Source organism: Anolis carolinensis, chromosome 2 (genome assembly GCF_035594765.1).
Source record: "Anolis carolinensis isolate JA03-04 chromosome 2, rAnoCar3.1.pri, whole genome shotgun sequence".
Classification (NCBI taxonomy): Eukaryota; Metazoa; Chordata; class Lepidosauria; order Squamata; family Dactyloidae; genus Anolis; species Anolis carolinensis.
This window is the reverse complement of record NC_085842.1, coordinates 252,524,954-252,580,589: the sequence shown is the minus strand read 5'-3', so window position 1 is coordinate 252,580,589 and position 55,636 is coordinate 252,524,954. Positions and strand designations below refer to the sequence as shown.

Below are 55,636 nucleotides of genomic sequence, written 5' to 3'. Positions count from 1 at the left end.
TTATAACAGGCAGGTGCCCTGCTTGGAGAAGACCTGAAATTCTGGATTGACATGTTTGCAAAAATGCCCGTTGAACACACCCTGCTATTTGTTTTTCTTATCCAGGTTCTAGGATTTGATGTGTACTCTAAAGTACATATATGCTCTGGTGATCTGCCAGTTAGCATTGTCCAAACTGCAAATCAAGGGGTAAAATAAAGTCAGTGAGTGTAAAGTTGACAGGCTCAGCTGTCTAATACTGTACTGATCTTTACTGAGATAACTCTGTCAGGGAGGGGAAGTTTAATGCCTAATCCCCCCTTTTATCTTAAATTTCAATAATAATAATAGCCTTTTCTCTACACCAAAGGTGGACTCCCTGATGAAAACTGTTTTTAGCTACACTGGAGGGAAGGGACAACTGAATTTATAAGTAAATCTGCTATCAAATCATAATAAAATGTTTAAAGATTAACATGATAATAATAACTTTATTTCTTACCCATCTCCCCCTGTGGTTTGAGGCTGTTTACAACAATTAAAAAACATGACCTTTGCAAAAATTCAACAAATACACATATTTCTCTAAAAGATCCACATTAAAACTGCATTTTTATAATACATAAAACAGACATCAAACAAAGGACACAAGTTTAAGATTCATAGATTTAAATAAGAAGCATATGGTCACCATTGTTCCCTTTAAGAATAATGACATCACAGTCTGTCACTTGTGTTGGTTTTGGCATCTTAGGTTGTTAAGAGGTTTTCAGTAGCCTTACCAGTTCTATCCCAACATCCTTGTGTTTCAGTCTTAATTCAAATTTTCACCATTTTTTAATTGTGATTGTGGGAAACTGAACATGATTTTTTTTTGTATCTATGGAACAGAGATAAATTTCTCAGAGCTACTGCTGAAAATGCTGCACTAGACAGATCTCTTTCTTAAGTGGCTTTTTAGAAAGAAGAAAGCTCTCAATGAAATCTTAAAAAGCAGTGTTTCTCAAACTGTGCTCCTCCTGGTGTTTTGGATTTCAGCTCTGAGAAATGCCAGCCAGCTTCCCAGCTATTGGGAATTGTGGGAGCTAAAGTCCAAAACATCTGGAGGAGCATAGTTTAAGAAACTTTGACTTCGGTTAGAACCCAAAGACACTTGACTTCTGGATTTGAAGGGGTTTTTCTCTCTCTCTTCCTCCAGGTTTCTCCTGGCGCACCTTCTGAGAAAGATGCTCTGCAGCCCGGGCGCAATCTTGTAGCCTCTGGCTATGCCCTCTATGGCAGTGCCACCATGCTTGTCTTGGCTCTGGAATGTGGCGTCAACTGCTTTATGCTGGATCCGGTAAGCCATTTAAATAATGTTCTATGAAAAAGTGTGTGTTTTTAATGCTATGACAAAATCTCCAATGAGATTGTTATTGTTTATTAAAAAAAACCAGTAGGGTTTTCCAAAAGGAAACAAAGCTGATTCTGCTTACAAAATGTCAAGTAGCATTTGAAGGGAGCCAACTGAGTTGTATGTCAAAGAAAAAATAGGGTTGTTGTGTGTTTTCCGGGCTGTATGGCCATGTTCCAGAAGTATTCTCTCCTGACGTTTCGCCCACATCTATGGCAGGCATCCTCAGAGGTTGGGAGGTATGTGAAAAAATAGCTTATTGACTTTGGATCCTACATTCAAAGATTTGCATAGCCTTGGTTTTGCAGCCTTGGTTTTGAGGATACGATTAGCTCTAACCATCCTCCTGAGCCATCTGACCAGTCCTGGTGTCATCTCCACTTTCCACAGCCTCCCTTCAGTTCCAGTATTAAGGCCAAACACAGGGAAGACCTGCTCTCAGTTTTGTCCTCAAAAGTAAACATGATCGACCCAGTATGGATTGGGAGCATGTTATTGGTTATAGAAGGCATTACATTTTGTCCTTTGTTGCCATTCGTATTTACAGTAGAGTCTCACTTATCCAACACTTGCTTATCCAACGTTCTGGATTATCCAACGCATTTTTGTAGTCAATGTTTTCAATATATCGTGATATTTTGGTGCGAAATTCGTAAATACAGTAATTACTACGTAGCATTACTGCGTATTGAACTACTTTTTCTGTCAAATTTGTTGTATAGCATGATGTTTTGGTGCTTAATTTGTAAAATCATAACCTAATTTGATATTTAATAGGCTTCTCTTTAATGTCTCCTTATTATCCAACATATTCGCTTATCCAACGTTCTGCTGGCCCGTTTATGTTGGATAAGTGAGACTCTACTGTATAAGGGTGGTATCTTCTATTGGCGTTAGGAAAAAAGCTTCAATTGAAACAAATAGGGGGTGTATTTTTATGCAAATGGATGCTGTGGGACCCTAATATGAACTGGAGGTAAACAGTCCTCTGTTTTTGTTTGAATATGGAAAAGACAACAAATTGAGCTGCAAACTATCTATTAATGATAAAGTGCTGTTTTCATACTTCAAAAACATATAGTTTTTAGGAATTTTAGAATTTAAAGTGGCACCCTTAACATTGTTGTTGTTAGCCTTAAAGTCATTTCCAATATTGTGACCCTCAGCTAAACTTATCAAGTGGTCTTTTGTGGCTAAGGGGTTCCCATAGCTGAGTGAGGATTCCAACACCTTTTCTTCAGAGACCAAGTTCAGTACTCAAAACCATATATTAGGTTGGTTCTTTTTACTCTGCAGCTGTTTTTAAACAAGGGAGTCATCTTTTAATCTTTATCTAACCAAAATAATGTTAACAAATGTTCTTGTGCACTTTCAGATTGCAACCTGATGTCTTAAAAAGAGTAAGTGTGGTGACGCTATGTGTGTGTGACACCTTAAACATCCCGAAAACCCTTCACCTTTTAATGTCTGCAATAGTGTGCATGTAGTGCATAGTTTTCATAGCTTTAATGAGAACTACTTTTTGCTTAGGAGAAGCAACATTCACCAGGTTTCTTTGAATGTCACATTATCTGTTTATATCTGAGGAGCTGGAGTTTGATTAATTCCAGGTTCTGTTACTTGAACCTGGAATTCTCCATTGTCTGAGCAGTAAGTTCTGTCAAAATGTGTGTGTTTACAGTGCAAATTGGCAGTAATACCAATTGCACTGATAGTGCAATTCCATCTTGAACATTCAAAATTGGCAAAATTGTGCATCCTAGCCATTAAGCAGCAATCCTGCCTTCCCTCATTTTAGGCTGGATCTGCCCTGCCATATAATCCAGATTATTGAATCAGATAATCCAGTTCAAAGCAGGTAATATGGATTTTATATGGCAGTGTAGATGGGCCTTAGGCATTCAGTTTGTTAGCCGCATGAGTTTGAGAAGGTGTTCAGGAGTGATTTTTCACCATACTCTTCTAAAAGATTTCTGTGTTTCATAGATAAGAGTGCACCAAAGAAACAACCCAGTGATAAAAATGTCTGTGGTGGTCAAAAAAGATATGCAATATCCCCGGAAGAGAAACTTGATGTGAACAAGTGTTTCGAATGAAATGGATCCATGTTGTGCATTATAGGCAAAGTTGTATTGCAGGGACTAAGGCCCTATCTATGCTGCCATTTAAAATCCAGATTACAGTACTTGCTTTGAACTGGATTATATGATTCTACACTCCATTTAATCCATTTCAAAGCAAATAATCTGGATTTTACATGGTAGTGTAGATGAGGCCAAAATTCAGTGCAAGCAAATTTAGATCATGTATGAAGAACATAGAAGAGATAGCCCTTTTTTATTAAATAAATTAACTGAAGAAGAAGGCTACAACTTGGATCAGATTTAATGTTGATAAAACAAGGTTATACTGGAAGTGTATAACATCCAGAACATATATTTCTGAGAGTGAAGCCCACAACTCTTGTTTCGAAGCTCCAAAATAATGTATTGCTTGATTCAAATGCTAGCAGTGATTTGAAGTTGAATCCTGTGGTTGTTTATTACTTTGCACCATACGTGCTTTAAAAGCCAACTTTAGGTGTACATTTTAGATCAAGGATAATAGGGCAGTTTTTCAAATCTCTTAATATTTTTGAAGGCACTGTTAGAAAATATTGCAAGAAGAAGAATGTGGGTTTTAAAATTCCCCTTCTTTTGGACAATGTACCGAAGTCTTCTCATAATTGCTGAGCTTTGGAATCCCATTAAGATGATATTTATACCACCAAAAAACCTTCTTTACTACAATCAGGGAGTTACATCAGCCACAGAAGATGACAAGCTAAGTGTGATTTCAGAAGGGTTTTAACATAATGAAGGGCATCAGCATCATTCTAGTGGCTTCGGGTGATGTCACTAAAGACACACACACACATATTTGAGATCTGCACCTAACCCTGTTTTCCCCATAAGTTCTTTTTTAAGAGCATTAATTACTATAACACACACTTTTAAAAGGAACACAGCTATCCCTTTATGGCAGAACTTACTGTATGTCTGAAATAGCTGCATGAAACTTGTTCTTTGTTTGTTCCATTTAGCTATTAGAGTTTTATGCCTTATGTATGTAGTAGCAACTTTGTTAAATAACCACAAAAGCATAAGCATCACTTAGGTTTAATATGGACAAGATTTATATGACTGTTCAAACAGGAACTGTGCTAGGAGTCCTCTGTTATTGCCACAGGTGTTCCTAATTGCTTGTAAAGTTCTCATGGGAATTACAAAATATTAATGTATTTGAAGTGATGGTGTACCTTGTCTAACATGTCCATATACTGGTATATAAAAATGCAATATTATGCCGATAGTTACGTGTCTTAAAATCATTTTGCCTTTTTGTTGCTGTTGTTAAGTTGTACATGGAATTTGCTTGGCTGTAAAGTGTTTGCAATGAGGATGCAAATGATGTTTTTCCTCTTTTAAATGCTAGGCAATTGGGGAATTCATTTTGGTCAACAGAGATGTAAAAATAAAGAAAAAAGGAAACATCTTCAGCCTCAATGAAGGATATGCTGCATACTTTGATCCTGCTGTCACTGAATACCTTAAGCAGAAGAAATTTCCTCAGGTAATCTTCTGCTAATAGATTTGGTATCAAGATACACAGGAAGTCGCTGTGGGTTGAAATATGACATTATATTAATTGTCTCCATCTGTACATATGAATCCAGTCCTGTGGATTTCATCCAATCCTCTGGGTCTTAGCAGTCCAGTCTTCGGAGCAACCTTGGTTTCTGCTGCTCCAGAGATTAAGAATCAAACTAATGGATTTGCATGCTTTTCCTGCCATTTAGAGATTTTTAAATTTTAGGAGATGCCTTAAATATACTCTTCCAGTATATTGACTTCTCATCCTATCTCCTACTGCTTTGCCCTTTCATTTGGCCAGCAGATACGATTGTAGGGTGTGTATGAGGAACTTCTCTATAGTGTAGTGAAGGAAAACTACAGGAAAGGAGATGCCACCTGAACATTGGGAAGAACTTCCTAACTCTGAGAGCTGTTCAGCAGTGGAACTCTCTACCTCGGAGTGTGGTGGAGGCTCCTTCTTTGGAGGCTTTTAAACAGAGACTGGGTGGCCTCTGTTGGAGGTGCTTTGAATGTGATTTTCCTACTTCTTGGCAGGGGGTTGGACTGTATGGCCCACAATGTCTGTTTCAACTCTATGAACATGAGGATAGTCTGCTGGATTGTGCTTCTTCTGTTCCTTGGGTTGCCTTTTGTTTTTCAAACATGACAAAATGAGGGTGTTAGGAGTCATTTGATGGCACTGCTTTTTCGAAATGGAGTGCAATGGGATGGGTGCAGCCCTTCAGTATCTCCTGGGGACCAGCACAGCCCCCTGACCCTTGACTCCTGACAGTTGCCCAGATGTTGTCAATAGATGTCCTGTTCTAACATGGTATTATGGTATCCAGTAAGGAAGAAACAAATTCCAGTGGTTTTCTGTACTGGTCCTGAACAGGGAGAACTGCTATCAACTCAAAATCCATTGAGAAGATTCTATGCAGGATTCCCAGATCTGCTGTTCTGGTATTAGACCTTTGGCTGTGCTCACTTAGGTTAATGGAAACTGAAATCCAGCATGTCTGAAAATATCTCTCTGGGAAATCTTAAAGGAAACATTTATTCTAATGTATCATTTTGTCCAATTTTTATCCTAGGATGGTAGCTCCCCATACGGAAGCCGATACATAGGTTCCATGGTTGCTGATGTGCATCGTACGCTGGTGTATGGAGGAATCTTTCTGTATCCGGCTAATTCAAAGAGTCCCAAGGGAAAGGTAACATAAACATGCCTCCTTTCATATGTGATGTGACTATTGCCTCCACAGTCTAAGCTTGGATCTTCTTCTATGCATGTTGGTGGGTTTTCTATCATGCTGCTGTGAGCAAGACCCTACACACAGTGTGAAGTGATGAAAATCCCAAGGGGAACATTTGTCTTGTTCCTGGTACAGAAGATACTTGCTTTTAATCCAATATTGGAAATCTGTTTCTCCAGTCCTTTTTCACCATCCCTCTAATGCCAATGATGCTTGTTTCTAGCTAGATAGGGGACTAGGAGATGGGGTGTGTGTTTAAAAAACATTTTGTCTGCAACTTTGTTGTGCAAAACATGCCTATATGATTTCAGGTATATAGGCAAGGATCACATTTTAACTGCCTTTCTGCATTACAAATTACGATCAGATACACTTTCCCAGATCATAGTTCGAATGGGAAGGGCTGTTGTTACCCAGCAAATAACTTTAATCTGAATATTGAAACTCTTTCAATATTTGGTTCAGTTTGTAGATAAGCAGTTACTCATTTACACAGAATGTCACAAACAGTACATTTCTCATTGCAGTACTTGAAAATAGAACAGGATTTCTTGTTTATACCGTTAATAGTGCTGGTTTTCTTTTATAATTTCATTTATAAAACCTGCATGTAACTAGTCTTACATGCTTACGTGTAGCCTATCTACAATCTGCTCAAGGTTGCATATGCCATTTTCTAATTCCATTTTATGTTCCTACCAACTTTGTGGGACAGGCTGCAATCTGAAATACGCTGATATTTTTCAAATCTTTGACTGCACTGGAAGTTACTTTGGAGTAAACATAGCTTCATATTTTGAAAAACAGCGAGCTCTTGCCTTTCCATTGGGATCTGATTCCAGGACCCTCCATGGACCGCAAAAACTGGGGATACTCAAGTCTCATTACATGTAAAGACATAGTAAAAGGTCCCTTATTAATGGCAAAATCATGCCATTTGTGTCTCTGCTTTTTGGTGTCTTAAAAGTGTTTTCAAGCCCTGGATTGCTGAATCCATGTATGCAGAATCTGTGGGTACAGAGGATTGGTGATACACAAGGAGCAGGAAACAACCCACAGTGCTTTTGTGTGTGCCAACTCTAACATTAAGTGCTTTCTTGCTTGTACAGTTCTAGCTGACAGCTCTCTTTTCATTTTCAAACTATGTGGTTCCAGCTGAGGCTCCTGTACGAATGCAACCCTATGGCTTTCATCATGGAGAAGGCTGGAGGGCTGGCGACAACGGGCAAGGAAGCAGTTCTGGACATTGTGCCTGAGAACATTCACCAGCGTGTGCCCATTGTCTTGGGTTCTCCTGACGATGTGCAGGAATACCTAGCCGTGGTCAAGAAGCATTCAGCCAAATGAAATGGAGAAAGCAGCTGTTGCATCTCCGACCAAAGTGCCTTACCCACAGACCAAAGACCACACTGCAGCAGTTCTGACTGTGAAGCCATGGATGAAGTTGTTGCAAAAGAGCCATAATGTCACTGTACACAAAAAATGTGATTGATGCCTGTTTTCACTGTGCCATTAAAAGTAAATAGAAGAAAGTGGTGTTTTTTTAATGCACAACTTTAGTAGAATTTTTTGCTTCACATGCCATTTCAATAAAATATCATTGGAGACGATCTGGAAGTTGTATCATGGCTCATTGCTGATTTAACATCCCGGTGGGGACTGCGCAGCTCTTGAGGTGGTGCTTAATGGCAATCCCCATCAGCCCTAACTCTAAGCTATGGCAACGGTGATGATCATCTGTTTCTTCCAAGGAATTGAGAAGTGCAGAGACCACCAATCCCACAACATTCACTTTGTTGAGCGTTTTTCCTATGCAGATTAGGAAAGGGCTTCTTAAACCTTTTCCACTTGTGACCTCATCCCACCTTAGGAATGTTTACATGTTCCCTGGCTTTATAAGTATATGAAATAGGTATGAAATCAAACATTTAATGATAATCAGCATTTTCAGGGCTTGCTAAACAGTCTGGTTTTTCTTTTTTAGGAAGTACAGCTGAAGCATTTTTGCAGAGTTCACTGCAAACATTGCACATGGTTGCTAACAGATCTATCCTATATCTGAAATAACCATTAAGCTGTTTTACTGTTTCCAATTTTTTGTGACTCCCAACTTTGAGCTAAGGGGACCGACCCCATTTGAGGTTGGGACCCACAGTTTAAGAAGCAGTAGGTTGGGGCCTTCTTTGTTCTACTTGTTTGAGATATGATGGCTTGCTCTAGAATTGGGAAAATATCCCACTCACAGTCATAAGTAATCTACATTGGATGAATGGGTTTCATTTGTGGTCATTCACAAAAGAGGATGTTTTAGCTTCCCTCTTGTCCCCTAACCTACCTCAATTTCATACCTACAATGCGAATGGATTTGGGGTAGCAAAGAGAGCAGCTAAATAGGGTTAGAACAAAACACAATAGGTCATTGCACTGAATATTAAACAATATATATAGGTTGTGCTGCCTGTTAGCTGGATCAGGGTCGACATCCTAGTGTTATCCATGTATTTAATAATACAACACCTACAATCCCTGACCATTAGCTTATCCCTACACACACAGACACGAGTGATGTGTGGAATCATGAGTTGTTACCAGGATCATTTCACTTCTTATTTCCCTGGAAATTGTTCATGGGAGGGAACAGGAGTGTCAGTTAGCCACTTCTTGATCCCAGTAGTTGGGTTTTGTGTGTGTCTGTTTAGGTTTGGCTTAAATTCATTATGAATCACTATAGTGATGGTGCTACATAGTATTCTATGGGCACATAGGATTCTATTGGTAGCAGCCACTAATTAATAAGTTAATAAGTTAATTAGTGCCATTGTAAATTAACCAAAGTGGGATGTAGGTCAAAGCACAGACAACAAAAGTAAGAATGTAGGACATTTAGGCTTATACTGAGTCAGACCATTGGTCCATCTGACCTAGTGTTGGATTGTGTTTTAGCTCTTCATGGATGGGAAGCCACCAGTAATTTCTCCAAATGTGAACTATATCAGTTTATATTGAGTTTCGAGATTGTATGGTGGTGAATCAGCTTACTCCATAAGCTGGTATTTGAGACACATGGGTGTTGAGGCATTTTATAGCCAGCATCTGCAGAGGGGAAGATAAGATGTTTATTCTCCAAGTTCCAAAAGAAACTGTCTCCACAGTTCTCATCAAGAGCAGCCTTTACTATTGCAGTTACTGTTCTACTGAGCAACTAAAGTACTTTGGCATTTGGTGAAAGGTCACTGGCTCCAGTTACAGATGGTGTCAGTAGCACAGACTGCCAGCATTTAAGTTGAGTTAGAAGAAAGTGTCATCCGACTGGAACAGCTTCAGTCTGCTGGGCAATGGAAACAACCGACTGTAATTGCTTGTTTTCCATATGTGTTATCCAAACCATTTAGGAAGATGCACAGAGACTTTTTATACAACATGACAGCACTATGGAACCGTATAGGGTTCATTTTCTTCCCATGCAAAGTCAGAGTAGATGTGAGGAAATCAAGTTAAAATCCTCTTTTGATTATGAAATGTATTGGTTTTCTCTCATCAAGTCATCTTTAGTCAAAGGTGGAATCTTCGCCTCTATTAGGTGTTTAACCTATATTTACCATCAATTCCACCTAGGATAATTATTGATATAGTATTGTAGTAGTTGTCAAAAACATCTGGAGGCATAAAATTTTCTCATTTGTGTTTTAACCTAATATATCTAGCAAATTTGTTGAAACAGTGCATGAAAATTCTCCTAACCTCAATAATGATAGCAGTAATGAAAAATTGGATTTCAATGATATGAAGTACTGATGCCTGCAATAGAACAAGGTTTCTGGTCTGGTAACACTGCTTTTAAAGAAGGTTACTAGAAATGAGATGCAAAAAAAAATGCAGAATTCTTCTGGATTAATTCTTCTTAATCTATTTGCCATCTCCTAAAGACAAATAAGCAGCTGGAAGGTTACAGATTGAAAACAGAATCCATTTCCTCCCAACAAAAACTTACATTCAGAACACTGTTTCTTCCAAGGGAAAGACTAGTTTCACATTATTGAGGAATTCCTCAATTCAGGTTGGAGCCAATATAGAAACAATAGCCTATGTTTCCCATTCAACAGTAATTCTCTTGTTTTGTTTTGTTTTTTTTAAAAAAGGACATCAATACAGCATTGGTAAAAAAAACAAAACAAAACATAATGAAACAATGAATGCCCTTGGGTACTTTTTGACATCACGATATAAGACCAGGTTAGCTTCCTTCGTGCTGTGCTAAATTTAGAATTGCTTTGGGCCAGTCTCAAGTACAGAAAAAGTTCTCAATTTGCCCTTTGATAAACATAGTACAGCTGCTCAAGTAGCCCTGAGAAATCACCATGGAAAAAGTGAAGCATCTGCTGTGAGTTGATCTCAGCAACGGCTCCATGTTTATCAAAGGGATAATTTCTAACGTCATAAACCTGGGACTTTTAAGACGTGTGTTACATTTTCTTATTTGGAATTAAGTCCAACTGAACTCAGTAAGGCTTACTTCTGGATGCATGTGAATAGGTTTGCTCTGTTAATGAGGTTCATTAATGAATAGTTTCACTCTGTTAATGAAGTTCTTGCTATTATTGTAAATAGTCTCAACTGCACTAGGAGATTGTGTGTTATGGAGCTCTAGCAATAGGCAGTTTGAGAGGAGTTTGGGTTTATCCTTACATATATTGACTTTACCAGTCAGTCAGTAGCCTTTATTTTGGTCAAAAAAACCTTTGACTGAAGTCAAGTGACTTCTGCTAGGTTGGCAGAAGCTGAGGCTAACAACGGGAGCTCACCCTGCTCCCCAGATTCGAACTGCCGACCTTTCGGTCAGCAAGTTCAGCAGCTCAGTGATTTAATCTGCTGCACCATCAGGGGCTTAGTGATAATAGATATCTCTAATCTCCACAAGTTAATTTTACTAGTGTTTTATTATATGCTGCTGTTTTATACTACTTCTGAAACCTCCATCGTCATATGTTCAATCACAATTTAATTTTAATTAATTACTTCAAATACAATTTCATGCCATGGTAAAATTAAAACACTCCTGGTGTAGCAACCTCTTTGTGACATAATGAGAGTGTAGATTATGCATACACGTATCTGTTTTTGGACAGGCTGTTCTCTAGCTCTTTGCATCCCACCCAAAACCTCCCCCATCAGCTATCAAGCTCCAGGAGGAGAGTGGTCAATTCAGATGATGAAGATGTTGCTGATTTAGGCTCCAAGAAGAAGAATAAAGAAGAGGTTCTCCGTCTGTGATTGTACTCTAATCCCCCCCCCCCCCAAGCATGGATCACCTGCCTCTTATATTATCTGAATCATCTTGCCTCAACATGGTAAACAGTGGCAGCAATAGCTGATGGGACAGGAGGACTACATGGAATTGCCTGGGCAGACCATTTGTTGCACTCAATAGCGTTATTGTTTTGTTTCATTTTAGCATTGGTGTCATAATAAACTGACAGTGTTTATTCAGTGATATATAAGCTGCTCTCTTGAAGCCTCAAAGACCAGAGGAATTGTATCGCAGGTCTGTTCCAAGTATTTAAGTCACGTGGACTCGGGAACCTTTTACTTAACCATCCCTAGCATGCAAGCCAACCGCTTCTCCTTAAAATAAAACTGTCACTGAGCGGCAATAGCACAGAGGAGAAAAGAACTACAGTACTTGATACTAGCTAAGAAAATAGATTAATTTACCAGTCAAGATGTCGGACAGAAGTCCCTTTGAAACGGATATGTTAACCCTGAACCGGTTTGTCATGGAGAAGGGACGACGGGTTAAAGGGGCTACTGGAGAACTCACCCAGCTCCTGAACTCTATTCTCACTGCCATCAAGGCCATCTCTTCAGCAGTCCGAAAGGCAGGCCTTGCACACATGTGAGTTGCACAGAATGGGGGGAAGGAAATAAATGTTACTAGATTTAATAGAATGAGGGGAGCCACAATTTTAACACTGCATGCAGTAAATTACTGAACTCAAATTGCACATTGAATATTTCATGGCGCTGGAATAGAAGTTGGGAAAGTTATCTTTTTGGATAATAACTTCCAAAATCCCTTAGCAACCAGTATATTGCCTGGGGAATTCTGGGAATTGTCATGAACTTAGAATCAAAATGAATGGTAACATTAAATAAATGTCTGTGTTATTGTCTCTCAATGAGCTATTTGCTAAATTAAGAGGGAAAGAGAATTTGATTGGAATAAGACCATAAACAAAACCTGATATGAGTATTCTATTATTCAGGGCACTTCTAGACAGCACCCAAATCTGTGCCCCCAAAAACCCAAGTTTTCCTGGAAAAGGGGGGGGGGGAGGTCAGCCAACTCCAAACCCTCCAAAACAAGCTTTGAAATCAAATGTGAGTCCTCCTAGGGTGTGATTTTACTGGATTTGGGAGGATCTAATGGGGTATTTAATTAATTTGGAATAACCACAGTTATTCTGAATTAATTTGCTTTTACCAGAAGCATCATTTGGATGCCTCCTGTAAAAACGCAACAGGCCCTGCACTTCTGGGCATGTCTGGAAGGGCCCTTATTGATTCAGTACTCAAAAGCAATGAAATTAACTAATTGCTAAAAATCTCTAAGATATGAATATAGATAGACACTCTCTTGTTTGGAATGTCAAATTTCAAAATACTCCAAAATCCAAAATTGTCCACATGGGTGGCTGACAGGGGTGACATATTTGCTTTGCAGTGGTTCAATGTACACAAATGGTATTTTTATGCATAAACTTATTAATAACATTTATAAACTTACCTCCAGGCTATGTTTATTAAGTATTTATGAATCCCACCTCCAAAATATTTTATTACGTACATATATGCAAATATGGCTATTCTAAAATCTGGAAAAATACTTCTCATTTCAGGAATTTAGGAAATTGGAATAAACCTGTACCACTTAGTTGTTGCATTGCATCTATGCCAATAATGTGGATTATGCAATCCATATATGTTGCTTTAACACTATGCACACAGCTGAAAGAAACAAGAATAGCCTGCTGTCTTTTTCTACCATCTTTACTGCTGTCAAGGTCAAAGAAGATGGCCCATAGATCCACATAAAGGTCAAACTGCCCAACTTAGTTTCTAATGTAACAAGATGCATCAGAAGTTGCATTTATATAATCCAGTTCAAAGCAGATGATCTGGGATCAGTCAATGAAATATAGGGCTGTGTAGATCTAACCTAAGTGACACAACCTAGACCAGAAGTAACTGCAGCACTAACTGAAAACAAATACCACTGTGAACTGTGAAGCTTATTACCTATGCATTAGTTATGCCTTAAACTTGCACTTTAAGCACAATCATTAGAAGATAAGCTCCACTGAACTCAGTTGGAGTTGCTTCAGAGTAAATATGCTTAACACTGCGCCAAGGAGAACCATTTCTCTCATAACTGATGTTTCATCACTTCTTTCACTAGGCTGTAATATGGGTGTTTCTTCTGATTCCAGAGTGAAAGAGCCCTACTTAGAATGATGGCCATGTTAATTATTACCTGTTATGCCCATAGTTATGAAGCAAAATATTTGACAATTGGTTATGATTATATTGCACATCAGGATGTAAAAATGCAAGGGAGAATAATCTTTGTTGTTATTGTGTGCCTTCAAGTCATCTCCGATTTATACCAACTGTAAAATGAACCTGTCATGGATTCTTGCGGGGGGGTGGGGGGTGGGTTGGGGATTGACAGGGTTTGTTCAGAGGGGGTTTGGCTTTACCTTTCTCTAAGACTGAGAAGGTAGGACTTCCCTAAGGTCACCCAGTGGATTTTCATGACCTGACAAAGATTTGAACCATGGTCCCCATGTCATAACTCAACCATTACACTACACTGACTTTTTTTCTTTCACACAGTTTTAATGGCAAGAGGTTGGACTGGATAGCCCGTGTGATCCACTATGAATGAGAGATCTCCAAGTGTCATGCTATTAGCATGAATAAAATATTCAGAGGGTGGCTACTTACAAATGGGCCTTTTGAGCTCTGGTCATCCAGCTGTGGATTATCCTCCCCAAAGGTGTCAATCTGATTCCAACGTTTCGGTGTTATATGAAGACCAAATAGGATTGGATGTTATTGATATTCTAGGACTTCAGTATCTTAAACTGAACAGCTTGAAAAATTACTTTTTGGATTACACCTATGGCCATGTTGACTGGAGAATTCTGAGAGGCGAAGTCCAAAAAGTAACCCTTTTCTAAGCTCTTCTTGCACTATTTATGGCTGCTCTTGGGTTTTAAAATGACATTTAACTGGAGTTTATATTATGTCTTATTTTCTAGACTTACCGGTGTTTTAATTTTATACCACTGTGCTTTATTTTGTATTCATCCTCTGGAGACCTTCAGCAGTAGAAGTCACTCATGTTGAATGGATGGATGGTTTGAGAGTCGATTGACTTAATCAGTTGGGAGGAGCAGTTTTCAAGTTTTCCTAAACACGCATATCCTCAAACTAGGCTCCATCTACACTGTTGTGTAATCCAGTTTCTGATTACAGATTATTTCATTTGAACCAGATTATACGCCATCAGATAATGGATTATAATGACAGCGTAGATCAAGCCTAAATCAAGAGGTGTTACCTCTCAGGCCCCATCTACACTACCATATACAGTAAAATCCAGATTATTTGTTTTGAACTGCATTATATGACAGTGTAGACTCATATAATCTGATTCAAAGCAGACAAAATGGATTCTCTGATTTGATAATCTGGATTATTTGGCAGTGTAGTTCTAGCCCCAGTGTGCATGACTGGGCTACAAATCACACATAAGTGGCCTCAGTTATTTCTCAAGGGCCTTAGCAAGACCGTTTTTATCACTAATAGTTGATTTGTGAATGATGTAGTGTGGCATTTAGTTTGGTCATTAAACTACAATCCTGGAAGCAGGGTTCAAATCTCTGCTTGGCCGTGGAAACCTGCTGGATGGCCTATATGAAATATGTTGGTACGCCACCACAATATTAATAGTGTGCCCTTCTTCCCATAGGTTTGGCATAGCAGGCTCTGTGAATGTGACTGGGGATGAGCAAAAGAAGCTGGATGTACTCTCAAACTCTCTGGTTATTAACATGCTACAGTCCTCCTACAGCACTTGTGTCTTGGTTTCAGAGGAGAATAAAGAAGCAATCATCACACCAAAAGAAAAGAGGGTGTGTATATCCACTTTTGAAGGGATTGGGAAGTGTGTCTGTTATTTCATGTAGCAGTAGATGGCGCAGCTGCATTGCAAAAGAAATTAGTTTGAGATTAGAAAACTAAAGAGGGTAGGGAAGGGAATGAGTCTGAGGTCCCTTCTACACTGCGAAATAAAATCTAGATTACCTGCTTTCAACTGGATTATATAGCAGTGTCGACTCATATAATCCAGTTCAAAACAGATCATGTGGATTGTCTACTTTGATACACTGGATTATATGGCCATGTAGAAGGGGCCTCACTTGGCACAAGCACAGCCACTAATTGTAATCCTGGATACTGTAGTTTTGTCTGACTGTTTGGCATTAGCCGTCTTTCAAAGAACTACAGTTTATAGAACTTCACAGGGTTTGGAAGTTTATACTAGCAAGTTTGTAGTATGGGCTAAATAAATGATTTTATTGAAAAGCCCGTAATTTCCAAAAACAGTAAAAATGTTCTGCAGTCACCGTCATGCAGGTTTGTTGGTTTAACTTTTGCAGATTTTCTTTTTTGCAGATTTAAAATGTTCTCTCTAGGAATCTCCATGTCCTCCAGGGTGGTTGACTACAAAGTAATGCTTGAGAATTTAGATATTCCTAGAGAGAACACTTTCCTAGGAATCTCTAAGTGCTCCAGCTACAATTCAACTTCATGTTTTCTCTAATTTAAAAATAAGGGAGTAGGGGAGATATTGTCAATAGTGCACCTTTTAACCACAGCAAAAGTGGAGCACCTCCAGTAGTATCATTCAGGAGGAGATGCAATATATCTGTTCAACTGATTTTATAACTTCTCCAGAAGCCCTTGTAAATGTTATGTATGTGAGTATTTTCTACCAATTTTCTACATTTTAGCATTCATTATTTTGTAGGACTATGTGCTTACATTGATGCACAGTTTTCCAATCTAATTCTGTTTGCTAAAAAAACCCATTTTGCTTTATAAATTAAAAATCATTCCCATCCAACTGTGAATGTGACTTTGTCCTGATAAACATGTCATTTATGACAGCTTTCAATTTTTGTATTTCAGGGTAAATATGTGGTGTGCTTTGATCCACTAGATGGCTCTTCCAATATAGACTGTTTAGCTTCAATAGGTACAATATTTGCTATCTACAAGAAGGTAAGTTGATATATGAAAGGGGAAAAAAGTAATTTCTGGAGAATGAATAAACAGTGTCTAATTTTCTCACTTGTTCTTGGAATGTCCCTGTGCTGTTTATGAGTTTTAAAGCCCTCCAGAAGTTGAAACCACAGTTCAGTCATCTGTACACATGTGTGGTTTTGATTTATCCAGATGTGATTATTCATGGACTTGAATAAAAATGTTCTATCTAGAAATCTCTAATTCCACCAAAGTCAACTATTAGGCAAAGGTCTGTTTCCAAAGAGAAGTCTCTAATTCTATGTTTAAGAGAAATTCTTATTTGCATTTGTGTTTCCTTTTGTTCCTTATCTTTTTCTTCTTCCCTAAGACAACAGAGGATGAGCCTTCAGAAAAAGATGCCTTACAGCCAGGACGCAACATTGTCGCTGCAGGCTATGCTTTGTATGGCAGTGCGACGCTGGTGGCCCTTTCCACCGGGCAAGGAGTGGACTTCTTCATGCTGGATCCGGTACTGTACAAATACCAATTGCTAGCATTATTCCATCTTCTGTTGCCAACTCATATTCTCAGAGCCTGGAGAATAGGCAGGATAGATGTGGATTCTGGGAGTTTTAGTCTAGAAATTAAGGTTTCTGAGTCCTGTATATTCCATATGGAAATCAGTCCCCATGTAAGTTTCTGCAACATGCTTTCAACCTGCATTCTGTGTTGGGTTTCCGACATCATCCTATCATGGTATCATTACAGCAACAATGCAGTAAATTATGTAGCCAGCAGGGAGAAGAAATCTGGGGGAAATGATGTAGAAGCATCAGATAGGATGCAACAAGTGCAGAAATGTTGAGAATGGATCTACTAAGGCCATCTAAACATGAACTTAAGGAAAATGTAAAGGTGTTAGCTGCTCAACAAATATTGCATAGGGCTGCCTTTTACTCATTTGCTCCTTTTTCAAGTAGAACTATATAGAGGTCACAAACAATTTGCTCTGTGTAAACTATGGCTGGATCTACACTGCCCTATATCCCAGGATCTGATCCCAGATTACCTGCTTTGAACTGGATTATATAAAGTTACACTGCTAGATAATTTGGGATAAGAAGATAATCTGGGATCATATTCTGGTATATAGGCCAGTGCATATTCAGCCTAAGACAAAGGCAATGTAGGTGAAATTATTTTAGTAGTTATATACTATTTTAAGTCTTTATCAACTAATTGTGTGTTGATCAATCGCCTCCTTCTCTTCCTGTTGCCTCCTGGCTCCTTTTCTCTCCCTTCTGCTACTCCTTCCTTCCTTCCTTAGGCTGTAAATTGTAATTTTTTTATAATTTATAATAGTCTTTTAGAGTTTATTGAAAAACCGCAAAACAGTGAATCTGTGAAAAGTGAACTGCAAAGTAGTGAGGGAACACTGTAATGGGTATCTAATTCTTGTGAACAAGAGTACAAATATGTCCACAAACTTCACCTTATGGTAGAATTCAAAGACATAGTCTAGTTTAGTTTCAAATATCTGTATGTAAAGAGATCTTGTAGAACCTTAAAGACCAAAATTGAATGCATAAACTTTCAGACACTGTACAATGAATGCAGCTTGACACCACTTTAACTGCCACAGCTCAATGTGATGAAATCCTGGGAGTTGTAGTTTTACAAGATCAAAGAGGGCTGACACTTTACCAAACCAGCAATCTCAGGATTTCACAGCATTGAGCCATGACAATTAAAGTGGATTTTTTAAAATTATGTCAGAAGCGACTTGAGAACATGCTGCAAGTCGCTTCTGGTGTGAGAGACTTGGTCATCTGCAGAGATGTAGCTCAGGGGATGCCCAGATGTGTTACCATCCTGCTGGGAGGCTTCTCTCATGTTCCCACAAGCTAGAGCTGACAGTCAGGAGCTCACCCTGTCTTGCGGATTCGAAACGGCAACCTTCAGGTCAGCAACTTAATCTTAAGGTCAACAGAAAATTAAAGTGGTGTAAAACTGCATTCATTCTACAGTTTAGATGCACCCTAAGTTTATATCTGAGCAACAACATCCTGCAATTTATGCTTGATTCTTTGGCACTAAGCAGCCATGTCAGAATTGCAAAAAGAGTCCTCAGAGGCAAGGCACCTTTCCTCTAATACTAAGACTATAAATCATATCATGCAGATTGTATCACCCATAGGTGTCCTACAGTTATGCCCCCTTGCAGTGTAGATTGTAACATGAGTTGAAGACCTCAGGCCATTCATTCAAATGTAGGTGTTGGATGCACATCCAATTCCTTATCTCAATAAGATGCTTGTTCAGTAGGATGTATCTTCAAAAATCTTGGCAAAGATGTACCTTAATGAGGATGTGTGTTTAAAATCTTACCGAGAATACACTGAATGGTATCACTAATAGTCTTATTTATCATCTCAAAGTAATCACCTGCTTGTTTCTGGAATAAGATACAAACCTGCGTACTGCCGTAGATACAGAATTCATTGTCCATTTGGCAATGCTTTGTTCATTTTTAAAAAATGAGGAAACAAATATAGAAAGAGCAGGTAATTCCAGTTTAGTCATGACTTAGGACTTTATCACAAAAGGATGGAAAACTGGAATTGTAGGAAGATAGGCTCGTCTGCTGTCGGTAGGTATTACTTGAGACTGTGGGCATCTAGTTACTAGATACCTTCCCTTTGTGATTATAGTGCCCCCTTAAATGGCAGGTAAATGACATATTTCCAAAGTAGAGCAGTTGCCCTAATGTAGAGAGGCGCAATACAGAACATTGTAACATTGATCTCTACATCCATTCCCTACACTACCACAAAGCCCTTGATTTACTGCAAAGCACCTTAAAGTGGGATGAGGAAGTATAGAACAATCCCGATACTGTTGGATTGTAACTTCCATCACCATGCTGGTGAGGTGTGATGGAAGTTGTAGTCCAGCAACATTTGAAGGGTGACCCACCATTGCTATCTATATCCTGTCAATAATTTCCCCCTGAAATGTGGGTTTCTTTTGTAGGGTATTGCTTTGTTTTGTTTTGTTTTTCCAAAAAAAGACAATCCTCTTGTTAGACTGATTATTGGTTAATAGTCTAGAATAATTACTTGATGAGAGGTAATGAAACAGAATGACTTCCAGATTGTTTGGGTAAGGTGCTATTCTTCAGAGATACGGCTTAGAACAAGAGTTGCAGTCTAAATGTTGAGGATTGGTGGCTATGAATTGGCTGGAAGAGAAGTACTGTGAAATGAATACTTTTGGGGAATCTGATGCAGTACTGGAGGTCATGCTTTCTGATACAGGAGTGCCTGTTTGCTTTTGACTTTCAAAATAAAAAGGTGAATTTGGTTGAATTACATGAAAAGTGTCTTCTGAATTTCAGAAAGGTGATCTTTACAACATTTACTAACTCCTTCACTAATTAACTATTTTTCAGGCACTTGGCGAATTCATTTTGGTGGAAAAAGATGTGAAAATCAAAAAGAAAGGGAAAATCTACAGCATGAATGAGGGTTATGCAAAGTACTTTGATCCTGCTGTGACAGAGTATATTCAAAAGAAGAAATTTCCAGAGGTAATGCACTATATTATTTAGATGCCACTTTATTAAAATGAAGTTCAACAGGGAGAAATGCAAGATACTCAATTTAGGCAGAAAAAAAATGAAAAGCAAAGGTATAAAATACGCGACACCTGGCTCGACAGCAGTACGTCTGAAAAAGATCTTGGCGTCCTTATTCTGTGTCCAGGTTGGTTCATCAAGTGCTCTGCTATAGCTGACTTCTCCAGTTGAATTAGTTCTTTAATTTGTGTCTGCAGCACCCAAACATTCCAACCATGAAAGCCTTCAGCAACAGATTAGGATATTATTTCTGAACTTTTCTGAATCCCAACAGAATGGAATGAGAAATAGGAAACATTCAAGTCTAAGGTCTACTGGTATTTGTGAACAAACACATGAACATTTCATCTCAACCTGTACTGAGAACTCCAAACCCATTCAGTACAACCCCCATATCAATGGGAGTTACATTTCCAGACTTCACATGGATATGCAAAATTGGGGGTAATAATGTTCCCTATTGAAATGAAGGACTTCTGGCCTAAGAATATAATAGAGTAATGCTGGAAGACCTAGAAAAGGCTTAGCGTGGATATATTTTGTTTGATGTGAATAAATGAAATCACAGATGGCAGTCAGGTGGATTTGGTGTTTACAATATTAATTAGAATTTTGGGTTCCTTTTGATCTTGACATGAGGACATTCCTCCCTTCTTTTCTAGAAATCACTTGACAGTATGATCACCAGGGCTTTAAGCTTAGTTTGGTTGACTGAGACCAAATGAGCCTAGTCCAAAATGTATAACTGCTTCTCAGAAGTGAAGATTATTGTTTTGTGCCAAAGTGCATTACAACAGTTTACACAATTTTTCAGGAACAGGATTGATTTCATGGACTGCTGAACTCTTTGTCAGCAAGCAAAAGCTTCTTCCAATTTTATTTTGTTATTGATATATATTTGTACAAGTCAAGACATGACCTAAAAGAATCCTGGCCTTTAAAACCAAATGTTTTGGAAAGCTAATGACAAAAACTCCCAAACAAATATAAAAACAAAACAAACGAGTGTTATCATTACATCTCATGCTACCTACATTTCAAAGAAAGCAGATTAAAACAGAAAAATCCACTGACTGTTTACTTCCGTTTCTTAGCTTTCTTGGTTCATATCGACAGTTTCTGTCAATATGTCAATATGCTGGGCACCCAATAAAATTAGTATGGGTAAACATACATTATAAAAAACACTTTAAGATAATGTTTTTAGACCTTAACTCTAAACTAGGCTATAAAGAATGGTTTATTTTAAAAGATTATAATGCTAAGGTATCTAGAAAGCTGAAAAGGTTACTGTCCTGCTCATGGGGATGGTAATACTCTGTGCATGTAAGAAATAGGAAAAATGTAAAAATTAAATTTCTGCAGTTTTTCACATCACTGTATGATGTTGTTCTAGATCAGGGGACCCCAAAGTAAGGTGGTCCTCCAAGTTCCTTTAGCCTTCCCTCACCCTAAATTTTAGACTTAGGGTGGATCTACACTCGAATCCTGGGAAATGGATTATAGACCTCTTCACATGGGACATTTTACCACTTCATTTCACTGCAAGGATGGGGCCTGCCATGCGCCATCACACGATGCATTGCAGACCCTGCCCACATTCCTCCCAAATTGGAGGGGAAGCTCCGAAAGGTGCTTCCTCCACCACTACGGGAAGGAAAGTATATTTTGGAGCTAACCACACTTTTCTCCCCTTTTCGCCATATAGTTGGGGAAAGGGTGGTGGGACAATGCACGTTGCCACCCTCTCTCCCATTTGATGGGGACGGGGTACCAAGACACCCTGTCCCATCCCCACCATGTGATGGGGTAAGGAGAAAGGGCGCACACGGCCTTCCCTTTTGCCGGTGATTGCTGGTACAACGGCATGGCCCAAAAAGGCCGTGTGAAGAGGTGATATATGAGTCTACACTGGCAGATAATCTGGAATCATCAGACAATCTGGGATCAGATCCTGGGATATAGGGTAGTCTAGATCCAACCTTAGGGTCTCTCTAAGTCTGGAATAACTTGAAGACACCCAACAACAGCAATCCTAATTAACTTGACTATTTCATCAGCAAAAAGCATGCCCACACTTGTCATTGAAATATTGGTAAGTTTAGGTTGCCTAAAACTGTTCTTCATTTTGAATATTGTATTGTTTTGTCATTATTACTTTTTCCACTACAAATAAGATATGTGCAGTGTGCACATATCTTATTTGTAGTGCAGAATAAGTTCATGTTGTTTCAAACTATAATCCCATCCCCCCAAACAGTCTGAGGGACTGTGAACTGGCTCTTGGTTTAAAATATTTAAAGACCACTGTTCTAGATGCTCTCATAGGCATCAAGGTGACCTACCCACTCCACAACTGAGACCTTCATTTTGGGAATCAGAAAGCCTCAGGTTGATATAGATCAGATAAATGCTTTGTAGAGCAGCTGTTATTAGCTAGAGCATTAGTTTTCAATTTATAAGTCCCCAGATGTTTTGGCCTTCAACTCTCACAAATCCTAACAGCTGGTAAACTGGCCGGGATTTCTGGGAGTTGTAGGCCAAAACACCTGGGGACCCACAGGTTGAGAAACAATTAGCTAGAGTATATTTATTCAACCCAGTGCCATTGCTGGTTAGTATTACCAGAATCCTTTGGCCTGCTACTATGTAAGAAGTATGGGAGTTGGAATGTGAGACATTAGGCTCCTCTTTGAAACATGGGCATGTAATAAAAGTGTGTTTCCATGCAGACTGTAGATGTTGGCTGGAATCCTGTATGGGAGATATGGATGCATTATGATGTTATGGGGAAATGGCCTGAATCATGATCTGAATCTTCTCCCCACCCCCGCAATCCCATCTTACTGGGTAGCAGCCACTGTGAACAGGTAGCTATTTCCCTGTTGTTCAGGAAACAATTCAGTGACTATCCCAGCAGATGTGCAATCTTGGGTGTGAGGGGCAGAAGCGGGACTTCATGGTTTAGAGATCACTTACTCTCAGCTGGATGCTTCCTGATTGACAAGGGAACAGTTCATCAGTCACAGTAGCTTTTACCCAGTAGGTGGAGACCTTCAGGGCTCCTATGTAGCCCCTAAAATAGGGTCTATGTAGAGATCACGAATATGTATCAGTCAAGAGTGCATAACTTCTAGTTCCACATTTGTAACTAGCATGACATCCGGCCATTCTTTCTCTACCACCTCTGTGAAATTTGATGGGAATGAAGAACTCTTCAGCTAAAGGAACTGGATCAATTGACTGATTCATTGTCTGAAAGCCGGTGAATTTAGTTTGGGGCTTTTTACATGTCTTAACTACCCATTTTTCTATTGTTAGAGTTTCCTCATTTATCCCAGCTATAAAAATCATTTCTGCATGCTGCTGTTTAAAAACTTTGTGTACTAGAGAAATGAAACATTATCAGGTGCCCTGGTAAAGCCCAACCAGCTTCTTGCGCCAGCTGGTTGGAGCCCTAGAGTTGTGTTAAGTGACTAGTCTTCTGAGAAAAAAAAGAAGGCAAATGGAGAAATGATAATGCTCATTGCACGATTGTTTCTTCTTTGTTATGTGGTTGGCACTTCCTTTTCAGAATACAGGTGCAAGATAGCATCATAAATAAAATCTGGCAAGAGAAAATCATAGAATCATAGAATCATAGAATAGTAGAGTTGGAAGAGACCTCAAGGGCCATCTAGTCCAACCCCCCGCTAAGAAGCAGGAAATCGCATTCAAAGCACCCCCGACAGATGGCCATCCAGCCTCTGCTTAAAAGCCTCCAAAGAAGGAGCCTCCACCACGGCCCGGGGGAGAGAGTTCCACTGCCGAACAGCCCTCACAGTGAGGAAGTTCTTCCTGATGTTCAGGTGGAATCTCCTTTCCTGTAGTTTGAAGCCATTGTTCCGTGTCCTAGTCTGCAGGGCAGCAGAAAATAAGCTTGCTCCCTCCTCCCTATGACTTCCCCTCACATATTTGTACATGGCTATCATGTCTCCTCTCAGCCTTCTCTTCTGCAGGCTAAACATGCCCAGCTCTTTAAGCCTCTCCTCATAGGGCTTGTTCTCCAGACCCTTAATCATTTTAGTTGCCCTCCTCTGGACGCTTTCCAGCTTGTCAGCATCTCCCTTCATCTGCGGTGCCCAAAACTGGACACAGTATTCCAGGTGTGGTCTGACCAAGGCAGAATAGAGGGGGAGCATAACTTCCCTGGATCTAGACGCTATTCCCCTATTGATGCAGGCCAAAATCCCATTGGCTTTTTTAGCTGCCGCATCACATTGTAGGCTCATGTTTAACTTGTTGTCCACGAGGACTCCAAGATCTTTTTCGCACACACTGCTGTCAAGCCAGGCGTCCCCCATTCTGTATCTTTGATTTCCATTTTTTCTGCCGAAGTGAAGTATCTTGCATTTGTCCCTGTTGAACTTCATTTTGTTAGTTTTGGCCCATCTCTCTAGTCTGTCAAGATCGTTTTGAATTCTGCTCCTGTCTTCTGGAGTGTTAGTTATCCCTCCCAGTTTTGTGTCGTCTGCAAACTTGATGATCGTGCCTTCTAACCCTTCGTCTAAGTCGTTAATAAAGATGTTGAACAGAACCGGGCCCAGGACGGAGCCCTGCGGCACTCCACTTGTCACTTCTTTCCATGATGAAGACGACGCATTGGTGAGCACCCTTTGGGTTCGTTCGCTTAGCCAATTACAGATCCACCTAACCGTAATTTTGTCTAGCCCACATTTTACTAGTTTGTTTGCCAGAAGGTCGTGGGGGACTTTGTCGAAGGCCTTACTGAAATCCAGGTACGCTACATCCACAGCATTCCCTGTATCGACCCAACTCGTAACTCTATCGAAAAAAGAGATCAGATTAGTCTGGCATGACTTGTTTTTGGTAAATCCGTGTTGACTATTAGCAATGACCGCATTTGTTTCTAAGTGTTCGCAGACCACTTCCTTAATGATCTTTTCCAGAATTTTGCCTGGTATTGATGTGAGGCTGACCGGACGGTAATTGTTTGGGTCGTTCTTTTTTCCCTTCTTGAAGATAGGGACCACATTCGCCCTCCTCCAATCTGCTGGGACTTCTCCTGTTCTCCAAGAACTCTCAAAGATAATTGCCAGTGGTTCTGAAATAACTTCCGCTAGTTCCTTCAATACTCTTGGATGTAGCTGATCTGGCCCTGGGGACTTGAATTCGTTTAGAGTGGCCAGGTGTTCCTGGACAACTTGTTTCCCTATTTGGGGTTGGATTTCCCCCAATCCTTTGTCCATTCCATGTTGCTGAGATTGAAGATGGCTTTCTTTTTGTGAGAAGACCGAGGCAAAGAAGGCATTAAGCAGTTCTGCCTTTTCCCTATCCCCTGTCACCATCACCCCATCTACTCCTTGCAGTGGCCCTATCGCCTCCTTTTTCTTCCTTTTTCTACCAACATAAGCAAAAAAAACTTTTTTGTTGTTTTTTATGTCCCTGGCAAGCCTGAGCTCATTTTGCGCTTTAGCCTTGCGAACCTTTTCCCTACAGGAGTTGGCTATACGTTTGAATTCTTCTTTGGTGATTTCTCCCCTTTTCCACTTCTTGTGCATGTCACTTTTGAGCTTTAGCTCAGTTAGAAGTTCTTTGGACATCCATTCTGGCTTCTTTGCACTTGTCTTATTTTTCTTCTTTGTTGGCACTGTTTGCATTTGCGCCTTGAGTATTTCACTTTTGAAAAACTCCCATCCATCCTTAACTCCCTTGTTTTTTAATATCGGCGTCCATGGAATGCCGCTCAGTAATTCCTTCATTTTTTGGAAGTCAGCTCTCTTAAAGTCCAGAATGCGTGTTTGACTTGTCTTAGTTTCAGCATTCCTTTGTATTGCAAACTGCAGGAGCACATGGTCACTTGCCCCTAAGGATCCAACCACTTCAACTGTATTGATCAGGTCTTCCACATTTGTTAAGATTAGATCAAGAGTTGCTGATCCCCTTGTTGCCTCTTCTACCTTCTGGACCATAAAATTATCTGCAAGGCAAGTGAGGAATTTGTTGGACTTTGTACTCTTGGCTGAGTTTGTTTTCCAGCAGATATCGGGATAATTGAAATCGCCCATGACTACTATATCTCTTCTTTGTGCCTGTTTGGTCAGCTGTTGACAGAAGGCTTCATCAAGTCCTTCATCAAGTCCTTCAAAAGACCATTCTCACAATTCTGTCTTTAAATTGCTATTCTTTTTAAATAGCATGTTATTTTTAAAAATAACATCTTTGATGAATATTTAAGATAATGAATGGAACCAACGTTCAGACTCACTGGCAGCTGGCAAGGCTTCTGCCCTAAAAAGCTGATATTCCAGGTATACAAATTTCCTGCCTGAGACCTCAAATGAGAAACAAAAAGGGAAGCAAAGCTGAGTAAACCTAGAACACATTTTGCTCATTGGTTACATCTAGTATCGGCAACAGTTTCTTCAGTAATTATTATCTGCTATACAACAATGATTTATTTAAGAGTTCACTTTAGTTCATTAACTAATAGGATAATCCTAGGATTTGTGCCATGATGGAAATCAACTTTCTGACATATAGGACAGTGTAAGGTCTGTTCCTGCTGTTTCATCAAATTTTAAAGGATTCCACAAAATAGCTTAAAGGGATAGTGAAAAAATGAAGACGGTTTTAAAATGTGGTTTGGATAATTTTTTCAAAATATTAAATCCAATCCATACTGTCTTTGTCACTTAACAAACCTAAAGTATCTATTTTCCCTCCCATTTATCTAACTTTATGAGTTTTCCAACTGCAATTTCCCCCCAATTATGTTTTGTGTTAAACATGAGCCAACAATGTGATGCAGCAGTTAAAAAAGCCAATGGGATTTTGGTCTGCATAAATAGGAATATAGTGTCTAGATCCAGGGAAGTCATGCTACCCCTCAATTCTGCCTACAGCACCTGGTGTTCCTGGTAGTCTCCCGTCCAGACTTGACCCAGCTTGACTTCCAGGATCAGATAGGATCTGGTACCTCCAGGACATCTAAGCTACTATAGTTACCACTGAACAACCATGAGAGTTTGCATTGAAAAACAAAGGTGACCAAGCACTGATACCAAGCACCAAGAACTGATATATCAATTGTCTTTGTTCCACAGGAAGGTGCTGCTCCCTATGCAGCCCGGTATGTTGGCTCCATGGTGGCTGATGTTCATCGTACTTTGGTTTATGGTGGGATCTTTTTGTATCCGGCAAACCAGAAGAGTCCAAAAGGAAAGGTAAGTGTTTCTCCCTATAAACATAATAACTATCATTACTATCATCACCTCCACCCCTTTACCATTAAAATAATCTCCTCCTCCCCTCTCCCCCAAATTAGCACTTGTAGAGTCTTGTAGTGTCTAAAAAACCTAAGATTTAATCCTAAACCCTGTTGTCAGTTCTGGTCAAAGTAGATGTGCTAAATCAATGAGATTTACTTATATGTTGAGTTATTATTCAACAATAGACTCAGTGGGTCTACTCTAGTTGGAACTTACCAATAGGATGCAAGCCTTGTTGTGGGACAAGCTTTTGTGATCTAAATGGCATTTTATTAGATGTGGTGGATTCTAGTTCTCAAAATAAATGTGTTCAACAGTGTGTTGTTCCTCAAAGTGCCACCAAACTCTTTTATGCAGATATTAAATAGGAATGCTCTACTACAAAACAATGTACCGTAATAATGTCAGCGGGAATGTTCTATACATTAAAAGCCTATGTAACCATCATAGCTATTTAACTATGTCACATCCCTTAACCTGTGGTTGACATGGCTTTGTTTCCATGGAGGTTTCCATCCCTTTGCCATGAGAGATGGAATACAGACCTTATTGTAGTTCCCTTTTGTAGGAGGGATTGGTGTGAGGGAAGGCTATGAAGACTGTGTAAGAACATCAGTTCTATGCTTGCTGTTCAATAAGGAACTATCTCCTGTCAATAGCAGTGGCTGCTACCTGGCAAATAGGGATTGAGAGACTTTTGCAGTCCCTGTGTATTTCGTAAAGTAAACAATAAGTAGGGATTGTGAATACAAACTAGTCATGAATGTGTATCTTTGGTGACTGCCTTGGTGAATCGCAGCATTCAATATGTGTTGTGACTGTTCTACTGAAACTTTGGTCTCAACTATATAAATAGCGTCCATTTGCCTATTTAAAAATACTAACAGACTGAGTTGTCATGACCTGTGGGCAGAGAAACACTTCTACAAAACTGTTTTGCCTTTCCACTGTATGCCACTTTTTACTTTTACTAACTTTCAGGTCCAGTCACAACTTACTTTCTTTGAAAAGGGGGAAGAAGTAGTTACTCTCTCTTTTTCTGTCTTCACGTGTACCTTTTGATTGAGATTGAGAGGTATACAAGAACAGACCAATTCATATAATTACAAAAAATATGCCTGGCATCTTGTTCTTGAATTACTATACTATAGGCCTTATTCAGGCCACCGCAATTTACAGAACAACCAAGAAAATCTGCAAACGTGTCTATAACTTTCAGAAATGTTGTAACAGGAGGGCACATTTTTCACCTTTCCAAATGAATGCAGAAAGACTGTTATTAAGGGTTTCGTTTTTGTGTTTCAGCTTCGCCTCCTTTACGAGTGCAACCCCATAGCTTTCATCATTGAACAGGCCGGAGGGGTTGCTACCACTGGGACTGAGGCTGTGCTGGATGTAAAACCAGAATCTATTCACCAAAGAGTCCCCTTTGTTGTTGGCTCTACTGAAGATGTTCAAGAATACCTCTCCTTTGTGCAGAAACACCAAAAAAGCAGCTAACAGCCCTTGGATGTTTTCTGTGTCCCCCTCTGTTTTCACTGTATACTGGGAAAAGAATGATGCTGAAAAATGAAAAACAAACAAACAAAGATCAGAATCCTGTTGATGTGCTTACACTTGCAATTATTTCAATAATAATAATAATAATAATAATAATAATAATAATAATAATAATAATAATAATAATGTTCATTTATTATTTATTTATAATCCGCCCTGTCTCCCCGGGGGGACTCAGGACAGTTTCCAAACAAAAAGTGACAAACATCCAATGCCATAATAAAAACAGACAGGCAAACCAAATCAAAACAATAAATAAAACCACTTCAATATAAACTTTTAATAACTAGCCAAAACTAAGTACTTAAACATAATAAATCTCATCAAACACATTTGCAACTTAATAAAATCTAAACAACTGAAGTGCATTACAAGTATAGAATGGTTTTCTCCGCAAAGTCCCACAGTGTTCATAAGGGAAGACAGATGAAGGCTGGATTCTGTTGGTTTCTTATATATACATATAGGTTCCCCAGGGAGGCAACTGGATGTCTTTGGACCCTTCCACACAGTCATATAACCCAGAATATCAAGGCAGATGATCCACAATATCTGCTTTGAACTGGGTTATCTGAGTCTACACTGCTATATAACCCAGTTCAAAGCAGATAATGTGGGATTTTATACAGCTGTGTGGAAGGGTCTTTGTCCCTATGCGGGGCATCCACACATTATTCAAGCTTGTGGAAACAAAGTTGTGCATATGATGCCATTGCCCATGTGCATGAATGCACATTTACACTCATGCTGATTTGGTACTGCATTCACTTATGTGTTTGAGTAGGTGTGCAGTTACCTAACTTTGCCATTTAACACAAGGATTGTGCAGCATAAGCAATGCAGAAATGTGGGACTTTATTGCAATAGGCAGGCAACTCATATTGCATCCCACTGTGCCTGCGTCTCCTCTTAATCCCCAGTATTCTCCCGTTATTAGCTATTAAATTTAAACCCCATAAATAGCTCTCAATCTTGCAATGTTCCCATCACATATCTTGATGCAAAGGGTCCCTTCCACTTCTGTGCAGATATGTCAACAGTAAAGTGAGGTCAGGCGGTGGGATTCTCCTCTTCGTCCCCTATCCTTTCCTCCTCCATTTATTTACATTTATATTTCTTTTTCTGAAATGTGTTAGAATCATGCAATTGCACTATTAAAAATTAAAAATAAGGAAGAGCATTTTTTTTCATGGCAGGAGCAACATGAGAAACTGCAAGTCACTTCTGGTGTGAGAGAATTGGCCATCTGCAAGGACATTACCCAGGGGACGCCTCTCCTTTTGATGTTTTTACCATCCTTGTGGGAGGCTTTTCTCATGTCCACACATGGGGAGCTGGAGCAGTTCAAAGCAGATAATATGGATTAGAAAGGAAACAGCCAGGCTTTGAATCTGCAAGGCCATTAAATGCTAATCAAGCTGGCCAATTGCAACATTCACACTAGCCTCAAACAGACAAGAGCTCTTTCTCCCACCCTGGTCTTTCCACAGATATATAAACCCCACTTACCTAGCTTCCAACAGACCTCAGAACCTCTGAGTATGCCTGCCACAGATGTGGGTGAAACGTCAGGAGAAAATGCTTCTGGAACATGGCCAGGCAGCCCGGAGACCTTACTTCTAGGGTGAAGGCCAGAACAGGCCATGGCCGCAGAGCCAGGAAGGCTTCTTACCTGCCAGGGCCTCTGGCAAGCCGTCCCAAGGCAGGCGGTGGGACCGAGCCGTAAATACAGCCTCTTAAGCCCCCTTCTACGTGTCATGGAAATGGATAGGATCTGAGACTCATTCCTGTCACCAGATGCAAAATGATTATATCAATGATAAGATGCCCAAAGAATCCAGTGGATCTCAGCACTGATGCAATCATTTCCTTTCTGGTGACAGGGATATAGACAGATGCTTGCCCACCCCTGTCTATACTGCATAAAGCACAAGTTGATCAGATAATAACTTTTTTGTGATCCTAACTAGGGAAACATAATAGATAAAATAAGCCCTTAAACTTATGTCCAGCTAACTATGAAATATAGAACTTTTGCAGTATACATATATGGAAGACTTCTAATGATAATGTTAAGCTGTTGGAATAACAAAATGGAGGCAGTTAATCCAAGCCAAACATTAAACATTTGTATTGGTTGTGCTTACTGCTCCTTCCCTGTTGGCAATGCCAGCAATATGGTTACTATATATTTAGTCCAACCCTGAAGTACTATTCTGTGTAGAGTCAAACGTTTGATAATTGAAACCATTGTTTGAAGATTGAGTCTTGCAAGCACAAGCTCTGCTGGAACAAACTCAACAGATGCAAAGGATAATTGAAGATTTAAAAAAACTGGAAGATGCCAACACTCACAACATTAAATGGACTGAGAAGAATAGTCAAGCATGCTATTAATCATTCCCATATATTACTTTGGTCTCTTTGGAATGAACTTTGGCACATTGACCTCTGCAATATGTATACATATTTAAGCATACAAAACAGTGGTGCCCAGTGTTTGTTGCTCCGGAGTTTTGAACTTCAACTTCCAGACTGTTGACCAAGCTGTCTGGGGCTTCTGGGAATTAAAGTCCTAAATACTTTGAGGGCCAAAGATTGGGAACCACTGTGTCACTCTATCCAAACACTTAGGTATACTTGTCAGAAGCTTATTGGGCTGTTACAAATGAATAACCAAGAGTTACACATTCATGATTCTTTTGTATTCATAGCCAATAATTCAGGATTGAGGGAACTGGGCTGGCGTTCAGTACATAGCACTGTAACTATGGTGTTAATGCATATGTTAATCCCCAATGGGATTTCAGCAAATATTTAGTAGTGTTAATTTCAATTAATCGTAGTGAATTTACTCATGAGCTCCAAAAAACTGTGTGAAGTAGCTAAACACTTTTCCAGGATTGACAGAGATCATTGATGTACGAATTGAAATCAAAAATATATTTACAAAAAACTGGCTTCTTGGAAGAAGAATATGATAATTTTAATGAGTATTGTTCAATTTTAACAATCTGAATCCTATTAGTGAAAATCCTGCAGTTACCAAATAATATGTTTGAAAGAGAACCACCACAGTGATAATTTCCAGCCACTGGTATATAATTTTTTTCCATTCAATGGCCAAAGGCAGCTTTGGAGTTTTTCCACTCACACAGGAGAAAACTGAGTCTCATGATTCAGTTACTCACAATGACTTTCATTTATTAAAGTAGAGGCTATCATTCAGATAAAAGGGCTTTTAAAAAATATTTGTTTGCATGACAGAGTAAATCAAATGCTAAAAACTGCTCCAAATTTATAAAATGCTGTAACTGTGACTAGATTCTGTCAAATTTAACAGCACTTAACTGTTGAGATAGAAAAAAAATTAAGGCTGGGCAACATTTCAGTTAATAGGAATATATTTTCATAACCTGTTAAGATTATGATTCCAATATGGTTAAACATTCATGCAGAGCAGTAAAAACGCAGAAGACTAGGGGTTTATGTGAGCAGAGGTAAAAAGAAATTAAACAGTAAGACAAAATATCCAGCCTCCCTTTCCCTTTAAAAAGTCATGCGCATAAAATAAGCATCAGAGACATCAAATAAAATAGCAAAAATATGTTTACTCACAATCTTGTATGATGATGGTCATACAGGCAAGAACATCTTAGTTCCAAAGAAAAACAGTTCAGGAAACTACATATCTCTTAACATACAGGAACATCAGCATGGCATGGTCAGGAGCGAAGAGAAAGAGACAGGAAGAGGCATCTGTACATCACTTCCTGTGTGTCCCCAGAAAGGATACACCCATTTCCCATTTCATATGCAAAACCCTTAAATGGTGGCTTCAACTCTGGAATGCATCTTGGCTCATGTTACTAAGCAACAGACATAACTAACTACATAAACCATCCCACATTGAAAATGCATGCATGATTGCTTAGATAACCCAACAGCCCTCCTCAATCTGTGATGCATTTTAAACAATTAGTCCCATCTTGACACGGAGGTCTTGGAAGCCATCTCTAGGTAACGGTTTAGTCAAAATGTCCGCCACCATCTCCTTTGTTGGACAGTATGTCAGTTCAACCATTCCATCTTGAGAAAGTTTGCGTACAGTATGGTACCTTATCCCAATATGCTTTGTACGCATCATCATCTTCTCAGACTTGGCAAACTTGATACAACTTTGGTTGTCCTCAAACACTTGAATAGGCTTCTGCTCATCAATTCCAAAGTCAGTCAGAAGTTGATGAAGCCACAAAAGTTCATCTGATGCTAGGGAAATGGCTATGTATTCTGCTTCAGTAGTGGATTTAGCCACTAATTCTTGCTTCTGGCTGGCCCAAGCAATAAGACCATTTCCGTACATAAAGAGATATCCGCTAGTTGATTGACAATCTGAAGAATCACTAGCCCAGTCAGCATCTGAGTAACAAATCAATCTTGGTTTGTCACTTGCTGGTAACTTCAATTGTAAGTCCTTTGTTCCTTTCAGGTATCTTACAACTCTCTTGACAGCTATCCAATCTCTCTGAGTAGGTGCACTGACCTTTCTGCTTAGAATTCCAACAGCAGACGATATATCCGGTCTGGTACTGGTAGCTAAATATAGGAGCTTTCCTATAGCAGTTCTATACTGGTTGTTGTTTGGCAAAAGTTCATTTTCTTCATTGTTTCTCAAGAAATCTGTAGTCATTGGTGTAGCTACTGTTTTTGCATCTTGAAGTCCAGTAACTTCCAGCAAATCTATAATCTTTTGCTTCTGACTCAAGAGAAAAGATCCATCTTCCTCTCTCTTGATTTGTATTCCAAGATAGTACGTAGCATCTCCAAGTTCTTTCAATTCAACTTGTTTGCTCAAATGTTGTACAACCTCGGTGTAATCACCATCTGATTCAGTTGATACAATAAGATCATCTACATAGGTCAGAATAAAAGTACAATGTCCATTCTTGGTTCTAGTGTACAAACACTGATCTGCTTCTCCTTGCTTGAATCCCAATTGCTTCAGCATTTCATCTAATTTGTCATTCCAGGCTTTTGCTGATTGACGAAGTCCATATAAACCCTTGTGAAGTTTACAAACAAGGTGAGGTCTTCTCTTGTCCTCAAAACCAGGTGGTTGTCTCATAAATAGACTTTCCGTAATCTTTCCATACAGGAATGCAGTCTTAACATCTAGATGTCGTACAGTCATCTTCTTTGAAGCTGCAATGCTTAGAAGTAGTCTTATGGTGCTGTGTTTCACTACAGGTGCAAAAGTTTCATCATAATCAACTCCATACTTCTGAGAAAATCCCTGAGCAACTAGTCTCGCTTTGTAGCGCTCAATTCTTCCTTCTGCATCTCTCTTTAATGTGAATACCCATCTGCATCCAATTGGCTTCTTACCAGGTGGAAGTTCAGTTAGTGTCCAAGTTCCATTCTTGTGTAGAGCATCAATCTCTTCTTGTAGTGCTTTCCTCCACTGTTCAGCTTCTGTGGCAGGTAGCATCTCAATTTCTTCTATAGTAGACGGTTCACTGGATAATTTTGACTCTGCAAGGTAAGACAATCTCGAGGGTGGTACACCTCTTTTAGGACGCAATGAATACCTGTGAGTTTGTTCTGGAAGACAACCTACCTCCGCAGATCCATCTACTTCAGGACACAACTCACCAGCATCATCTTCTGGCCCTCCTGTTTGCGTACTGCCTCTAGCGTCTGTGGTGCATTTCTTGCCTCTCTGGATGAACTCCGGTGACATTTCCAGTGTGTCAATTGAAGAAATTGTTGGTACAGAAAGGATACACCCATTTCCCATTTCATATGCAAAACCCTTAAATGGTGGCTTCAACTCTGGAATGCATCTTGGCTCATGTTACTAAGCAACAGACATAACTAACTACATAAACCATCCCACATTGAAAATGCATGCATGATTGCTTAGATAACCCAACATCAGTTGTGTCCTAAATAACAAAGCAAATCCAGCTACTTTAAACACCAGCTTTGGAGCAAATTCTTTGTCTGAGTTGGTGCAGAATGCAACAATCAGTTTAGACTAATCTAGTTAACAGAAGTCAAAAGAAAAAGTGCTGAGATCCTGGATCGGGAAACATTTTGTAAAGTTCTACACAAGGAGAATGACAACATATCTTCCCCTTTCCAAATCCATCCTTTTTCTGCTGTAGCTTCCCACCACATCATTTTACTATTTGGCCGAGAGTGGGGCGTGGCCCAGCAGTGGACTGCAAAAATGAAAATCCAGTCCGCGAACCTCCTCCCTCTTTATTTATTCATTTATTTTATTTACGTTCCTTTCTGCAGACCACATCAGCTCTAGATTATTAAATATGGTCTTCCGTGGGCGAGCAGATGGCGACTACTGGATGGCATATTTCTGTATCAGAAACTAGAACTGATGTGGTCTATCCAATGCAGTTTTCTGAATCAGCATCCCAGGTAACCAAACCGAATCTAAAGTTGACCAAAAACAGATTTGTAACCCTTTTGGTACTAATGTTGGAGAGTGATCCCTGGTCAAACTGGTCCCTGGTCAAGTGGATCCTGATCAAAAACTATAACTGGATTGTAACTGCATTGTAATTCCTGTCTACTCTAACCAGCGTAAGCCAGAGAGGGGAAGGCTAGAACCTGCCACTCTCAGCAATATCTAACCCATACAATGCCAATCATTACCTTAAAATAACAATGCAATTCAGCAAAAAGAAGAAGGAAAAGGAGAAGGAAGTCCTCTGGGTGACAGTTGCCATTTGGGTTCTGGCTGTCTGGAGTAGATGTCACCCAGAGGATCTAAGTGTATGGGACGGATGTGAAGCATGGGATTTTTCAGCTGTTTTATAAATTCAACTATGAATATGTTAGCAATATATTCAGAAGAATGTAAATTTTTGTTCATATCCAATATTTTTAAAAACATTTAATATCTCATTTTTTTTGTTCTAAATATAAAGGGAGGAGAAAGAGAATTAGCTTTCATTATCTCACCTTAATCCTCTGGTTTCCATTCCATTCTTGATTATGTTGTCCTACTTTCTTATATTTCTTCAATTCTAAGACACCATTGATTGTAAGATGCACACTAATTTCAGTACCACCAACAGTGTGTGTGTGTATAAAAAAAGGTAAAGGTTTCCCCTGACGTTAAGTCCAGTCGTGACCGACTCTGGGGGTTGGTGCTCATCTCCATTTCTAAGCCGAAGAGCCGGCGTTGTCCATGGACACCTCCAAGGTCATGTGGCCGGCATGACTGCATGGAGCACCGTTACCTTCCCACCGGAGCGGTACCTATTAATCTACTCACATTGGCATGTTTTCAAACTGCTAGGTTGGCAGAAGCTGGAGCTAACAGCGGGCGCTCACTCCACTCCCAGGATTTGAACCTGGGACCTTTTGGTCTGCAAGTTCAGCAGCCCAGTGCTTTAACACACTTCGCACCCGGGGCTCCGTGTGTGTGTATATACACACATATAATGAATTTAAGACACATCTCATTTTTAGAGATGCTTGAATTCAAGAAATATAGTATTGTCATTGATTACCCATTCAGTACAGGCTTGCTGTTCTGATGTTCAAAGCCCTACATCATAACCTAGCCCTGCATCGTGCAGCCCTATCTTTCAGGCTAAAATAAACCAGATTTTCTGCAAGGTACCAATAGATTCTCTCTCCCTCCTCCTTTTATGTTTAGAACAAAAAAAAAAGATATTAAATATTTTAAAAATATTAAATGTCAACAAAATTTTACATTCTCCTGAATATATTGTTAACATATTCATAGTTGAATTTATAAAACAGCTGAGAAAACCCACCCTTCACATCCACCCCATACACTTAGATCCTCCGGGCGACATCTACTCCAGACTGGCAACCGTCACCCAGAGGACTTCCTCCTCCTTTTCCTTCTTCTTTTTGCTGAATTTTCTAGTGATTCGTTGTCAGAGCTGGCCCTGGGTATTTTTCAAGTGTAGGCGAACAGAATTTTGATGCCCCCCTGCCCCAAACCAATCACTGGAAAATAAAAGCGTTGGATAAGTGAAAATGTTGGATAATAAGGAGGGATTAAGGAAAAGTCTATTAAACATCAAATTACATTAAGATTTTACAAATTAAGCACCAAAACATCGTGTTTTACAAGAAATCAACAGAAAAAGCAGTCTTGACTGCGCCCCCATATGTTTTGCGCCCAAAGCGACCGCTTAATTCGCCTCATTGTTGGACCTGCTCTGTTCGTTGTTATTTTAAGGTAGAGGTTGGCACTGTGTGGCTTAGATATTGCTGAGAGTGGTAGGTAGGCCTTCCTCTCTCTGGATTATGCTAGCTAGAGCATGTGGGAATTACAATGCCACAACATTGCAAAGGCAATGAAATCTCACTCTAGGCAGTGATCTTGGATGTCTTCCATTTACTTTTGACTGTGATTCAACAAGAGCTAACAATATTGTATGTGCAAACAGTTCAGCTCCTTTCTGGGTCATGTAACCAAGCTGAACGTTCCTGCTATGCTATTTGCCTGTGGAAGTTTGTCATGGAAGGAAATAGTTGCCAAAGAAACGCCTTCTCAATTGCTCAGTCATTGCATTCGATAACATTTTTTAAAAGGAAATTTCATTTTGCCCCTTGGCAGAGCTGCTTTTTAAACCCCATTGTTTCAGTATGAAATTTAGAATGTATTGTCCTGGAAAGAGATGCTCATTTATTGCAAGAAAATAAACAGCAACAACATTTACCCACATAACTTTTGCTGTGTTTTTCTTTGTCACACAGATACACACCTACCAATTACTACATCTGCAAGCCTAATGTAGGAGGTTCCATTTCCTGTTCAAATCTAGTTGATCAAGCATTCTTCCAATGTTAAGGTGAAATTAGTTACTTTCCTGTCATCAATGTTTGTATCAGATACTGTGTTGATTTTTTAATGGTTTAACTGAGAATGAGTGGTGAGAATAACTGAAAACAGGATGTTTCCCACAACAAAAACAACAAAAAGTCATACACAACAAGTCTGCAATCTAAGCACATATATTTAAGAACAAATCCCTGTTCAGTGCAGCGTGACTGACTTCTGAGTCAAGAGGCAGGATGGAACTGCTTTTTTGAAACAGATCATGCAATGATCAACCTATTTATTATTGGGTCAGGGCAGGGTGTGGAAAGCATGTTTTGGCTATATTTAAATATTAGGATTCTGGGCTGGTTGTCAAAATAAAAACAAGTGGACATGTTGGAGAGGTTTTAATAAAAATAAGGAAGATTTGTATTCTTAATGTGTATTATTATCCATTTAATAGATCTACTTTAAGTATTACTAAGACTAGATTTAAGGAGAATAGTTCATTTTAATTGTATACATTTTTTGTAAAATGTCAGAGCAATTGCAAATGTTTAATGACACATAATTACCAATTTGGAGATGCTCAGAAATAATTATTAAAAATAAAAAGTTGGCTGGAATGCTGTTGCTTAGTCCCAAGTACGGGAAGACTTAACCAATTGGATGACACACAGGTCAATCCAGTTGTTCTACTTTATTTAAGAAACAAATAGGCTTCAGGCTGATACTGAGTGTTAAAAATACACAAAGATAAAAAAAATCCACAATACATTCTGAGTAACTTAAAAAAAACTGTTGTCTTCATAAAACTGAAGAAAACACATTATCTTTTCAAATATTATTTAAGGACTGAAATACTACAAAACTTCTGGCTTAAAGTCAGTTTATCTGAGGAATGTTGAATTGAAGCCATTTATCAAGGCAAATGGTAGATATTCTATAAGACATAAAGACCAAAGATATCTAAGAAAAGTTTGCATTCTTGAAGATTTAAAGTAAGTTTTGATTACAAGCAGATCCATAAAAGATGTGATACAAAATGCCTATTCCCTGGCATGGTAGGAATCAATCTTCTTTTTCTGTATTTTCTCTTTTAGAAGTTTTGTAGATGTTAGGAAATGTCAACCCACATTGACTGAACAATGGAAACTTGTCCAGCTATTCTCCTGTAGCTGAGTGGGCTGCAAGAGGCATTCACAAGGACCTGGACATGTTTCTATTGTTACTTCCAGGTGATATATTTGCAACATATCTACCTAGAAGGAAAATAGGTGGACAGATCTCTGCTGATTCCCTTGGCCTTCAATGAAATAGGAATGGTGGAACTGTTGGGCATGCATCACTTAAATGTTAGTTGGAGGGATTTTAATCTTTGTGCAATTTGTTGGGAGTTCTTATTCTACAGCTGGGATGGGAATTGTGAAGCCACATGATTTTCCATTAGCCAGTACATCATGAGATATGGGCTGCTTACACAGCACTGTTCACAGCAAAAGGTTGGGAGGCACAAAGCAGGCAGCGGCTGCGTTCAGGAATTTGAAACATCTGTGTGCCCCTGGTACTTGTGCCAGCATGTGCAAACCCTTGCTTAAGCTGCAAAAATGGATCCCAGAAGCGCAGGTGGGTTAACATCTCATATTTTATTGTTCAAACAGTTCTGAGAGTGAAAAAGCCCAAGACCCCTTTTCCCATTGAAAGTGACCAATGACCTGGCCATTATACTTCTGCCTCCAAGTAGTCCGCTGAGAATGGAATATTCAAAATATCCAAAAAGACATTTTAAAGTAGGGGCAGGGATCTCTATCTCCATTTTCCCCATTCAAAAATCATTTTCAAAACAGTTGAAAGTGACAGTCAAAGAGTGTCCTTGCCACTGAAGGCAGGTGGCAGTGGAAGGACAAGGTCAGGATTCTCAAGTTTGTATAGATGTACCTATTAAAATTCTCATTTGTGCATCAGATCTGCCTGAGAGGCAACATTGTTTAGTGGTCAGAACATTGGACTATGATACTATCTACTCTGACCATTTAATGCAGTTTCAAACTAGTACTGAAGAAAGTAGTTTTGCTGTACATAGGAAATCCTGGAACCAGTTTTGAGGCCCGGATGATGATTATATAACCCAGAGCACTGATGCTCATTAAGGACATTATTTTGCAGACTTTTGTGGAAGATTGTTGTCTGGCTGTCACAATTTAAAGCTATCTTCTAACTGCATTAAATGGCCAGTGTAGGTGGGACTCTGACTTAAAACCATATCATCCAATAAAAGCACACTTCCGAGGCCTCTGAGAAAAGTAACGGCAAAGCCCCTATAAACAAATCTTGCCAAAGAAAATTCTGATACTGCAACTCTAAGGCAAATCTAAGTCAGAAACAACTTAAAAACACATAACAAAGTAGCTCCACTTTCTGAAATGACTGTTTTGTACATTAAAAGCAGATTTGGAAATGCCAATCTCGACTTGCTGCTTGCTAAGAATTATTCTAGGCACCTCAGGAACAAAATATACACTGACACAAAAAGATTAGATAACAGAATGGGAGGAAGACAAGTATCACATACAAGAGGCACAACTCATCTGGCTATGTTGAAATGTTCAGTGTTTATTTGAAAAGCTCTAATTCTTCTGAAAGCCATTGTTTAAAAAAAAAAATCAACATTAAAAAAAGAAACTATGATTTAGCCAGAATGCTAGCTATCAATATTACAAGCTTGTGTACATAAGCAACATTTACATCAAGTTTAAAAAAGAGGGCACATACTGCCATCAAGTAAACATCACAGAGGCTCAAGGTAAATAAAAAAACCACAACTCGAAATCTTGGAAGAAACAGGTGCATGTCAGTTTAAAGTCCTTTCTGGTGCTGCAATACTTTTGGTGGCCTCAAAAAGTGTCTAGAGACCAACAATCTGGAGAGCTTATTCCAGTGTTCATCTTCTCAGGTTGAAGATGGCTGTAACAGCAATATATTTCTTTAGAGGAGTTATACTAGAGGATAACTGGCAGCTGTAGCTATACCACAGTGGTTGTTCCTGTCTTTAGCCATGAGGATATAACCTTTGTCTCCCCACTTATCACTCCAGCTGAAAGAGAAAACAATATAGCAGTGAAGACTCTCCTAGGGCAAACAAGTACAGTGTTCCCTTAGGTTCCAGGACCACCCACAATAAGTGAAAATCCGCAAAGTAGGGACACTATATTTATTTTAATATTTATACACTATTTTAGTAGTTATACACTATTTTAAGTCTTTATCAACCAATCGTCTGTTGATAAATTGCCTCCTTCTCTTCTCATTGCCGCTTGGGCTCCTTTTCTCTCCCTTCAGCTTCTCCTTCCTCCCTTAGGCTATAAATTGTAAATTTTTATGATTTATAATATTCTTTTAGAGTTTATTGAAATACCGCGAAACAGCGAATCCGTGAAAAGTGAACCACGAAGTAGTGAGGGAGCACTGTAGTTTAATATAGAAAACCTGTATTTTAGGATTCCTATTACTGTACAACATTTACCTCTCTTCCGACCCTATTCTTTTTATATTGTGTTTATTACATTGTGAGCCAGGAGGCAGGGAACCATATTACTGTCTGTTCAGCACAAAAAGGCTGGAGCCTTTATCATCAGCCAGCAGTACAGTCTATCTGCAGTTCCTTCTGACCTCTGGTTATCACTCAAATGCCTCTCCCCAATTATACCTCTGTATATATTTAGAGTTACAAGGCAGACAATCTTGGTAAAAAGTTGGATATAAAAATATTTAATGCACTCTCAGAACCATAAAAGTTTGGACAGCTGTGTGAAACAATCAAGTGACAAGTGGACAAATCCCACAATTTACAAGTTTCAGCATACATGCAAACTCACTGGGTAGAGTTTCACAAGAATTGTTAATACAAAGGCAGGAAAGCTCCTCTCACATACCTGTTTTTGACAATCCAGTACTTCTTCTTGTTATCGTCATCTGTTCCCTCAAAGCCATAACCAACAACAAGAACACCGTGGTCCAATTCTTCGCTGCTGCAATCTGGGTCATAGTAAATTCCTAGAAGTGGAAGAGGATGATTACATTCCAGATAAATAACTTTTCCTTCAGGTTTGGTCCAGAGTGTCTTCTCAGGTGCCACTACTTATGGGAATATGTTCCACAAGGATTCAAATCAGTTTTTGATTATCATTAGCAACTTCCCCGATTTTCAGACACAAGCTTCTTGCATTTTTCCTTGTTTATTTAATCTGTGTTGAAACAGTGGTCTCATTAAATATCTTGTCTAGTACAACAGATATGGAGGCCCCCGATGGTGCAGCGGGTTAAACCGCCGAGCTGCTAAACTTGCTGACCGAAAGGTTGGTGGTTCAATCCGGGGAGCAGAATGGGTGCCCGCTGTTAGCCCCAGCTTCTGCTAACCTACCAGTTCAAAAACATGCAAATTTGAGTAGATCAATAGGTACTGCTCCAGTAGGAAGGTAACGGTGCTTCATGTAGTCATGCTGGCCACATGACCTTGGAGGTGTCAATGGACAATACCGGCTCTTCAGCTTAGAAATGGAGATGAGCACTAACCCCCAGAGTTGGACACGACTAGACTTAATGTCAGGGGAAAACCTTTACCTTTTTATAACAGATATGATCTCTAAAAATGTCACAAAGGACAAGGTCTCTCCCATCCCTTAAGAAAAGAATTTAGGAGAAAGTGAGGAATCTTGTCTTTATGCTGGCTTTCAAGGTGACAGCACTAACATGTGCAAAGAGTTGCACTCAGCCAGTCATATAAAAGAAAACAAGGATGGAACAAATGAAAGTTCTCTTGGCACCTGATAAAATTTGAGTAAGACACAGACCCATTTACTTCTTGGGATCTGGGACAAGATTCAATATGCCACCCTATGTAGTGAAAGGACAGAACTGGATGTGGGAGGGTTTCTAAGTTTTACTCAAGTTTGGCTTGCAATCAGAAAAGATTCTTTGCCATGTCATCTTCTCTTTCAGTTGGGCATCCACTGAAATCTCAGGAGACAGAAATGGGCCAGCGTCATGTCTAAACTTTTAAGCAAACTCCCAAATTATAGAGGGCAGTTTCAAATCTCATTGTTCATGCACAAAACGCATTACACCATGTACCTATGAACTGCTTCTCAAGGTTATAAGACAACAGGAAGCTTCATATTGAGCTGAGGTGCTTATACTATTTCCAACAAGATCATATTAATTCTGTTCATTAGTTTCCTTTGATAAACTGCACAATATATTAGCTTTCTCCAAAGGTGTCCTCCAAATATGGTGGAGTGTAGCATTCCACCATGATTAGCTAGCATTTGGAAATGATAGGAAAATGGAATGCAAGCCTAAAGAGCACTGGGATGGGGGACAGCTGCCCTCTTCAGCAAAGTCCATAAAAAGGGTTTCCTCCCCACATTTGTGAACAGTGTCTCACCTGATTCATAGAACTGGAAAGTGGAGTGACTTGCGTCAATAGCGACAGAAACTGGCCCGACTGCAGCCACTGCCTTCATCAGGGCCCGTTCGTGTCCTTCTGGCACATCCACAAACCCAGTGTCATTAGCAGCATTGAATTCAGACTTGTAAAGGCAATCTTCATCATCCTTAAAAGGCAAACACATCGGCCGTGACTCAAAACTTCAACAGGCAGGAATTAGTTAGCTGGTGTTCCAGTTTTTTAAAAATATATATATATACATAAACTATTATGCAGCAGAGACTAAAATTACTGAGCAAACGTGATCCGGTTAAAATGGAAACAAAGCATTATAATTCTGCAAGCTTTTCAAATGCATTCCAGCCACCCAGGAAAAAGAAAGAAGGGAGTTAACCATTTTAATCTGCTGGAATCAGTATGCTGGCAGTCAAGGATCCCACGCACCCAATGACAATCATAGAGACGTTTAGAGATTCCCTGCTTATGTATTCCATATTTGGCTTTCCTAATACCTCTGGTGATTTGTTAGATCTTACAAATAAATCACTGGAAGATGAAAATACCATACCTTGGCAATGTATGGGTAGGACTCCTCAGAATCAATGCCACCATTGTCTGCTATATACTCGAAAGCCTGGTCCATAAGACCCCCATTGCAGCCCTGGTTTCCTTCAGGCCGAGAGCAATCCACAAGGTTTTGTTCACTTAAGGAGACCAGCTTGCCGGTTTTGCGGAAGTGTTGTCCTTCAAGGGATCCAGTTGTACTGAATGCCCAGCAAGATCCACACTGACCCTAAGGACAAATGACAAAACACATTTGTTTATATCCAATAGGAGGAAGTCCTATTATGATGTGTCCCACTTGCTCACCCAAAACTGGGGGAAACCGGGCTTCAGAATCCTCCAACCAGCATAGCACAAAGTCCTATTTTGCTTTTTTCCACATCAGTTTGCGTTCCCCATAAAAGAGCTTCTTCTGGCACCTGATTTTGCCAGTCTAACAGTGGGTTCTCTGCTGCTTCAGGAAGGACACTTTGGCTTACTGTCTTGCACTGCAACTGCCACTGGCCCCATCCAGCATGGCAAATGGTAAAGGATTGTGGGAGTTGTAATCTAAAACATGTCTTGTTCTCTGTATAGCTGTATTCTCTTCTCTGATTCTATATAGGATTGCTTTAATTCTGACTGTAAACTTTTTAGGCAGAGCCAGCCATTGGTTGCAACAATACCGCAAATATGCAAGGCTAGCAAGTTAACTGGAAAGCTTAGCATTCACAGCACTCTGCCCAACCTCCATTTCCTGGCATGAACAAGATCAGAGAGGAAGGAAAGACAATTTTTCATCACCAACTGCACAGCTGAAGGAGAACTACAAATACTCAGGAAAAACAACTTTGAAATACAACTCCAGAACCCCCTAACCACTGGCCATTCTGGGATTTGCAGTGCAATGAAGAAACTGTTTGAATCTTCTTCAATTAATAAGGTGAAATCAAAATCAATTAGGCTGATGAAATCCCAGTTAGAGAATTACATGATGACAGAGTATCAGATTCCATCAGTGTCATATGAATCAAGCACTGGAGAGGCAGGCCTGAGTGTTGCATTTAACCTGCTGTTTAAATATCCATCCAAATATCCTGCACACAGCTAAGTCAAATAAAGGAACCCAGGTGCATACCTGATCTTTTATGGGAGTAACGTATCCTTTTTCCCTCCAGTCAACAGACTTTGGAACCACCAAAAAGTTTGGTTCAAGAAATTCAGATCCTCTATATTTTTTCTCTGTTTTGGAGTGTTTATAGCCATTCATCACTTGCCTGAACTCTTCATTCGTCTGGAAGAGAAGAGGAAATACATTAGCATGATATCTGGGCAATTACTCAGAGGAGCAGCCAGGCAACTCTGATGTTGATACGCACCATGTCTCCAAAGTGATTCATCCCCAGTCTGTAGCTATGCTTGCCCAGGCTGTGGTCCAGATTGTGCAACTGAATCATCTTCAGATTCTTCTCCCAGATCATCCTCCTCCAGCCTTCCTCTTGCTGTATGAACACAGAGAAGGAAAAATTAAGGTTTAGTCTCCAACAGCCTCCAGGCACGCAGAACTACTGGCTAAATCAGGCATGGGCAAACTTTGGCCCTCCAGGTGTTTTGGGCTTCAACTTCCACAATTCCCAACATCTAGTACACTATTGGGAATTGGGGGAGCTGAAGTCCAAAACACCTGGAGGGCCAAAGTTTGCCCATGCCTGGGCTAAATTGGGCAATCACAAAAAGTATAGACTGCATTAACCACTTCAGAAACCAACTGCCGAGGATACAGGCAAGTCATGTTTGCTTTTGCTTCACCCATCTCATTTTTACACCTGTCAGTTTGGGTTTGGTGGGTGAATGCAAATCCCTTTGTCAGTTTGAGGCAACATGTAAAGCCATAACTGTATTTCTTTACTGTGGTTGGGAACAATGCCCAAACTAAGCCTTAAAAATACCTTCAACAGCTGGCTCCACTGTTCATGAAGGATATGCCAGGAGAGTGTTACTAATTAAACTTTACAGCTCATGCACAACATGCATACTTTAGAAAATAATTCAAGAGTTTAAATCCGTGGGATGTCAAGAATATTCATATATACATGCCCAACTCAAATTAAGTTGAATTGAATGTAAATTACTAAAGATATGAAACTACATTCTACTGGGTGAATTGTTTTATTCCAAGGATGGGAAAGGATACATAAGCAGCAAATAAACTTGGCGAAACTGCAAAGAATTCTTTTTGCATTAACATCCCAGTAAATATAAGATAAATTAGAACACAAGGAAGAAATTCATCTTCACTGTAAAATTAACACAGCTTGACGTCACTTTAACTGCCATGTCTCAATGCTAGGGAATCATGGGAGTTGCAGTTTGGTCATATGCTCCGCTAGCACTCTGGCAGAGAAGGCTAAAGACATTATAAAATGATAATCCAATAATTTCATAGTATTGAGCTATGGCAGTGTCAAACTGCATTAACTGTACAGTGTAGACACACCCTCTAGTACTCACTAAGTACACCCACCAAGCAATTGTGGTGCAAAGGCCATCCAGTTGTCTATGGCTGATCAAGCTCCTAACATTGACTGGGGAAGAGGGGAACTGTAACCCAAATATCTGAATTGTCTGTTCTATGGCAAACCACGCCATACAGTTCTTCTTATGTACCATTCATAAGACATTCCTAACCACTACATTTCAAAATGCATTTTGATAGCAAAGCCCAAGTGGTGATCATTACCTGGTGGTACTTCTTGCTATGCCACGTCTTCCATGCCTGCCAGTGATCATCCAGGGCAGAATCTAGGCTGGGAGCAGCAAAGCATGCCTCCAAAAAGAGGGCCAATGCACATAGATAGACCTTCATTGTGAAACCTGCTGAGAGGAGAAAATCTAGTTAAGATTTCCTTGGCTTCCAATGAGACATGTATAAAATTATAGTACAGAAATAAGTAACTTTCCAGGATAAGGGGAATACATTACTGCTTCCAAATGGCTACAAGTGTATCACTCAAGACCATTTGCTATAAGGGAAAGGACAATTTGTTCCTTTTGTTTTTTCCCTAAAGTGTTATCATAAGTCTCAGTGTGTATCTATACTGGAGAATTAATGCAGTGACACCATTTGAACTGCTAAGGCTCTAGACTGTGGAATCCTATAATTCCATAGCATGGAACCATGGCAGTTCGAGTGATGTCAAACTGCATTAATTCCCCAGTGTAAATGTACCCTCAGTATGTATAAACTGGGAGCTTTTCCAGACAGACCCTATATCCCAGGATCTGATCTCAGGTTTTTTGTTTATCCCAGATTATCTGGCAGTGGGAATTAATATAATTCAGTTTAAAGCAGACTGAATTCTTCTGCTCCCTACGCTTTAAGAGTAATAATGTGAGGTCAATACCACATAATTCATTTTGGCAGCAAAATAATCATTTTAGGTATTTTCACTGCCTTTCTGAAAGTGTCACCAAAGTTGCTGCTGTTATTATTATTTATTCATTTCTATCCTGCTTTTTTTCCCATGGTGGGATTCAAAGCTGTGTACAAAAGTTTAAAAAACACTAATACATATACATCGATACATAATCAACTAAGAGGTCCCGATGGCACAGTGGATTAAACTGCTAAGCTGCTGAACTTGCTGACCAAAATGTTGGCAGGGGAATGGGGTGAGCTCCCGCTGTTAGCCCCAGCTTCTGTCAACCTAGCAGTTCGAAAACATGCAAATGTGAGGAGATTAATAGGTACTACTCTAGCAGGAAGATATTGGTGCTCCATGCAGTCATGTCGGCCACATGACCTTGGAGACGTCTACGGACAACAATGGTAATTCGGCTTAGAAATGGATATGAACACTAACCCCCAGAGTTGGACATGACTAGAATTAATGTCAGGGGAAAACTTATAATAAACTAAAAACATCATATGCCAATTTAGAAAATAACCCAATTTGAACACCCCATATACAACAATGTATAACTTACAACAAATACCATGAAAAAGTTTCCCTAACCTCAAGCCACTGAGTTATGCAACTCCAAAAATAATCAATTTTCATAAGGTCATGTTGCAGTTACCAGGAACAACAAAGCATTCAAAGGTGAATATTATCAGCAGTTATCTGGCAGTGCCTGTAATCATTCATCTGGAAAGGCCTGGCTCCACAGGAAAGTTTTAATTTATGATTGAAAGGCCAGTAAAGGAGGGGGCCGGCCATACCTCTCTAGGAAGGGTGTTCAAAAGTTGTGGGACCACCACCAAAAAGGCCCTCTCTTGTTCCCACCAATCGTGCTTGCAATGGTGGTGGGACTGAGAGCTGGGGCCTCTTCTGATGATCTCAGGGCTCAAGTAGGTTGGTGCGGTCCTTCAAGTAGGCTTGTCCCAAACTGCTTAGGGCTTTATAGGCTAAAGCCTTGAATTGTGTCTGGAAACAAACTGGAAGCCAATGTAGATGCTTCAGGAGTGGCGTCGTTCTTCCTCTATATCCTGCCCCAGTAAGGAGTCTAGCAGCTGACTTTTGAGCCAGCTGAAGTTTCTGAACGCTCTTTTGGAGCAGCCCCACATAGACCGCAGTACAGTAATTGAATCTAGATGTTACTAAGGTGTGTGCCACCATGGCCAGATTATTAAAAACTAGAATCTCCTCTTATGGAAGGAGTAGAGCAATTGGCCATTTGTGCAGGAAAACATTAAAAGCTCCAACGTGTCATTCTTAGGCACTTGTTTGCCCATTCTATTAATATTTTCCCGAAAGACTAAATCTGAAGTTATTTGAAAAAAGTCACGTACAATTACAGCATATTGAAATATTTTAGGCATAGGCCAATTTTGGCTCTCCCCCCAGCTGTTAGGCATTGCGGGAGTTGGAAGTCCAAAACACCCAGAGGGTAGATCCACCCCAGGAAACCCAAACTCTTGTTTTGTAAATAAACTATAACCATTTTTATTTACACAACACAGCTGAGAAAAAGAGGGGGGGGGAATCTGCTTTACACTAAAGATATGAGAAGGGATTCCCTCAAATCTTGAAAGAAATCCTTCTCTTTCTCTCTCACCAGAAGGAAAACAAACCAGAGAGAAGAGGGAAGAAAAGCGAAGGAGAAAGAAGGGAAGGACAGAGGGAAATATAAAGAAAGGAAGGAAAGAGAGAGAGAAAGAGGGGAAGGAGAAAGAGAAGAAAAGAGAGAAAGGAAAGAGAGTTGGGGAAGAAGAGAAGGAGAAAGAGAAGAAGAAAAGAGAGTGGCCATGGGGGAAGAAGGGAAGGAAGGGGAGACAAAGAAGGGACAGCAAGGAGAGAAAGTGGAAAACATCCATGTTCAATGGGTTGCTGTGAGTTTTCAGAAGCATTCTCTCCTGATGTTTCATCTACATCTATGGCAGGCATCCTCAGAGGTTGTGAAGTCTATTGGAAACTAGGCAAGGGAGGTTTATATATTTGTGGAACGTCCAGGGTGGGGGAAAGAACTCTTGTCTGTTTGAGGCAAGTGGGAATGCTGCAACTGGCCACCTTGATTAGCACTGAATAGCCTGGCAGCTTCCTTTGGCTGTTTCCTGCCTGGGGGAATTGTTTGTTGGGAGATGCTAATTACCCTGAACAACACTCGGAAGGCAAGGGAATTCTAGACAAGAAACTACCCACACCAGTTAACACCTCCCAACAAAGATTCCCCCAGGCAGGAATCAGCCAGCCTTTTCAATGCAAATCAAGCTGGCCAATTGAGGCCCCTTCTACACAGCTGAATAAAACTCCACACTATCTGCTTTGAACTGGAATATATGGCAGTGTGGATTCAGATAACTGAGTTCATAGCAGATAATGTGGGTCATTGTGCCTTGATATTCTGGGGTATATGGCTGCGTGGAAGGGCCCTGCAAAGTTCACACTTGCCTCAGGCAGACAAGAGTTCTTTCTCCAAGATATATAAACCCCACTTACCCAGTTTCCAATATACCTCACAACCTCTGAGGATGCCTGCCATAGATGTGGGCGAAACGTCAGGAGAGAATGCCTCTGGAGCAAGGGCCATACAGCCCGGAAAACTCACAGCAACCCAGGACCCTTCCACACAAGCCCTATATCCCAGAATATCAAGGCAGAAATTCCCACATCTGAGTGTGGAACCAGTTAAAGCAGATACAGTAGAGTCTCACTTATCCAACACTCGCTTATCCAGCGTTCTGGATTATCCAACGCATTTTTGTAGTCAATGTTTTCAATACATTGTGATATTTTGGTGCTAAATTCGTAAATACAGTAATTACTACATAGCATTACTGTGTTACCGTGTAACTACTTTTTCTGTCAAATTTGTTGTATAACATGATGTTTTGATGTTCTGCTTAATTTGTAAAATCATAACCTAATTTGATGTTTAATAGGCTTTTCCTTAATCTCTCCTTATTATTCAACATATTCACTTATCCAACATTCTGCCAGCCCGATAAGCGAGACTCTACTGTACTGTGGGATTTTCTGCCCCGATATTCTGGGATATGGGGCTGTGTGGATGGGTGCCCAGTGATTGTGGCCATGAAAGCCCTCGACAACACAGGGCCGTATAACCCAGAATATCAAGGCAGAAAATCCCACGGTATCTGCTTTGAACGGGGTTATCTGAGTCCACACTGCCATATATTCCAGTTTAAATTAGATACAGTGGGATTTTTCTGCCTTGATATTCTGGGATATAGGGCCGTGTGCAAGGGCCCCATAGGAAACCATCCATGTTCCAAATTTGCCTTCCCAGCCCCTTTCACAGCCTCCTGGATGATGATGAGTCAGGGATGATAATGATGATGATCATCAGCCATTTTCTTGGAATTCCTCCCTCCCTTCCTGTCTCCATACAAAACATGGGGCGGAGGAGGAAAGATCTGGGGCGCCATTCCAAGGAAAGGAAAGGAGGGGGGGGGGGAGAAGCACGTGACCCAACTCCAGCCCATAGACACGTGAGTCCCGATTCACATGACACACGGGTGAAAGAGGAGGAGGTGGGAAAGGGGGAGAAGGGAAAAATATATATACATACACAACACAGACACCAGGCTCCTGAATGTCAACAAGCAACAAACCCTCCAGGCTGTTGGTGGAGAGAAGAATAGGGAGGGAGGGAGGGAGGGAAGGGGCCTGGATGCGGCTTGGTTTCTCTTCTTTCTGGGCGAGGATCCAAATCTGCGGCCTCTCTTCGAGGGGAAACCCCAGGCCGCAAGGAAAGGAAAGCAGGCCCAGGAGAGGAAGGAAACAATAAATCTCTCTATCTTCTTCAGATAAACCAGTGCCCTCCTCTGAAATACAGCCTATACACAGCACCTTGTCGGCCTCCCATCCAAGGAATCCCCAGCGCGGACCCTGCTTAGCTTCCAAAGTGAGACGGGAGCCTTCCGCTTAGGGTTGCTTGTGCCAAGTTAAACCAGTGTTTCTCAACCTGGGATCCCCAGATGTTTTTGGCCTACAACTCCCAGAAATCCCAGCCTGGCTGGGATTTCTGGGAGTTGTAGGCCAAAAACATCCGAGAACCACTGCTGTAAACACCCATAACCTCTAAAAATAACAACAACTTAGGAGGGAAGAAGAAGTCTAGATCCTTATCCACCATGGTTTTTCCCTAGGCATTTTTTCTAAAAAAAAGTAAACCGTCGATATTGAGCCTATGAGCACTGCTGCCGGCCTCCCATCCAAGGACTCACCCAAGCCGGCGTTGCTTAGCTTCCAAGACGAGGTGCTGCCTTTAGGATGCACCTGGTGGGTAAATAGAAGGCTTCGTTTCTGTGTCTGCTTTCGGGCCAGGGGCTTCGCTCTTAAACCTCTCCGGGCCCGAGTTGATTGCCCCGCCCCGCTCCCGCCGGCGCGCGCCCTGATTGGCCGGAAAGGAGCCGTGGGCGGGGCCGAGTGGGTAATCCTGCCAAAGTTGCCGGGTGGAGATCCCGTGATGCGGGGCGGAGGGGCCTGTTTTGTTGATTGGGAGCAGAGGGGCCTGCCTGGGCCAAGGACGCCGGATTGCGTGAGGCCGGCCAAAGGAAAGGAGACGAAAACAAATCGGTCAGGAAGAGAGGGAGGGGGAAAAAATCCCACAGGTCAGCAATCAAGACGGAAATGGCCTCTTTCACAACAGATTCTCCTCGCCCCTGAATCACAGCCATATGCTCAGGAAGAGTTTGGAAAAGTTACTTTTGAGAACTAGGATTGGGGAGTATTTTGGTATCCCAATGGGTGAATCTAAAACAACAACAAAACTTTCTTTATATTCTGCCCCATCTCCCCTGAGGGGACTCATCAAGGCAGCTTACAACATGAAAAGACAAATAATAATAATAATATTATATAATATATAATATTTATATTTATATAATATAATAATATTATATAAATATAATATATATAAATAAATTACGATCTGCCAACTGCAAAAGGCCACCCTGCTGGGATCTGTGCGCATCATCCTAAAATACATCACACAGTCCTAGACACTTGGGAAGTGTTTGATTTGTGATTTTGTGATATGAAATCCAGCATATCTATCTTGTTTGCTGTGTCATAGTAAAATATATTAATAATATATATTAATAATATATATAATATATTATATAATAATAATATGTGATATGAAATCCAGCATGTCTATCTTGTTTGCTGTGTCATACAATAAAATAATAATAATAATGACCTCACGATCGTGTTAAAAAAAACAAAGTATGGATTGTCGATGTTGCAATCCCATGTGACAGCAGGATTGAGGAGAAACAACTGGAAACGCTGACACCATATGAGGATTTAAAGATCAAATTACAAAGACTGGCACAAGCCAGTCAAGGTGGTCCCAGTGGTGATCAGCACACTGGGTGCAGTGCCTAAAGACTTTGGCCTGCACTTAAACACAATCGGCGCTGACAAAATTACCATCTGCCAGCTGCAAAAGGCCACCTTACTGGGATCGGCACGCATTATTTGCCAATACATCACACAGCCCTAGACACTTGGGAAGTGTCTGACGTGTGATCCAATACAGCAGCCAGCAGAATGTCTGCTGTGGACTCATCTTGTGTTTCAAATAATAATAATAATAATTAATAATAATAATAATAAACCTTTATTTGTACCCTGCCACCATCTCCCCGAAGGGACTCGGGGCGGCTCACAGAAGCACTCCAAGTGTCATATATAAACAACAATTCACAAGTATAAGTACAATAGCATAAATATAATAATCATCAGCGCATATAAAATCCCACTGGGAAAATTGTAAAAGTACAAAATTACTGTATAAAAATTCCTAAAATGCAGTAGAACCCGCAAAAAGCGGGCTAACTGCCGTAAACGCAGAGCAGTACTATCGGTAGTTCATCCATTACTCAGGATCAAAGGCCTGTCTGAAGAGCCATGTTTTTAGACTCACCCAAAATGCGCAAAGAGTGGGGGCTACTCTAATTTCTTTAGGGAGGGTATTCCAGAGGTGGGGAGCCACCACCAAGAAGGCTCTCTCTCATCCCCACCAACCGCACTTGAGACGTGGTGGGATTGAAAGAAGGGTCTCCCCAGCAGATTTCAGTGCCCACGCCGGTTCATAGAAAGAGATGCGGTCATGAAGATATGTTGAACCCGAAGTGGTTGGTTAGGTAAACTGGACCCGAACCATTTAGGCTTTAAAGGTAATGACCAACACTTTACATTTTGCCCGGTAGCCAACTATAGAGTGTGTTGCAGTAGTCTAGTCATGATGTAACTAAGCCATGTACTACTATGGCTAGCTCTGGCATCTTAAGATAAGGACACAGCTGGCGCACAAGTTTGAATTGTGCAAAGGCACTCCTGGCCACTGCTGGCACCTGAGGCTCCAGGGTCAGCAATGAGTCCAGGTTCACCCCCAAGCTGTGAACCTGTGTCTTCGGGGGAGTGTGACCCCATCCAGCGCGGGCTGTATCCCTGTACCCTGATCTGCCTTGCGATTGACTTGCAGCTCTGTCTTGTCAGGATTTAATTTTAACCTGTTCACCCTCATCCAGTCCATTACTGTTGACAGACATCTGTTAAGGACCAGAACACGTGTAAAGGAGTAATAGAGGTGGGTGTCATCTGCATAAATTTGACACCAAACTCCAAAACTTCAGATTATCTCTCCCAGCAGTTTCATGTAAATGTTAAACAGCATGGGTGACAGAATGGATTCCTGCAGAACCCCATAGGCCAATGCCCAAAGGGTCGAACTTTCTGGATTCAGCCCTCCAGGAAGGAATGGAGCCATTGTAGAACAGTGCCTCCTAGTCCTGTCCCTGCAAGATGACCCAGAAGGATACCATGGTCGATGGTATTGAAAGCAGCTGAGAGGTCCAGAACTAACAGGGACACACTCCCCATGTCTAGCTCTCTTCACAGATCATCTATTAAGGCGAACAATGCTGTTTCAGTTCCGTAACCGAGTCTGAAACCAGATTGAAATGGATCCAGATAATCGGTTTCTTCCAAGAAACTTTGGAACTGAGAGGCCACCACCCTCTCCAGAACCTTGCCCAAAAAGATTTGAAACTGGCAGGTAGTTATTTAATTGAGTGGGATTCAGTGCTGGTTTCTACACTGTAGAGTTAATACAGCTTGATGCCACTTTAACTGCTATGGCTCAGAGAGTTGTAGTTTTACAAGGTCTATCGTTTTCTCTGGGTGCATCTACACTGCAAAATTAATGCAGTTTGATGCTACTTCCATGGCCATAGTTCAGTGCTATGGAATCCTTAGATTGGTTGCTTTGGAAGGTGTTTGGCCTTGTAGTTTGGCGCCTCCCCAAACTATAGCATCCAGCCCTGGAAGTAAAGGTGAAGTCAAACTGCATTAATTCTACAGTGTAAATGCACCCATAGATCTAACTGAGACTTGAGTAGTAATCATTGTCATTATCAAAGTCTTGGAGCCCTTCACACAGCCATATAACCCTGAATATCAAGGCAGAATAATCCACAATATCTGCTTTGAACTGGCAGTCCACACTGCCATATATCCCAGTTCAAAGAAGGTAATGTGGGATTTTATTCAGCTGTATGGAAGGGGCTTTAGTTGAGTTTGATTTCAGTTAAAAAAAAGGTATTACATTTCCAGAGTCCTCTCTCTCTTAATCAAATCAAGGAATGGGGCTATTCTTTGCTCTTCAATCACAACCATTCTTGATAATTCTTTAGATTTGGGGGAACTATCTTCTTTTAGCTGGATACTAATCTCATCATTGTTTTAGAATATAAAGCAATCAGATGCACTTTTACATATGCTTAACCAGTATCCTGCTTTACTTTACATAAGCTCTGATCCAAAACCACACTTCAATCAGAACAGACTTATGAGGTTTAGCATGAAAGTGAATATCTTTCCTATTCTATTCATAGTATTTTAGTAACATGTATCTAGTGGAGTTTTCATGATTCCTAAATATAGCATGTCATACATGATATGTTTCTATTTTTTCTATATTTTATCCAAATATTGTACTGTAATTTTCAGACCAGTAGGGCTGCTTAATTATTACTGCACATTGTCCCCATCTATGAGTATTATAACTGGTAGATTACACTACATAACACAGTTTTTGTTCCTCGGTTATATATGTCATTTCCTATAATCTATAGGATTATAATCAAAACATGGGAAAAAAAATATTAAACTGCAAAAAAGTTCTTTTTGTGGGACATCCTGCAGCACATTTTGCTACAGTTTTTAAACTAGTATCTCACAGAGCCCTAGCCAATTCAACATAGTTTGTGGCAGCCACAAAAATAAAGTTTCTGGAGTGTAACAACTACTTTCAAATTAAGTA

At 40.1% G+C, this 55,636-nt stretch overlaps 3 protein-coding genes across 4 annotated transcripts in view; 2 read left to right on the top strand and 1 right to left on the bottom strand.

The window, feature by feature from the left end:
- Positions 1-7,852, top strand: part of LOC100561550 (fructose-1,6-bisphosphatase 1) — an 18,078-nt gene extending 10,226 nt beyond the window's left edge. The window contains exons 4-7 of the mRNA XM_003216452.4: positions 1,178-1,318; positions 4,847-4,984; positions 6,081-6,200; positions 7,398-7,852. Of these exons, the coding sequence (XP_003216500.3) occupies positions 1,178-1,318; positions 4,847-4,984; positions 6,081-6,200; positions 7,398-7,589 (591 nt within the window). The 3' untranslated portion in view covers positions 7,590-7,852. The remainder of the gene's footprint in view (positions 1-1,177; positions 1,319-4,846; positions 4,985-6,080; positions 6,201-7,397) is intronic.
- Positions 7,853-11,828: 3,976 nt separating this feature from the next.
- Positions 11,829-29,068, top strand: LOC100561746 (fructose-1,6-bisphosphatase isozyme 2). The gene is made up of 7 exons (XM_003216453.3): positions 11,829-12,135; positions 15,277-15,439; positions 16,500-16,592; positions 16,945-17,085; positions 20,008-20,145; positions 27,300-27,419; positions 28,770-29,068. The coding sequence occupies exons 1-7, from the start codon at positions 11,963-11,965 to the stop codon at positions 28,962-28,964; spliced, it is 1,023 nt and encodes a 340-aa protein (XP_003216501.1). The 5' UTR covers positions 11,829-11,962; the 3' UTR covers positions 28,965-29,068.
- Positions 29,069-40,444: 11,376 nt separating this feature from the next.
- Positions 40,445-51,904, bottom strand: LOC100561941 (procathepsin L). 2 transcript variants are annotated; one of them, XM_003216454.4, is made up of 8 exons: positions 51,531-51,904; positions 46,581-46,717; positions 45,220-45,342; positions 44,979-45,134; positions 43,866-44,090; positions 43,295-43,463; positions 41,784-41,904; positions 40,445-40,945 (listed from the first exon to the last, which is right to left on the bottom strand). In XM_003216454.4, exons 2-8 carry the CDS (start codon positions 46,704-46,706, stop codon positions 40,846-40,848), a joined length of 1,020 nt encoding a protein of 339 aa, XP_003216502.2. In that variant the 5' UTR covers positions 46,707-46,717; positions 51,531-51,904; the 3' UTR covers positions 40,445-40,845. The 2 variants fall into 2 exon arrangements, with proteins under 2 accessions (XP_003216502.2, XP_008101430.2); XM_008103223.3 differs by having other exon boundaries at positions 46,581-46,714; positions 51,531-51,686.
- Between the last annotated feature and the right edge of the window lie 3,732 nt (positions 51,905-55,636).

Coding starts and splice junctions, on each gene's coding strand:
- LOC100561746 (XM_003216453.3), top strand. CDS start 11,963: ATGTCGGACAGAAGTCCCTTTGAAACGGATATGTTAACCCTGAACCGG. Junction 12,136..15,276: donor AAGGCAGGCCTTGCACACAT/GTGAGTTGCACA, acceptor TTCTTCCCATAG/GTTTGGCATAGCAGGCTCTG. Junction 27,420..28,769: donor AGAAGAGTCCAAAAGGAAAG/GTAAGTGTTTCT, acceptor TTTGTGTTTCAG/CTTCGCCTCCTTTACGAGTG.
- LOC100561941 (XM_003216454.4), bottom strand. CDS start 46,706: ATGAAGGTCTATCTATGTGCATTGGCCCTCTTTTTGGAGGCATGCTTT. Junction 45,135..45,219: donor TGAATCACTTTGGAGACATG/GTGCGTATCAAC, acceptor CTTCTCTTCCAG/ACGAATGAAGAGTTCAGGCA. Junction 44,091..44,978: donor TTACTCCCATAAAAGATCAG/GTATGCACCTGG, acceptor ATTTGTCCTTAG/GGTCAGTGTGGATCTTGCTG.